Source organism: Oreochromis aureus, linkage group 3, assembly GCF_013358895.1.
Source record: "Oreochromis aureus strain Israel breed Guangdong linkage group 3, ZZ_aureus, whole genome shotgun sequence".
NCBI lineage: Eukaryota > Metazoa > Chordata > Actinopteri > Cichliformes > Cichlidae > Oreochromis > Oreochromis aureus.
Window position 1 is genome coordinate 133389031 of NC_052944.1, and position 72089 is coordinate 133461119.

General features: G+C 42.7%; 1 protein-coding gene and 1 long non-coding RNA gene across 3 annotated transcripts; one reads left to right on the plus strand and one right to left on the minus strand.

Annotated features, from left to right (window-relative positions):
* The first annotated feature begins 24615 nt into the window (after positions 1-24615).
* On the plus strand, positions 24616-36447 carry LOC120438136. Its single transcript, XR_005611690.1, has 3 exons — positions 24616-24774; positions 30841-31014; positions 36418-36447. It is a non-coding gene; the product is annotated as an uncharacterized LOC120438136 (long non-coding RNA).
* LOC120438116 lies at positions 32309-42767 on the minus strand. Of its 2 annotated transcripts, none has more exons than XR_005611677.1 (2): positions 34274-34382; positions 32309-34031 (listed from the first exon to the last, which is right to left on the minus strand). XR_005611677.1 is itself a non-coding variant. In XM_039608556.1 (2 exons), exons 1-2 carry the CDS (start codon positions 42467-42469, stop codon positions 33681-33683), a joined length of 1293 nt encoding a protein of 430 aa, XP_039464490.1. In that variant the 5' UTR covers positions 42470-42767; the 3' UTR covers positions 32309-33680. The 2 variants fall into 2 exon arrangements, 1 of the variants encoding a protein (XP_039464490.1); XM_039608556.1 differs by lacking the exon at positions 34274-34382 and adding an exon at positions 41528-42767.
* Positions 42768-72089: the final 29322 nt, after the last annotated feature.

Below are 72089 nucleotides of genomic sequence, written 5' to 3' on the forward strand. Positions count from 1 at the left end.
ATATGTGAAGACTTATCAAAGTGTCTGAAATGTAACATTCCAGCCTCCCCTTTAGTGTGCTTGCTGAGCAACTTGGATGAGGTCACTGCAGAAATAAACACAGCCCACATTGTTTTTACAGCCCTATGCATTGCCAAGAAAACAGTCCTCCTTAACTGGAAAAATAAAAATAATCTTAATTCTAATCAATATAAAAACTATCTAATAGATCACATTAGTCTTGATACAGCCTCTGCCACCACATTTGATCAATCCCTTTGGGCTCCTTTGATCGGCTTCATCACCTAGTGGGGGTGGGGGGTCATGGTTTGGTCCTGCCTTCGCTATTGTGGTTGATATGGGGGTAGGGACGGCCTTAGGGCATCTGGGGAGTCCCTAGGGACGTTTCCCTGGAGGGCCTAACCCGGGGGATGTGGCCATGACCTGGTTAGGGGCTCTGATGGCTCCTAGATGGTGTTATCCTTGTGGCTGCGTACAGCGGAGATGGGGGAGGGTCTGTACTGGCGGACGTTGGTTACTGGCCTGGTGGCCTGGTTGCCCCCGGGTGGGTCCGGGACGGGCGTGGAGGCTTGGGGGTCTGGGGGTGCTCCGCCCCCGGTCTGGGGTGCTGGTGGGGCCTTGGGGGCTTGGATCCTGGCTGTTGTGTCGCCGGGGCTGTGGGCGGGTGGGTGCAGGGGGGCTCAGCCCCAGTGCAGGGGACCTCTGGTGCATCAGCCCAACTAGGGGACTCTCTAACTGGTGGGGAGGCTGTTACATCTTTGCAGGTGGTCTCCTCTCTACAGGAGCTCACTTTGCAGGTGGGGGAGAGATATAGGAGAGGTAGAGAATGAACTCAACCTGGGTGTCTATTGTCTTGTGTAGTTTGGGAGATGATTGGATGATGGGGTGGGTGCAGTTTTCTCTGCGGTGGAGTCGGGTGGGCTGCCCCGGACTCTGCGGGGCTGGGCGGTGCTGCTGCTGTGGGCCCCGATCCGGATGGGCCTGGGCCCCCTTGCCCTGGTGGGTTCCAGAGTTGGGGGTGCTTACTGGGGTCAACGGGGGAGCTGGCCCCAGGGAGGGGCCACTTACCCCTCCCTTTCTTCCCTCCCCATCCTCAGCTGCCTCCCTCTTCCCGCTCTACCACACCCACCCACACACACAGGGCTTGGGGTGCAGATGTGTCACCAGGGTGCAGAGGAGGCACTCCCCCTCTGTCCCCTTCTGGCCACCTGTGCCTCAATTTTATTCTGCAACCTAGACATCCATATTACTCACACTCTCTCATAACACATACATATAGGGCCTTGGGGGTGGGCACGTTTTACAGCATCCAGAGGATGGTCGGTGTATTCCAACCCACCTCTGGCGCTGGTGCCCTACCCTCAATTTTAATGCATATAGACACTGAGGGTTCTCGGGAGGAGCCGTGCTGCTCTCTGGCAGGAAGCACCATGCCCTCCTGTGTTTTAAATGCACTTTAGAACAGCACACAGCAACACTACATATGAGCGGGCGGAGGGAGGTTTGGGGTCTTCACTCACCCCGGTTCTGTTAGCCGTCAGGGCTGGGGGGCTGGGAGGAGGTGCTGGCCGTCAGATTGGAGTCTGGGATGCGGGGCCTCCCTGCTACTGCAGATGGGGGGGCGGTCCGCTTGCCTCCACCCCAGAGAGAAGGGTTACACCTCCTGGGTCTAGGTGCGGCTTGCCCCTCTGGGGGCGGGGGTACCTGGACCTGGGATACAGAGTATGTTTGGGGAGTGTGATTGTGTGTGCAGTGTCTATTTGTGTCTGTCTACATGTTGGGTAAGTGCCGAGTATTTGGTTGTGTATATGGGGGTGGGAATGCACGTTTGAGTCTGTGTGCGTCTGTTTGTCTGTGTCTATATGTCAGGTTGGGCCTTAGACTCTACCTCTCTGGGAACATCTCAGGCCCTCCAAAGTACGGAGGCCTATCTCCCCTCACCACACTCCCTGCCCGTGGCTGATGCCCTCAGACGTTGGTGTGCTGGTGGTTCTTGTCGACTGGGGCTGGGCACTCATGTATGTACCGGCTCACTCCTGGTGGCCGATTGGCGGGCCTGGCACCTGTGGCCCGGCTGGGGCCCCTTTCGGGGGTGGGGTGCCCTCAGGCCTCTGGCCTCTGGGCCTGAAGCTCGGTCCTCTCTGGCGCAGCCGGCTGCCGGCAGAGCCCGCGGGCACGCCACTGCAACCCCCTCCGGCCTCTGCTCTGTGGCTGCTGGGTGACATCTCGTTTGGGGGTCTACTCAGCTCTTCCCAGGAGGGTGGCACGGTTCCCCCCCTTTGGTGGTCATCCTTGGGTCCTCATACTCTGGGGCCTCTGGATGTCTGGGGCCTGGATCTCCTCCATAGCTGCTTCATGCCCTGGGGGACGGGGCTATGGCTCCCCACACTCCCTAGCAGATCGTTACATGGAGAAACCTTTGGAATACAAGCATGCTTATCCACACAGGTGTATACACGGGTGTTCACAGACACAAACTATACCTTTCTTGGCTGCTACCTCAAAGCACATTGTGCGCTATCTATCTTGCGTGCTGCACAACAACATTTAATATTTAGTATCTACTGTTATCTACTGCTAGCTAGTTTATTGTGATGGTGCTGTATTTATTATGTAGGTGATCCAGGTGTTTTGTTTGTTTTCTTTCTTTCTTCTCGCCTTTCTCGCCATCTCTTCTCCCCTCAATTTTTCTTTCTCTCCCTCTCTTTCTTTCATTCTTTCTCCCTGTCCTATCTCCCAGTCATGTCTGTCCCGACTGTAACAACTGAAAATAAAATAAATACATAATTATAATAAAGGTCAATCAAATGGACCAATATGGCAAGGCCATGATGATCCAGTTGGTAAAGTAAATCTGCTTGGCATCTCTCTTGGCCTTAAGACAACAATTCTGATGGCTAAAGATCCAAACGGGACAGGGAAAAAAAAAAAAAAAAAAAAAAAGCAGCAAACTAACTCTTTGCTGCACAAAGATGTCACAGCAGTAATGCTTCACATACTCTCTGCATCGAATCATATCTGTTATTAATCTCTGTCTCTCTTCCACAGCATGTCTTTATCCTGTTTTCCTTCTTTCACTCCAACCAATCACAGCAGATGGCCCCGCCCCTCCCTGAGCCTGGTTCTGCCGGAGGTTTCTTCCTGTTAAAAGGAAGTTTTTCCTTCCCACTGTCGCCAAAGTGCTTGCTCATAGGGGGTCAAATGATTGTTGGGTTTTTCTCTGTATTTATTATTGTGCTATCTACTGTACAATATAAAGCGCCTTGAGGCGACTTTTGTTGTGATTTGGCGCTATATAAATAAAATTGAATTGAATTGAATTGAATAGTTTGATCAGCAGAGACCAGAGCTGTGAACATGATTGTGGTGAAGCTTCACTCCTGAGACTGAAAGTATGAAATACTGTGAAATATTTAAACTCTATGCAGACGTCCTGGAGCCTCCACCTCACAGCTGCTGCACACAGAGGAAAGTCTGATTAGTTTAACTCAGAGGAAAACTTGTCCTGATCAAAATGTAGTGCATCGTCCCCTTTACTGGGATTGGTGTCGGAATCATGTTTTATGAGTTTTACATTATGGAATTAAATTAATGTGTGAATATTTCTCCTACTTTACAAAGTCTGGCACAGATATTTTTGTACATTGGAGAATAAAGAGAATAATCCCCCAGAATACGGGTTCAGCTCAGAGTGGGTCTGCATAAATAAAGATAAACATACACACAGTTATATAACTCTCTATAAAAGCCATTTATTCCTTTGGTTTGTGTCATTAAGAGAGAGGGTCGTGGGAGGGTCCATGTTTATATAGGCAGTGAGAGGAAGTCTGAAATACAGATGTGACAAAGATAATGAAAATAGAAGAATCACACGTAAATAACACATAAATAAATATATAAAAAGGGGCTCCTGACTGGTCACCAGGAGAACCCAGAGATGGTACAGAAGCTGATTTGTTAGTGTTCCCTTTGATTGTGTCCTTTACTTAGTCTTTCCTACCTCTCCTCCTTCCTTCTGTAGTTTAACATTATGTTACGGGCCCCAGCATTGTTGCCACAATAACAAAGATGAAATCCCTGCAAATGCTGGTAAAGTTCAGGAGCGATGAAGACACAGTGCACTCGGTTTGTCTTCCATCTCAGTAGTGGGCAAAAGTCCCCAAAGCAACTGGGGAACACCTAACTCGACATCATAGTTCCACCTGTGATGTTGCTCCATGTTTCTGTCCTTCTGTACAGTCCATGTCACAAAATAATAGATGACAGAAATTAGTCATGTTTCCAAAATAATTTGGGGTCCTCATAGTCACTGACAATAACAAATAAACAAATTAAATGATTAACATAAAATTGGACACATGGTTGGCCCACTGCGTGACCCACTGACTCTTACTGAGTCAGCGGTGGGTTGATTGTAATAACTTCTCCTGTGCCCGCCCCTCTCAACAGTTTTTGACCATGTTTCTGTTGCAGATATGCTAACAATGCTAATGCTAAAGGCTGCATAACTAATGGTCAGCTGGGACAAGAACTACATGTTGTGTTGTTCAATAATAAAGAAGCAGCAAAGGCAAATATGTTTGGACTTGTTTGTGTTTGATCCTGCAGCTGGAGCAGCTGTCAGAAACCACATCTGTAACGTGGCACCGAGTACAGTCTGACTGACAGCTGGGACACTTTTGTTTTAGCTGCCTAGAGTTTATGCTGGAGGGGAACCTGCTCACCTCTGATATGTTTCTGGTTCTGCAGACAGTGCATCTGCTCATACTGGGACCAGTCTGCTTCATCAGGAGACTGGTCCTGTCCCCAGTGTGGAGAAAGATCCAGAAGCAGAGCTGGACTGCAGACAGCCAGTCAGAGCAGCTGTGTACAAAGTAAGACTGAACATCTGTCTGCTGATGGACTCATTGCTGAAAACTGGACTTCTTGTTGTTGTTCAGACATTGAAGAGTTTTCTTTCTGTTTCTTTCAGCAGATGTTGGTCTGCAGGAGGTTTTAGATGAACATAAGATCAGTCTGAGGAGGAGATGTGAACGTGTGACTGAAGGAAGTGATGAATCAGGAAGTAGAACCCTCCTCAACAGGATCTACACTGAGCTCTACATCACAGAGGGACAGAGTGAAGAGGTTCATACCCAACATGAGGTGAGGCAGCTGGAGACAGCTTCCAAGATGGACGCCCTCCATGACGCTCCAATCAGGTGCCAGGACATCTTTAAAGCCTTACCTGACCAACAGAGAGCCATCAGAGTGGTTCTGACCAACGGCGTGGCTGGTGTTGGAAAAACCTTCTCAGTGCAGAAGTTCACTCTGGACTGGGCAGAGGGCTTGGAGAACCAACATGTCAGTGTGGTGGTTCTGCTTTCATTCAGGGAGCTGAACCTGATCAGAGATGAGCAGTACAGTCTTCTGGAGCTGCTCCATGTTTTCCATCCAACATTACAGAAGGTCACAGCAGAGAAGCTGGCTGTCTCTCAGCTTTTGTTCATCTTTGACGGCCTGGATGAAAGCAGACTTTCATTGGATTTCACCAACAGGAAGCTGCTGTCTGATGTCACACAGAAGTCATCAGTCAGCCAGCTGCTGACAAACCTCATCCAGGGAATCTGCTTCCCTCGGCTCTCGTCTGGATAACTTCCCGACCTGCAGCAGCCAATCAGATCCCTCCTACATGTGTCGACAGACTAACAGAAGCACGAGGCTTCACTGGCGCCCAGAAGGAGGAGTACTTCAGGAGGAGATTCAGTGATGAAGAGCTGTCCAGCAGAATCATCTCCCACATGAAGACATCCAGGAGCCTCCACATCATGTGTAGTATCCCAGTCTTCTGCTGGATCACTGCTACAGTTCTGGAGCACATGTTGACTACAGAGCAGAGAGGAGAGCTGCCCAAGACCCTGACTGACATGTACTCACACTTCCTGCTGGTTCAGACAAAGAGGAAGAAGAACAAGTACCATGAGGGACATGAGACGAGTCCACAGGAGCTGATGGAGGCTGACAGGGAAGTTCTTCTGAAGCTGGGGAGGCTGGCGTTTGAACATCTGGAGAAAGGAAACATCATGTTCTACCAAGAAGACCTGGAGCAGTGTGGTCTGGATGTGACAGAGGCCTCGGTGTACTCAGGAGTTTGTACAGAGATCTTCAAAAGAGAGTGTGATCTTCCAGAAACCAGTCTACTGCTTTGTTCATCTGAGCATTCAGGAGTTTCTGGCTGCAGTCTACATGTTCCACTGTTTCACCAACAGGAAGACAAAGGTGCTGAAGGACTTCCTGGGGATAGACTGGAATGAGAATGAGGAGTATGATAATGATGATGACAGTCACAGTGATAATTATCATGAAGTTTTGCTGGATGATTACATGATGCGTGAATCCTCTGTGGATGAGTTTCTAAAGAGAGTCATGCAGAAATCCCTCCAGAGTAAAAATGGCCACCTGGACCTGTTTGTTCGCTTCCTTCATGGCCTCTGTCTGGAGTCCAACCAGAGACTCTTAGTAGGTCTGCTGGGTCAGACAGAGATCAGTCCAGGAACCATTCAGAGAGTCATCAACAACCTGAAGGAGATGAACAGTGATGGAATCTCTCCTGACAGAAGCATCAACATCTTCCACTGTCTGATGGAGATGAACCACCTCTCAGTACATCAGGAGATCCAAGAGTTCCTGAAGTCAGAGAACAGATCAGAGAAGGAACTCTCTGAGATCCAGTGCTCAGCTCTGGCCTTCATGCTGCAGATGTCAGAGGAGGTTCTGGATGAGTTGGACCTGCAGAAGTACAACACATCAGAGCAGGGACGACAGAGACTGATTCCAGCTGTGAGGAACTGCAGAAAGGCTCGGTGAGTCCAGATGTGATCATTAACATCATTGATCAGTGTAGATTAGTAGTTTAGTTCTTCAGATATACACAGTACTAAACGACTCTGTATTTTAATCTCCTGCTGCTGTTGGTGGTCATTCAGACGCTGCTGTTAGAGAGACAGAAATAAGAATCTATGAAGAGCTTCTTTGTAGTGAAGAGAACTCTGATGTTACAAACAGAGACAAATATACAGAGCAGTCACCGTCTGAGCTTCTCCTCTGACTACAGACAGAACTACAGACACAGAGTTTAGTGGCATAGACATGGTGAGTGAGGATGAAGGTGCTGAGGAAGACTCTGGTTTAGTGTGATTACAGTGTGATGTACTGATGAGTGACAGAGCTGTGGTTCAGAGTGAGGCTCAGAGGTGAACCAGCTGTGCTCTCTTACTGCCAACAGTGGGACAAACTGAGTGAGAAGACACTGCTGACATCTGGACTGAACATGTGTCAGATATGTGAGCTGATGTCACAGCAGCTCATGGATTCACTCTCATTCCTGCTGCTGCTCCCAGTGAGGAATGTCTGACTTCATGTCCTCATTAATCACAGAGCTGATGGTTCAGTGTTTAGTTGTTGCTGCTGAAATGTCGTCCCTGTTTTCTGCTGATGGAATTCACTACTGTGTTTCTGGCTGCTGTTTACATGCCCGAGCTCACTTCCTGGCAAACGTCATGATGTCATCAGTGCTTTATAGACGGTGGGAGGTTTAGGTTGTAACCACAAAGTGTTTGTGTTCGTACGCTGCAACCTTCCACACCATCCTTTATTGTACAGACTCAGCAGCAGCTCCATGGATCCCAAGTCCAAGAGTAGAGAACAGATTTGAAGTGTGTCCTGTTCAATGACACGTTTCATATCAGTGAATATGTTCTTTAGGACGTCCACTGACATGTTTAAGTGTCCTGCTGGAAATCACTCAAATCATCCATGAAATCCATGAAAAATCCTTTTAGTGTTTCTAACTTCACCCTCTGTCCTCTCTCTCTCTCCATCCTCCTCACTGCTTCTTTCACTGATAATCACACAAACATCGTATTCAGCTACAAAATAACACAATAATATCATCTGATGATCATTATTATAAGAGCAGGATCCATATTTGATATCAGAGTAACACACTGCTTGGTTATGTGCAGTCATCATCAGTGACTGTGGCTCAAACAGAAGCTCTCTGATTGGTTGCTGACCTTGGTCACCTGTCCACTCTCACCTGTTTGTGTTTGCTTCTCTCTTTGCTGTCTCCATCCTCTCTCTCCTTTCTCTCCTCTCTGTCTTTGTACCGTCACTCAGGTCCAATGGAAACAGTGACATTTACAAACCAATCAAAGACAAACTGATCCATGTCAGGTTATAACAATATTCAAAGTGAATACAGGCTGCTGCTGGACACAGACAGGTAACATCATTTTGACTTGCTGTCACCTGGATCTGGACCGGGGTGGGCAATCTCAGTCCACGAGGGCCGGTGTCCCTGCAGGTTTTAGATCTCACCTTGGGTCAACACACCTGAATCACATGATTAGTTCGTTACCAGGCCTCTGGAGAACTGCAGGACATGTTGAGGAGCTAATTTAGCCATTTAAATCAGCTGTGTTGGTTCGAGGACACATCTAAAACCTGCAGGGACACCGGCCCTCGTGGACTGAGATTGCCCACCCCTGATCTGGACTCATAAACACTGAAGCCCTGAACAGGAATACAAATCATTTTCTGCCAACTAGCGATATATCAGCAGACTAATGGCTCAGAAAGCTAAAATGAGCCAATCATTTCTGTGTTTAGTTCCCCTGAAATCAGATCTGATATCAGCAGCTCTGAGTTCATCCATCATTATTGTCCAGTGATGAGATTTCTGCTCCGTTTGGTAACAGTCAGCAGGTTTTTCCTGCGTGTGGACGTGAAGAGTCGTACCTGACAGCAGGTAGCAAACAGAGACCATCTTTCCAGCTGGAAGTCTTCACTGAGCTGAACTCATTCAAAATGTTCTGGAGTCAAAACAGGAAACAGTCCAAATGTGTGTCTTCACTCTGACTCTGGATCAGATCTCAGTGACAGACTGTGGACATTATGGAAGCCTAAATGTGACGCCATCTTCCTCCTTCATCTGCAGATTAAAGCCAAACAAAGATTCTCATTAAAAGTCTGCAGGTCTGAGAGAGACTCAATCGTTGTGTCATGTCAAACACAGTAAGAGGAGCTGAAGCACAGATGTGAAGAGCAGATTCATCAGATTATGACCTCACTCTGTTTTGTCTTCATATACATTCAGTCTGTGTTTATAATGCAAATTTTCTGCTGTTATAATAACACATTTTATATTTTCTATCATCACAGACTGACTCAGTGTCGACTCTCAGAGACTGACTGTGAAGTTGTGGCCTCAGCTCTGAAGTCCAACCCCTCCCATCTGACAGAGCTGGACATGAGTGAGAACAAGCTGCAGGATTCAGCAGTGAAGCTTCTGTGTGCTGGACTGGAGAGTCCAAACTGTCGACTGCAGACTCTGAGGTGAGTTCACTGACTGCAGCTGTTATTGTTTTTCTGTATTTCAGATATTTGAATGATGTTTGAAACTGTGTGTCTGAAGACAAATGTGAAGAAGTTTGAGTGCTTTCAGAAATGTTGTCTTTCCAAACAACTGAACGACAGTTTTTCCTTTTGGCTCCAAACAGAAGTGACAGACTTGAGCAGGGTTCATTTAAAGGCTGACAGAAGTAGAGTGGTGACGGGGAGATGTTTGACAGGACAGTTCAGTGAAGATGAAGTCAGTACTGATGAGGCTGCAGAGTGTCTGAGGGATGTGAATGAGGCGGTTGGAGATCTGATGATAGCAGATAAAAACAGGCTGCAGAGACTTTGAGCTTGTGTGGAAACAGAGAGAGAAAAAGAAAGACATGAATTATTGCAAAGCTAACAAAGGTGAAGTTAGGAGCTGTGATGAGGTTCATGGTATCAGAAGCTGATCTGGCTGCTACAGAGATGACCCACACAGCTGCTGTGGTGAGGTGTGTGTTCAAGCAGAGGAACACAGAGCAGCCGAACACAGGCCCAAACAGTTTTAAAATGAATGGATTAACCCTAACCTGAGAAACATGTTACGCCCCGGCTCTGCTAGGCGACAGGGGAGGTAAGATGAATGAGCCCAGAGACAGGAAGATCAGATAAAAAAGAAAAACAAAAGGTTTATTATCACAACTGAAAACCGTTACTGAAACAACTCACTGGGCAATGAGGTGATTTAAACAAACAAAAAAACTTATCTATGGAGATCGACAGACCACGTGACTTTCACGCGTTGCTTTGTGGGTACCCGTGGCAACAAAATCAAGCCACTGCATCAAGCGCTAGCATTTCCAGCACCGGTAATCATTAATTCTGTGGTTTTAATCCCTACTTGCATTTTATTTGCCCCAAAAACAGTTCTGTACAAAACGACGGAGAACACAGCAGGTCCATACAAAGACAGAGTTGACGAAAAGGCAAAAAAAGTAAGAGGAAAAAATCAAAGGAGTGAAAGGGTCAGACCCATACAAGCGTACAGAGTGGAGTAAGGACGTCAGCGTGCTGCCCAACTTTCATCACGGACATATTTATTATTATATGGCCCTAAGTGTGAGTGCATACACTCACAAGATGTTTAGTAACGTCAGATCCCTGCAACAAGCCCAGCTCCAGTTTACTTTGGTGATTTGGACTATTCCATTTCACAGCTGTTGGTTTTTCCTTTATCTCCTGTACAGGCCAACGCATCTATTTGTTGTTTCAGGTTGTAGTATTACACAACATTTATAGATCTAATAGAAATAAAATAAGTGTTTTTATTGTCTTTATTTGTAACTGGCATTATTGTTTCATTCTATTACAGAATCTTACAAGAAAGAGGCAACATTGTATTCGATTCGATATATGCTTTATTAGCTGCTTCGGTAAAAAACAAATCAACAATGAAAAAAAATAAAAACAACATTGCAAAACAACATACTGGAAAACAGTTATTCATCACTTGATTGCTTCAATACAACACTTGGGCACATATATGCGGGACTTTTCGTGGCTGTTTTGATATTGCTCTCTTTCTTAACTGATCAAATCTGGCTGTGGTAGCAGCTTTAAACTCGGCCTCACCCAGGTTGATAGAGGTGCCCAGTCTGGATCGCATTCCTGCATTTTGTAGGCTGGTTTTCCTACAAAACACAACAAACATTAGCTCGCAAAGCCACAGTGAACAAAGCAGCATAGCACAACAAATTCAATTCTAATCAATGTAAGACTTATTTGTAGCCTACATCACTAATAATCTCACAGGCATCAACTCAAAAACAAAGGTTCAAAAGGCAGCAGTACAAAGGCAGAGGCAGGAGGGACAGTGTACACCAGGGTCTCAAACTCATGGGCCATTTATGCCCACGTCACCTCTACTTGGCCCTGCATATTGATATGAAGAAAAATATTTTTTTAATTATTATACGAAAAATGATTTAATACGACGGCAGAGTGTTACAGGCATGGCCCTTTAGGAATGTAGCCTCATGGGCGGTGTAGTCCTTGCTGCAGGCAGAACGTTTGGGACCGCCCCTCCCGCTGTGTGTGTGTGAGCGTGAGGGAGGGAGAAAAAGGGGAAAAGTGCGAGGTGCTACCGAGCAGAAACGGGAGATGGAAGCATGTAATTATAATAATAACCACTGCAGCCAAAAAGAGTGCTTGATGAGCCCAGTAAGCTATTAAGACTCGACTGTACGCTGTGTTCGTGTTTTCCTCCGAAACAATAAAGTTCTGCTGGAGCAGCCTTTCAACGCCTCTTTCTGTCTCTCGCTAGCAAGGTTGACCCAGACAGTAAAGCTAGTTCCGGCTACGAGCCCGACACGGAACCCAAAGTATTATCCAGAGGTCTCCTTACCACGGTTCGGAGCCGCGGACCTGGCTGAGGTAACAAGAGAGTGCAAACATGTTGAGGGCTGTGTTAGTTCAGTGAGAGATTTATTTGGAAAGAAAACAGTTTTTAACTTGCAGTCAAAAACTAATGTGTACGCTTATGCCTGCATTTTTATTTTGTTAAATACAAACAAAATTATAGCAAAAGTGCTGCCACGAGTCTGGCCAGAAAGAGCTGTTTATTTGGTAGTTCAATGAATGGCTTCAGATAGTAAGAGTGAGAAAAGAAATACGTTCTTGTTTGCAGTTTTGTCTTGTTACACAATATTTTTAATAAAACAAACAAAACACTACATTTTAGGAAATATTAGTTGGGGTTTTCGTGTTTGTACTACTTGGACACTAAAGTGTCCTCCAATGAGATGACGGTGCCAGAAGTGGCCCGCGGCTCATTTGAGTTTGAGACCCCTGCTCTAGAGAAAGAAAACTAGTCTCACCCTCTCTCCTAGTATGTAGGGTCAGCAAGAGCAATCACACAAAATGACAAAGGTCACAAGAAGATGCCAAGAAAAAATAAACTTAGCAACACGCACAATGCAAACAATTCCTTGTTTATCTTCTAAAAATGTTTGGGAACTGTAATAAAAAGAACCATGTGTCTTCTGCAGACATTACCAATAAGTTTGATGTGTCACATGGCCCTCTTCCTATTGGAAAAACAAAAAATGTATCCAAGATGGCCGACTTCTAAATGGCCACCATGGTCACCACCCATCTTGAGGAGTTTGCCCCCTCACATATACTAATGTGCCACAAACAGGACTTTAATATCACCAACCATTCCCATTTTATTACGATGTATCCATATAAATGGCCCACCCTGTAGATCAAGAGTATACAACCCCACAGTGATACCATATCAATATCGAGTCAGTCTGATTTTGCCTTTCAAATTAATAGCACTTTCAAATTGCCCATATCTGACTTACTCTTGGAACTATTTAGATCAACAGTATACAACCCCACAGTGATACCATATCAATATCAAGTCGGTCTGATTCTGCTTTCCAAAATAAAAGCCTTTTCAAATTGCCCATATCTGACTTACTCTTGGAACTATTTAGATCAACAGTATACAACCCCAAAGTGATACTATATCAATATCAGGTCGGTCTGATTCTGCCTTCCAAAATGACTCACTCATTTAACAATTTCAAAATGCTCTTAAATTGAAATTTGATGTTTCCACAGGATGTTAGATCAATAGTATCCAACCCCACAGTGATACCATATCAATATCAAGTCAGGCTGATTTCGTCTTTCAAAGTAACAAAATTATCTTGAGCAGCATGTACTGAAGGTTAGAGTCGTGACTCCAGGGCCTAGTTTGAGTCTGCCCAAGACCATTTCCTGTGCGTCTATATCCCCACTTCTCCCTCCCTTCCTGTCTTCTCTGTCCTATACCGTGAAGACAAAAGGCCTCAAGTTGTGAAAACTCTTCCCCTTCATCATCTTCCAAATCATCTCTCTCATCTAAAATCAACAGTGAGTAGAGAATCTTTTCACAATCTTGAATGATAAGGATCCAAGTGGGTGAAGTTTATGTATTTGCTGTGTTCTCCCCAATTTGTAGCTGGGACAGAGTGTGAAAAACTCCCAAAATTACATCGAGTTTAGAAGAAAAACATTGAGTGAAGTGTTTGTTTCATCATCTTTCACAACTCATCCACCAGGTGTCACAAACTGCAGCAGAACAGTACAAAGCACATCTTACTGGATGGCTGCAACAACCAGAGTTTTACCTACCTTTGGTATTTCTTGACAGCATGAGCGTAATATTTACTGAACAGAGTCGTCTTCTGTAATCTTTTCAGATTCAGAACACTGTATTTATTCCCAAGGGTCAATTAGGATACTGACCTTGCCAACCGTACATACACTACACACACATCACATTGGGGGGACAGGTCAGGCTAGGTAGCTGGCCGGTCAGCAGCTGAGATAGTGTCCTTCGCTCTGCCAGGTGAAGTAAACAGTCTTCCAACCGACCCAGGTGTCCTTGGTTAGGATGGGAAGGAACAGTCTAAACACCGTCTGTTATCAGGATGAGATTTGTTATGTTCAGCTCCAGCCTTGAGACCACAGCTGGTGCCGGTATGTTAGCCGCATGAAATGATAATAATAATAATAATAATAATAATAATAATGATAACTTTATTTATAGAGCACTTTCAAACAAAGTGCTGTACAACTATTTAAAACTAAAAAGATAAGTAAAATAAAAGCGATACATAGCAATACAGGTAAAAGACACAATACAAGTTAAAAACAGTAAAAATTTAAAAACTAAAAGCAATAAAATTAAGACATGTAAGATAGGGTGAACAAATGTGTCTTCAGCTTAGTTTTAAAAACCTCCACAGAGCATGCCTGCCGAATATCTTGAGGGAGGTTGTTCCACAGAAACGGGCACGAAAAAAGAAAAAGCACGCTCTCCAATTGTCTTTTTTCTGGCTCTAGGAACCTTTAGAAGGCCAGAGTCCTGGGATCGGAGAGCACGGGATGGAACATAAAGATGTAAAAGGTCGTAGAGGTATGTAGGTGCCAATCCGTTTAAAGCCTTGTAGGTGAGCAGCAGGACCTTAAAATCTGCTCGAACCTGACAAGGTAGCCAATGCAGAGAGTTCAGTACAGGGCTAATGTGCTCAAATTTCCCAGTCCTTGTTAAAATGCGAGCAGCTGCATTTTGCACCATCTGTAGACCTCTTAAACTTTTCTTTGGTAGTCCAGAAAGAAGAGCATTACAATAATCAATACGTGAAGACACAAATGCATGGACAAGAACCTCTGCAGTGTCGCTTGACAAAACTTGTCTGATTCTGGCTATGTTCCTCAAATGATAAAAGGCGGTCTTTGTTATCTCTTTTACATGAGACTCGAAAGAGAGCACCATGTCGAACCACACGCCCAAGTTTTTTACCTTGTCCCTGCAATTTATGACACTGTCATCAATTCTCAAGATGAAATTTTGGAACAAGTGCTGAAATTTGTGTGGCCCAATGACCATCAACTCTGTTTTATCAGTATTTAGGAGCAAGAAATTATCCGATAACCAGCCCTTAATTGCAGATAGACAAGATTCTAGTTTAGAGACTTCAGCACAATTTCCAGTGGTTAAAGGAACATAAAGCTGCAGGTCATCAGCGTAACAATGAAAGGTTACATTAAAAGAACGTAAAAGAACACCAAGAGGCAGCAGGTACATAGAAAACAGCAATGGTCCAAGTACAGAGCCCTGAGGGACCCCGTGCCTCACTGCGCAGGTCTCGGAGAGATCATTTTTAAAACTAACAGTCTGAGACCTCCCAGACAGGTAAGATCTCAGCCACGATAAAACATTTCCTGTTATTCCAATAAAATGTTCAAGCCTGTCCAATAAAATGCAGTGATCCACAGTGTCAAACGGAGCACTTAGATCCAGCAGTAATAAAACTGAAGTGAGATCGTTGTCTGCATTTACCAGCAGATCATTTACCACTTTTACTAAATGTTACGGCCCTAGCAGGGCCTTCTCCTGAAGGTGCCTGTGTGGGCGGGTCCTTCAATCTCTTTTGCCTGAGGTGCCACCTTTTCTCCTTTACACACCTGACTCGCATCAGTAATTATAGGGATTTAAGCCCAGGCAAAGGTGAGCTCTGGGCCAGAGTACCATTAGTGTGGTTTGCAGCTTGTGAGCTGTGCGTTTGTGGTTTGCAGCTAGTGAGCTGCTCTTTTTGACTTACTTTTATTTTATTGACCAACACTTGAGTTTTGTTTGTTTTCCTTAAATGGTGATAGCGGCTCGTCCGTCTCTTTTAGTTGAGCTACTTTAATAAAACTCTTTAATTTAACCCTTTTGCCTCCTTGACTCCTTTTTCTGACCCGGACACTTTTTGTTACTTCCCCCTCACCGCCTAGACCTCTCAGGGGAACGTAACAAGTGGGGGCTCGTCCGGGATAGTTGAAAAGGGAGTTTTGAGTTGGAATTGGTTTTTGATTATCTTGCTTTTTGTCACCTTTAGAGATTCTCAACTTCCCAGTTAAGTTAGGTTAGGTGAGTGTCCAGCTGAGCTTTTTAAGTTCTTCCTTCGGGCACTCTTTTTATTTTGCCTTTCTTATTTTTGGAGTAATCCTGGGTGGGGATTAGTTCCCTGTTGGGGGTAGGCAATTCAGTGCTCCAGTTGCTGAAGTTTTGCCTTTAAAGTTGCCTCGAGCCCAGCACGCTCCAGAAGATAGGTAGGTATAGTTTGGTGTGCTTAGGAACTGGGTAAGTTGTGTTTGTTTAACGTGTATGCAGTAAGAGGTAAGTTGGTCAGTTTAAGTAAGTGGTGTAGTTTTCTGTTAATTGTTCAGTTGTCTCTGAGTTGGCAGAGGGGTGTGGTGGTGTCCTAATTAGGGTGTGTTTGCTGAGCCTTCTCCGCCCCCAAAATGGACGACACAGCTATTAGTGCACAGGTGTCTAGAGGCTCGTTTGTGAGCAATAACATCCACCTGGTTCCCATTTTCTGTGAATCCAGTGTTGAGAGTTTCTTCAGTGTATTTGAACGCATAGCAACTACACTGCAGTGGCCTCAAGACCTGTGGGGGGTGATGTTGCTGTGTAAATTCACAGGTAAGGCTCAGGAAGCTTGTTCCAGTCTGTCTAGGGACGACTGCCTAGTTTATGAAAAGATTAAAAGTGCCGTCCTCCAAGCCTATGAACTTGTACCTGAAGCCTATAGGCAGCATTTTCGAGGTTTGGAGTTGGCACATGGTCAGTCCTACCTTGACTTTGCTAGGGAGAAGGCAAAGCTTTTTGATAGGTGGTGTTCTGCGAGCCAGGTTAACAATTTGGGGTTGTTACGTGAGCTTGTGCTGGTGGAGGACTTTAAGAATGCAGTGCCTGAGTGTATTGCTCTTCATTTGAGTGAACAGAGGGTTTCCACTTTACAGCAAGCTGCCATACTGGCAGATGAATTTAAGCTAACACATAAAACAAAAGCTGTAGGACATGATATCCCTCTGTGCCATAGTACATCTTGGAGAGGTAAGAGTGGGCCAGCTAACAAGGCTGAAAAAGTTGTGGTTTCGAGACCCAAAATAAAGCTTTGTTTCTTCTGCCACAAACCTGGACACCTCGTTGCTAACTGTTTGAAGTTGATACTCAAACAGAAAGCCCACTCAAAGCAAAAAGGGCCTGCTTTGAGAAAGGTCAGTCGTAGTTCTCAAACCGACAAGGTTGCCAGGCCTACTAAAAGGCTAAACTTGGAGCACAATTGCTCAGTAGCGACCTGTGGTCAGTGTAAGAGGTCAACTAGCCCCAGGCTAATGCTGTTTGACAATTTCCCAAGTCCTCAAAATGGCCTACAGGGGGACAAGTCATGTATAGCACCACCACTCAGATCTGCACCCCTGGCTAACAAACATGCCTGTACCCCTGACCTGAGGAATCGTCTGCGGAGTGTTTCTGTAAGGCCCACTAGCAGCCTGCTGGGTTCGCCCCATGTAATGGTCCAAAGCCCTGGCTATCACATGGGACACTGTTTCGAGGGTCTGGGGCCACTCTCTGGCAATGTTGTGAACCCACTGAGATGGGGTTGGCAGCTTCCGCAGGAAATGCCTAACCGTTCCTATGGGGTTTGGTCGGTGGAAAACCTACAGTTTTGGTGGTGCAACGGTTATGGACTTTATTGTTTTGGTTATTGCAATACGTAGAACTATTTGACAAACCACGGGTTTGTATTTATGGGAGGGGGTGTTACGGCCCTAGCAGGGCCTCCTCCTGAAGGTGCCTGTGTGGGTGTGTCCTACAATCTCCACCTCTTTTCTTTTACACAGCTGACTCTCGTCAGTAATTAAAAGTATTTAAGCTCAGGGAAAGGTGAGCTCTGGGCCTGAGTGCCATGTGAGTGGTTACAGCTAGTGAGCTGAGTGTTTGTGGTGTTTGCAGCTAGTGAGCTGTGTTTTTGTGGTTTTCAGCTAGTGAGCTGCGTGACCGTATTTGCAGCTAGTGAGCTGCTCTCTCTTTTTTGACTTACTTTTATTTTATTGACCAACACTTGAGTTTTGTTTGTTTTCCTTAAATGGTGATAGCTGCTTGTCCGTCTCTTTTAGTTGAGCTACTTTAATAAAGCTATTTAATTTAACCCTTTTGCCTCCTTGACTCCTTTTTCTGACCCGGACACTTTTTGTTACTTCCCCCTCACCGCCTAGACCTCTCAGGGGAACGTAACACTAAAGCTGTTTCTGTGGAGTGATTTGGTCTAAAAGCAGACTGAAATGGTTCAAACAGATTGCTTGTTGACAAATGCTCAGTGAGCTGCTTAAAAACCACTTTTTCAAAGACTTTAGATAAAAAAAGACAGATGTGAGATGGGTCTATAGTTTGCGACCATGTCGACATCCAGTCCAGGCTTTTTCAAGATTGGCACTACCACAGCTGATTTAAAACATTCAGGGAAGACTCCGGTCGTCAATGAAGTATTTAAAAGAAACAGAATGTAGGGTCCTAATACTGACCACAGTTCCTTTATAGCCCAGGCTGGTAGAGGATCCAAAGAACAGGTTGTACATCGAGCTGCTTTTACAACCTTAGTTAATCCAGACAGAGAAATAACCTTGAAGTCAGAGAACAGTTTATCAGCACCAGCAGGCAAAGCAGCCGGATAGTCTAATGAACAGCTTGAGGAGGGAGTAATCTGATTCCTAAGTGTTTCAGCCCTGTCACACCACACCAGTCTATTAATTAACGAAAGACCAAGACAGACTTTTAATTCATTTGAAAGCCTGATGCTTAGCCTCGTCCACCCCAGCTGTAAAACTCAGAAACCAGCCTTACTTGTTATCATCTATCGTCCACCTGGGCCTTACACAGAGTTTCTCTCTGATTTCTCAGACTTTTTATCTGATTTAGTGCTCAGCTCAGATAAAATAATTATTGTGGGTGATTTTAACATCCATGTAGATGCTAAAAATGACAGCCTCAACATGGCATTTAATCTGTTATTAGACTCAATTGGCTTCTCTCAAAATGTAAAAGAACCCACCCACCACTTTAATCACACTCTAGATCTTGTTTTAACATATGGCATAGAAACTGAACATTTAACAGTGTTTCCTGAAAACCCTCTGCTGTCTGATCATTTCCTGATAACATTTACAATAATTGATTACACAGCAGTGGAGAGTAGACTTTATCAAAGTAGATGTCTTTCTGAAAGTGCTGTAACTAAGTTTAAGAATATAATCCACCCACTGTTATCATCTTCAATGCCCTGTACCAACATAGAGCAGAGCAGCTATCTGAACGCTACTCCAACAGAGGTCGATTATCTTGTTAATAATTTTACCTCCTCACTACGTACGACTCTGGATACTGTAGCTCCTGTGAAAACTAAGGCCTCAAATCAGAAGTACCTGACTCCGTGGTATAATTCTCAAACACGTAGCCTAAAGCAGATAACCCGTAAGCTGGAGAGGAAATGGCGTGTCACAAATTTAGAGGATCATCATTTAGCCTGGAGAAATAGTTTGCTGCTTTATAAGAAAGCCCTCCATAAAGCCAGAACATCTTACTATTCGTCACTGATTGAAGAAAATAAGAACAACCCCAGGTTTCTCTTCAGCACTGTAGCCAGGCTGACAAACAGTCAGAGCTCTACTGAGCCAACAATCCCTTTAACGTTAACTAGTAATGACTTCATGAACTTCTTCACAAATAACATTTTTACCATTAGAGAAAAAATTACCAATAATCATCCCACAGATGTAATATTATCTACAGCTACTTTTAGTACCATCAGTGTTAAGTTAGACTCTTTTTCTCCAATTGATCTTTCTGAGTTAACTTCAATAATTACTTCCTCCAAACCATCAACGTGTCTTTTAGACCCCATTCCTACTAAACTGCTCAAAGAAGTCCTGCCATTAATTAATTCTTCATTCTTAAATATGATCAACCTATCTCTAATAATCGGCTATGTACCACAGGCCTTCAAGGTGGCTGTAGTTAAACCTTTACTTAAAAAGCCATCTCTAGACCCAGCAGTCTTAGCTAATTATAGGCCAATCTCCAACCTTCATTTCATATCAAACATCCTTGAAAGAGTAGTTGTCAAACAGCTAACAGATCATCTGCAGAGGAATGGCTTATTTGAAGAGTTTCAGTCAGGTTTCAGAGCTCATCACAGCACAGAAACAGCTTTAGTGAAGGTTACAAATGATCTTCTTATGGCCTCTGACAGTGGACTCATCTCTGTGCTTGTCCTGCTAGACCTCAGTGCTGCGTTCGATACTGTTGACCATATTATCCTATTAGAACATGCTGTAGGTATTACAGGTACTGCGCTGCAGTGGTTTGTATCATATCTATCTAATAGACTCCAATTTGTTCAAGTAAATGGAGAGTCCTCTTCACACACTAAGGTCAATTATGGTGTTCCACAGGGTTCAGTGCTAGGACCAATTCTGTTTACATTATACATGCTTCCTTTAGGCAGCATCATTAGAAGACATAGCATAAATTTTCACTGCTATGCAGATGACACGCAGCTCTATCTATCCATGAAGCCAGGTAACACACACCAATTAGTTAAACTGCAGGAATGTCTTAAAGACATAAAGACCTGGATGGCCACTAACTTTCTGCTTCTTAATTCAGATAAAACTGAGGTTATTGTACTCGGCCCTGAAAATCTTAGAAATATGGTATCTAAGCAGATTCTTACTCTGGATGGCATTACCTTGGCCTCCAGTAATGCTGTGAGGAACCTTGGAGTCATTTTTGACCAGGACATGTCCTTCAATGCACATATTAAACAAATATGTAAGACTGCTTTCTTCCATTTGCGCAACATCTCTAAAATTAGAAATATCCTGTCTCAGAGTGACGCTGAAAAACTAGTTCATGCATTTATTACTTCCAGGCTGGACTACTGTAATTCTTTATTATCAGGATGTCCTAAAAACTCGCTGAAAAGTCTTCAACTAGTCTAAAATGCTGCAGCAAGAGTCCTGACAGGGACTAGAAAGAGAGAGCATATTTCTCCTGTTTTGGCTTCCCTTCACTGGCTTCCTGTTAAATCCAGAATTGAATTCAAAATCCTGCTCCTCACATACAAGGTCTTAAATAATCAGGCCCCATCTTATCTTAATGACCTTGTAGTACCATATCACCCTATTAGAGCACTTCGCTCTCGCTCTGCAGGCCTACTTGTTGTTCCTAGAGTATTTAAAAGTAGAATGGGAGGCAGAGCCTTCAGTTTTCAGGCCCCTCTTCTGTGGAACCAGCTTCCAGTTTGGATTCGGGAGACAGACACTATCTCTACTTTCAAGATTAGGCTTAAAACTTTCCTTTTGCTAAAGCATATAGTTAGGGCTGGACCAGGTGACCCTGAATCCTCCCTTAGTTATGCTGCAATAGACGTGAGCTGCCGGGATTCCCATGATGCATTGAGTTTTTCCTTTCCAGTCACCTTTCTCACTCACTATGTGTTAATAGACCTCTCTGCATCGAATCATATCTGTTATTAATCTCTGTCTCTCTTCCACAGCATGTCTTTATCCTGTTTTCCTTCTCTCACCCCAACCGGTCACAGCAGATGGCCGCCTCCCTGAGCCTGGTTCTGCCGGAGGTTTCTTCCTGTTAAAAGGGAGTTTTTCCTTCCCACTGTCGCCAAAGTGCTTGCTCATAGGGGGTCATATTATTGTTGGGTTTTTCTCTGTATTTATTATTGTGCTATCTACTGTACAATATAAAGCGCCTTGAGGCGACTTTTGTTGTGATTTGGCGCTATATAAATAAAATTGAATTGAATTGAATTGAACTGTCTCTGAAAAACGTAAGAAAGTCATGAGCTATCAAATTAGAACAGTAGAGAGTTGACTTACTCTCTGTAAGTCGCGACACTGTGTTGAATAAGAGTCTTGAGTTATGTTTATGACTCATGATGAGATTTGAGAAATAATTTGCTTTCGCTGTCGACATTGCTGATTGAAGAGAAGATAATGAGTCCTTCCAAGCCTGGAGAAATACTTCTAGTCTGGAAGATCTCCAGTGACGCTCTGCTTTTCTACAAATTCTTCTCAAGTTCAAGAGCTCCTCATTTAACCAAGGCATAGGGTTCCTTTTTTGACATTTTAACCAGTAATTCAAGAAGTGTATTATTAAGGTTCGCAGTCAAGGTGTCCACACATAACTCCTTGGTAAAAATAGGGTCCAGCACATCAGGTAGATGTAATTTAACTCCAAGCAATGCTTCGGGGCTAATATAACGAGATGATCTGAGGGGCAATTTTTCCCTCTCATAAGCTGGAGATTTAGGGATTAAAATATCAAATAAAATTGCTGAGTGGTCTAAGATAGGTAAAACACAATTTTCAGTCATTGATACATTCAGTCCGTAACCCAAGACAAGGTCTAGGGTGTGGCCCTTACGTGTTGGCCCAGACACAAATTGTGTAAAGTTTAAGGAATCAATTACATTTAAGAAATCTTTGACCAGGGGTTTATCCTCACAACACAGATGAATATTAAAGTCCCCCACTATAAGAATCCTTTCATAGTGAGCGATAAAACATGTCAAGAAGTCTGAAAATTCCGAAATAAACAAGTCATTATATTTAGGTGGACGATAGATGACTATAATTAACCACGGGACAGCTTAAAGTCAGGAGTTGGGACTCAAATGAGGTAAAAACACCAGGACTTTGTTTGTATTTAAAACAGTCTTTGATGACAGAGGCTACCCCGCCTCCCCTCCCAGACAACCTGGGGGAGCTGAAGAAGCTGGCATCGGAGGGGCAAAGTTCCAGCAAGGGTGCCACTTCACCAGTGCGCAGCCATGTCTCCGTTAGGAACATGACGTCCAGCTTATGAGTATCAAAAAAGTCCCGAAGAACATGAATTTTATTTGATACAGATCTTGCATTTAAGAGAGCTAATTTAACTCTCTGTCCATCCGTGGTAGCAGGCAGTAATTGTAGGTTATTTATATTTGCTCCACCTCCCCTCATATCCCATCGGCATGGCGACCAATAAAGCAGCGTCAGGTGAACGCGCTCCGATGACGTCAGGTAAACAGGAAGAAGGCAGTGCTGTTTAAGGCCAAAATAAAGTCCTAAACGGCCAGGGTCGCCGATGGTAAGGACACGCCGCATCCGAGTTCTGACCCGAACACACTTCCCAGAGCGCGCTCGCGCGCATACGTCCCACGCCTCCAGCGCTTCCGTTTGAAGGATTCCAGGGGATCACGGCGATGCAGTTCCTCCGTACCGACGCCAGAGGCGGCGGAGTCCTCCATCGCGCCGCTAACGCTGGGAAGCTTCAGCAGTGAGTCACGGATATTAAGCAGCGTCTGTCGCTCATACGCCAACAAAGAGTGGGTTTTTAAAACTAGCAGGGACACCACTAAGAACACAAAACATAAATATTGCAGAACCGAGAGACGGCGTGCCATGACACCCGGCACCATCTTTCCAAGTTGTAGATGGTGGTTTTCTTTAGTGTGAACAACTGCATGTCAATTTCACAGCTGATCTAACAGTCCGTCGCTCGTCTCTCAATCTCCCGTTGGAGAGCCACGAGCTTCTCCCAGATGTTATCAATTTTGCACTCAAAGATCAAAGTCTGAGTGCGCACGGCAGCATCGAAACAACATCTTATCCGTGCTGCGTTCAATGAGCCCATTTTGAGAAGTCACGACCCGTCCCATTGTTTCAGTCACAGCGGGCAGCCTTGTGGGGGTTTGAACAGCTGATTCCGCTTTCTTTAATCTTTGATAAGCCAGGGCCAAGCCAGCTCAGATCAGCAAGAACCCTTTGCTGCTGTGAATGTCTGTGCTGCCATATTTCAGTATCAGGCTCTAAATGTACAAATGGATCTGAGAAGATTTCCAATCATGTTTCTACTAGATTTGATGCACTTTCGCCTGCAGTGTGAACGCAGCCTTAAATGCCTTTACACATCAGGGTTATCCTGCTGATCCAAGTCCAACACTGAGTTTGTAAAAACATGTTTGTCAATCATTTTGTTTGGTTTCTGAGGAAAATGATTCAGTAACTTCCTGCTAATACACAACATTTCATCATATTTCCTCATAACCCTCTTTTGTTTGACCATTTGATCCCATTTGAATTTCCAATAAAGGATCCACAGAGTTTGGTGACAATAATGACAGTAGATGTTTGTGTGAAAGTGCTGGAAGCAAATGAGTGTGTGATGTTCTTTCAGTGTTGCACTTTGTAGACGCTCCCTGAGCACTGGTCTCACAGCCAGCTGCACATAGAGACCAGTGTTGTTAGTCCAGGTCAGAAGATGACTTGTTGGAATGAAAATGAGCTTGTAGTTTGTCTGCTTTAATAATGTGACTGGAAAAAGGTGTTGGACTTCTAATATGTCCATTTCTTTCACACTTCACCTTTAAAAGTGAAGCCGTGTGGTTCCTGGAAGGAAAAACACGACTTTTTCAAGTCTTTGTTCTGTTTTTTGATAAATGTATGACTTCACTTAGAAGTCATACATTCAGGAGGTCACAGTCTCACTGTGACCTCCTGAACTGGGAGTTTTTGTTTTAGACTCTGATGTTTCTTCTTCAGTATTTTTTTTTATTTCACACAGTAAAACGTGATAACTTTTCATGTTTTTATGATAAATGTACGACTTTAATGTGAAACATTCAGAGTTTTTTCTCTTGTTTGTTTGAAGCTGCTTCCTGTTGGCTTCAGCTGTTTGGAGTTTCCATTTTCTAAACTTCTACATTCTGAACCTTCTTCAGATTTGAACAGATGATGAAACACTGAATGATTTCAAGCTCACACTTTGTCTAATAAACTTACATCTTTCATTCTTTATACAGATTGAGGAGCTGTGGTTTGTCAAAGATCAGCTGTGATTATCTGGCAGCAGCGCTGAAGTCCAACCCCTCCCATCTGAGAGAGCTGGACCTGAGCTGGAACAACCTGCAGGATTCAGGAGTTAAGCAGCTGTGTGTTCTTCTGGAGAGTCAGAGAAACTCTGAGGTCAGTCAGCATGTTTAAGTTGTGCTGAGATGAATATGATGTGAAAGTTGTGCTGACACTGTGGATCAGTGGGCCCACAAACCTCTATACAGGAAGTCTGGTTCTACTCTTTGTAGAACTTCTGATCCCTGATCCTCTGAGTCTGACTCAGTAAATAATGAATAATCTTCCCTTCACATTTCAGTCAGTTCAGATTTCATTAGCACGTTCACTTTAGCATAATCCATTTTAATCCAAACACCTTTCTCTTTAAACTCTGTTTGTCAGTCACAGTATATCCAGTACAATCCTCTTTTTCGCTGAGTCACACACATTCAGAGATCAGTTCAATTCAATTCAATTCAATTTTATTTATATAGCGCCAAATCACAACAAAAGTCGCCTCAAGGCGCTTTATATTGTACAGTAGATAGCACAATAATAAATACAGAGAAAACCCAACAATCATATGACCCCCTATGAGCAAGCACTTTGGCGACAGTGGGAAGGAAAAACTCCCTTTAACAGGAAGAAACCTCCGGCAGAACCAGGCTCAGGGAGGGCGGGGCCATCTGCTGCGACCGGTTGGGGTGAAGAAGGAAAACAGGATGAAAGACATGCTGTGGAAGAGAGACAGAGATTAATAACAGATATGATTCGATGCAGAGAGGTCTATTAACACATAGTGAGTGAGAAAGGTGACTGGAAAGAAAAACTCAATGCATCATGGGAATCCCCGGCAGCCTCACGTCTATTGCAGCATAACTAAGGGAGGATTCAGGGTCACCTGGTCCAGCCCTAACTATATGCTTTAGCAAAAGGAAAGTTTGAAGCCTAATCTTGAAAGTAGAGATAGTGTCTGTCTCCGAATCCAAACTGGAAGCTGGTTCCACAGAAGAGGGGCCTGAAAACTGAAGGCTCTGCCTCCCATTCTACTTTTAAATACTCTAGGAACAACAAGTAGGCCTGCAGAGCGAGAGCGAAGTGCTCTAATAGGGTGATATGGTACTACAAGGTCATTAAGATAAGATGGGGCCTGATTATTTAAGACCTTGTATGTGAGGAGCAGGATTTTGAATTCAATTCTGGATTTAACAGGAAGCCAATGAAGGAAGCCAAAACAGGAGAAATATGCTCTCTTTCTAGTCCCTGTCAGGACTGTTGCTGCAGCATTTTGGATTAGCTGAAGACTTTTCAGCGAGTTTTAGGACATCCTGATAATAAAGAATTACAGTAGTCCAGCCTGGAAGTAATAAATGCATGAACTAGTTTTTCAGCATCACTCTGAGACAGGATATTTCTAATTTTAGAGATGTTGCACAAATGGAAGAAAGCAGTCTTACATATTTGTTTAATATGTGCGTTGAAGGACATGTCCTGGTCCAAAATGACTCAAGGTTCCTCACAGCATTACTGGAGGCCAAGGTAATGCCATCCAGAGTAAGAATCTGCTTAGATACCATATTTCTAAGATTTTCAGGGCCGAGTACAATAACCTCAGTTTGATCTGAATTAAGAAGCAGAAAGTTAGCGGCCATCCAGGTCTTTATGTCTTTAAGACATTCCTGCAGTTTAACTAATTGGTGTGTGTTACCTGGCTTCATGGATAGACAGAGCTGCGTGTCATCTGCATAGCAGTGAAAATTTATGCTATGTCTTCTAATGATGCTGCCTAAGGAAGCATGTATAATGTAAACAGAATTGGTCCTAGCACTGAACCCTGTGGAACACCATAATTGACCTTAGTGTGTGAAGAGGACTCTCCATTTACTTGAACAAATTGGAGTCTATTAGATAGATATGATAGAAACCACTGCAGTGCAGTACCTGTAATACCTACAGCATGTTCTAATTGCTCTAATAGGATATTATGATCAACAGTATCGAACGCAGCACTGAGGTCTAGCAGGACAAGCACAGAGATGAGTCCACTGTCAGAGGCCATAAGAAGATCATTTGTAACCTTCACTAAAGCTGTTTCTGTGCTGTGATGAACTCTGAAACCTGACTGAAACTCTTCAAATAAGCCATTCCTCTGCAGATGACCTGTTAGCTGTTTGACAACTACTCTTTCAAGGATGTTTGATATGAAAGGAAGGTTGGAGATTGGCCTATAATTAGCTAAGACAGCTGGGTCTAGAGATGCTTTTTAAGTAAAGGTTTAACTACAGCCAGCTTGAAGGCCTGTGGTACATAGCCGATTATTAGAGATAGGTTGATCATATTTAAGATCGAAGAATTAATTAATGGCAGGACTTCTTTGAGCAGTTTTGTAGGAATGGGGTCTAAAAGACACGTTGATGGTTTGGAGGAAGTAATTATTGAAGTTAACTCAGAAAGATCAATTGGAGAAAAAGAGTCTAACTTAACATCGATGGTACTAAAAGTAGCTGTAGATAATATTACATCTGTGGGATGATTATTGGTAATTTTTTCTCTAATAATAAAAATGTTATTTGTGAAGAAGTTCATGAAGTCATTACTAGTTAACGTTAAAGGGATTGTTGGCTCAGTAGAGCTCTGACTGTTTGTCAGCCTGGCTACAGTGCTGAAGAGAAACCTGGGGTTGTTCTTATTTTCTTCAATCAGTGACGAATAGTAAGATGTTCTGGCTTTGCGGAGGGCTTTCTTATAAAGCAGCAAACTATTTCTCCAGGCTAAATGATGATCCTCTAAATTTGTGACACGCCATTTCCTCTCCAGCTTACGAGTTATCTGCTTTAGGCTACGTGTTTGAGAATTATACCACGGAGTCAGGTACTTCTGATTTGAGACCTTAGTTTTCACAGGAGCTACAGTATCCAGAGTCGTGCGTAGTGAGGAGGTAAAATTATTAACAAGATAATCGACCTCTGTTGGAGTAGCGCTCAGATAGCTGCTCTGCTCTATGTTGGTACAGGGCATTGAAGATGATAACAGTGGGTGGATTATATTCTTAAACTTAGTTACAGCACTTTCAGAAAGACATCTACTGTGATAAAGTCTACTCTCCACTGCTGTGTAATCAATTATTGTAAATGTAAATGTTATCAGGAAATGATCAGACAGCAGAGGGTTTTCAGGAAACACTGTTAAATGTTCAGTTTCTATGCCATATGTTAAAACAAGATCTAGAGTGTGATTAAAGTGGTGGGTGGGTTCTTTTACATTTTGAGAGAAGCCAATTGAGTCTAATAACAGATTAAATGCGATGTTGAGGCTGTCATTTTTAGCATCTACATGGATGTTAAAATCACCCACAATAATTATTTTATCTGAGCTGAGCACTAAATCAGATAAAGAGTCTGAGAAATCAGACAGAAACTCTATGTAAGGCCCAGGTGGACGATAGATGATAACAAGTAAGACTGGTTTCTGAGTTTTACAGCTGGGGTGGACGAGGCTAAGCATCAGGCTTTCAAATGAATTAAAGTCTGTCTTGGTCTTTCGTTGATTAATAGACTGGTGTGAAAACTGCTGCCACACCGCCTCGGCCTGTGCTTGAGGTTTCTGGTAGTTAGAATGACTCGGGGTGTTGATTCATTTAAACTAACATACTCATCCTGCTGCAACCAGGTTTCTGTAAGGCAGAGTAAATCGATTTGTTGATCAATTATTAAGTCATGTACTAACAGAGACTTGGAGGAGAGAGACCTAATATTTAATAATCCACATTTCACAGTTTTATTCTTTGGTTCAGATGTGGATACTGTATTGTTCTTTCTTTGTGATTTTTTATGTTTAAGTTGTTTGTTGCTGGGTTTTAGTTTGTTGTTTGTCTGTTTGGGAGCTGACACAGTCTCTACGGAGATGGGTTTTTGGGGGGGTAGCAGGAGGAGAGAAGCTGCAGAGAGGCGTGTAAGACTGCAACTCTGCTTCCTGCTCCCAACTCTGGATAGTCATATTTTGGGTGGTTTAATAAATTGGTCCATATTTCTAGAAATGAGAGCTGCTCCATCCAAAGTGGGATGGATGCCGTCTCTCCTAACAAGACCAGGTTTCCTCCAGAAGGTTTGCCAATTATCTATGAAGCCCACATCGTTTCTGGGACACCACTCAGACAGCCAGCAATTTAAGGAGAACATGCGGCTAAACATGTCACTCCTGGTCTGATTGGGGAGGGGACCAGAGAAAACTACAGAGTGTGTCCTGTGTGTGCTTTCATTCACTCACACTCACTCTCATATGGCTGAAGTCTGTTTGTACACAGGCTGTCAGCTGGCCTGAGTTCGGCCTGTCTCTAAAATCATCATTTTATTACTTTTATTCTGATTCATCAAAGCCAAACTCAAACATCTTTAGATTTACTGATTATGTTCTCATCAATAATTAACAGTCAGTACATTCAGATATGAATCTTAATTCAGTGTTTAACATATTATCACAGATGGACTCCACAGGAGATCTCCTTTATATAACCAGCTGTGCATCCTTCACCACAGTCTCACTGTGACCTCCTGAACTGGGAGTTTTTGTTTTAGACTCTGATGTTTCTTCTTCAGTATTTTTTTTTATTTCACACAGTAAAACGTGATAGCTTTTCATGTTTTTATGATAAATGTACAACTTTAATGTGAAACATTCAGAGTTTTTTCTCTTGTTTGTTTGAAGCTGCTTCCTGTTGGCTTCAGCTGTTTGGAGTTTCCATTTTCTAAACTTCTACATTCTGAACCTTCTTCAGCTTTGAACAGATGATGAAACACTGAATTATTTCAAGCTCACACTTTGTCTAATAAACTTACATCTTTCATTCTTTATACAGATTGGGGACCTGTGGTTTGTCAGAGATCAGCTGTGGGTGCTCTCATTCACTCATATGGCTGAAGTCTGTTTGTACAGAGGTTAACCTCAAGAAATCACATGATAGGGTGGGGCTAGGTTTCACAATGAGCTCACCTGAAACCTTGGCTGATTGTGACCTACACCCATTTTCACACCTTGGCTCGTGTGATTAGGTAGAGGATGGGGTTCATGACCCCCTTGCCGGACTCTCCCATAGAGCTTAAATCTGGGACTCTCCACCATTTGACCCTTGAAATAAAGAAGCTTCTTGGATGAGAGGTGAAACGTCTTCAAGAAACTTAAAGAAGTCCAGATGCCTTTTTTTCTAAGCTCTTTAGATGACTGCGAACCTTCACAGACACCTCATCAGTGGGACTCTCAGAGCTACCAGCCCTTTGCTACAATCACAAAGCTCTTCATTGAAATCAATGATATCAAAGCTGATTCAGCATCACATTCATCTTTTGTCCTTGCTCTGCATCCCCACCATGGACTTCATTCCTTTCCAAGCCAGCCTTGAGTGTCCTTTATTCAGCTCATCCTCTGCTTTACTTTTAGACCTGATTTTAGCTGCTTTATCTCTCTTTGGACAAGTTTCTGTGCCTCGATCTTTTTCTTCTGTCCCTCATAACAAGACAGTTTCTTCTGACTGAGAAGATGTTTGAGTGATTTACTAATCCAGGGCTGATTTTTGGGGAAAATAGTTCCTGTTTTCAAAGTAATCCCCATTTTTCCCAGAAAGAAATGTCAGTAGAAATAAATGATCTAAGTGAGAACATGAGCCTTTAAAAAGGCTCTTCTGAGGCTGCTGCCAGTGGTCAAAGCCTCCAACAAAGCTCTGTAAGTAAATATGTGATCATAGCTTTAGTTTTTAAATGTTTATTCTAGTAACACAAATCAGGTGGAACAACTCAAATAAAATATCAAAAATATTAAGTGGTCATCGGTACTCAGTTTGTTCAATACTGAATACATTGGAGCACAAATTGTCCACATTTCTGAAATATTTCTGGGTGTAACTGTTACCAATTTCGACCTGGCCTGTGGTTGTTATCTAAGTGATAATCATCAATTCTACTAAAACAAATACAAAATAAAGAAATTTGACACATTTTGTTGATATCAAAAGCACATTGAACAATTCAGTGTTGTTTTACTGCTGTTCTCTCTTCACTTCTTCTCCTCTGATTCTCTCCACATGTTGCTCTGCATCAGTGCTCAGTTTCCTGACAAAAACAATATTAAATATTGCTAAATATAATAGTATCTCATTACACGTCAACATAAGTGTTTTATTTTTGTAATAGTTTATCTGTTATTTTTCAGACTGAGTCACTGTGACCTGTCAGAGAGAAGCTGTGAAGCTCTGTCCTCAGGTCTCAGCTCTCAGACCTCTAACCTGAGACAGCTGGACCTGAGTAACATCAACCTGAAGGATTCAGGCGTGAAGCTTCTGTCTGAAGGACTGAAGAGTCCACACTGGAAACTGGAAACTCTCAGGTGAGATCAAGCATTGTTTATTCATCAACTGACAGAATTAGCAGATTAATAATAAGGCAGTCCTCTAATAAGAGGAGAAGTGGAGGTGTTTTGAAGGGCAACATAATCTTATGTTAACAAGACAGGAAGTAGTTCCTGGGAACTGCTTCCTTTGTTATTGTGTAAGTAGAAACATGATGGTAAAACAGTGATGAGTTTGCAGAGGTGAATCCACAGCACACAACACAACAATGCTGCTGCGTGCTGAAAGCAGACTTCTCACAGATTCTGAGACTGCAGGTTTCATCACTGTCCAACCAAAATTCACTGAATCAGCAGTAAATGAACGTCCAAAACTACGCTTCATGTTTAAAAAACAGATGATCAGGGGGATTTGTGTTTACATCTTTGTTGTGTAATCTGTTCACCTGCTGTTTCAGCTGTTTGGTGGTTGTTGAGATGGTTTTGTGACCTTTCAGCTGAGATTCTGACATTTCTGTAGATACCACACATGTCTAATTACTTTGTATAGCATGAATGGCCATAACGAGGTTTTTAACAGTAAGAAAAGTTGTAAAACTTAAGAAAATATAGTTAAAAGTCCAAAACCTTCTACGTCTGGTGGCTTGTGGTAAGGAGCAGATCAAACGAGTAAAGAATTAGGTTATAATTATAAATGGCTTCAACAGCACATTCAGGTCTGTGAGACTCATTCAGACACTGAGCCGTGGCTCTGTGCTACATGCACACATTTCTGCATCTCTGCCATTCAGACACACTTTATATATAGTTTATTTTATGTAGTATTCAATACTGAACTGTACATTTAGTCTTTTTAAAGGCAGCAATTTTTATTCAGTGTTTTCATAAAAGCCTTATTTTTATCCATTTACTACTATTAGGAAGAACACGTGAGGTTTAAGACCTGGACGAGTTTGAAACCCTTTGTTTGCATTTAAGCACAGCTCCCGTTTCTCTGTGTACCTGGTCTCTACCACTACCCTTGCTGTCTATGGGACATCTCCGTCTTCTTTCACATAATGGTATGATCCCAGTCTGTCTCTTAGTGTTTGGCCACATGGTTTGCTCATCAGAATAACATCTCAGCCGTGCTCACATTGATTATCAGCAAGCCTGAAAATTCATCAATATTTGACATATGAAATTATCTCAAGGGCTGGATTTGGCCCACGGGCCATATGTTTGACACGCCTGGTTTACACAGTTTGGTATTCAATGTACGAGTTAGCTCTCAGCTAACTAGCAGACAAGCTAACTGCTAGGACTGCATCTTTCTAACCAGAGCATCAGACACTCAGACTGGTTTTCTTTGTGGATGATGATGTGTTCTCACACTGATCCTTCATGCTGATGCTGCCATCCACCCACTGCTCCTGGATTCCTCATCATCATCTCCATCAGCCCTCACAATACTCCACCTTCATCAGCTTCATGTTCAGGAGCCTGGATGGACAGTAATTCTTTCCATGGGTTATGGTGGGACATTGAGAGCTGAAGTCAAACAGCAGTGAGAAATGAAAGACTGTTTCTATTTAGTCTTGTGATGTGCAGCTTTGTTCAGAGCATTAAGGCCCAGCAAAGATTACTGAGGTCACAGAGTCACTGATGAAACCTGTGTGCTTATAGAAACTGAAACCAGATGAACCAGAATAGAAGGACATTAAAATGAAGTGTCAGCTGCACAAAGGCAAAGCTGTTCAGTTGTTGGTGTGAGTTATTTAAATGGAGGATGGAGTCAGACTTTAAGCTGCTGGACTCAGTCACTATATCCTGTTCTCCTCATAGAACCTGGATACACAGACTCACCTGTGACACAGTGACACACAGTGTGGGCTACACACACATTAGAAAGTGGATCAGTCACACTTGTACAATCATTTGTTCTGCTGGGAAACCATGAACACTTTGAATCACCATTAATGGCTTTGTTACAGCAACATTCAATCATGAATTCAAAAGTAGTGTATTGTGTACTTATTTTAATAGTACTGCAGTATGAGAAGTGCAACATTCAGTGTGCAGAAACAAATCAGGTGCTTTCTAACAGCAGTGTTCCCTTTAACACAGCAGCAGTTCAAATATTTCTGTCAATCTGAGCTGAAACATGAATCTAATCTAATCAAATACCAAATCAAAGTTCTTTGCCTCTGCCAGGACGTTAACATTTGATCTAGTTTTTTACAAAGTTCCCCTCAGAGTCCAGAGCCACCATCATAACATTATAACAGGCAGCTTTGATCAACAGCAAGTGAACATTTATAAATATGTGTTTTCAGAACAGGAACCAGCAGAACTATTTTTCTGTTATCAGGTAGCAGCACAAACGCTCATCAGCTCATTTACTGTGCAGGACTTTGAGTGTGTGAAGTGTGTTTGTACTGGATTTCCTTTGGAGAATCTCAGTCAGAAACAAGACAAAGAAAAACTCTTTCAATAGTCCAGGTTGAGTTGACAACATGAACTGCATTTATCTTCCTCTGACTTGACATGTTCTTCCTCCTCTGCACCGAGCCAGCTGCTAAGACACACAAGCTCATTGACATTTTCTGATCATAAAGAAACTTTCTTCTTCTGTACAATATGAGCAGCAACAGAGAACAAGCTCTCACAGGTACAGATGTTGCAGCTGTGGCCAAGTACATGTGCTGCATGTTTGGAGCAGCACTCTAATGGACAGGCCTCTGTACTGATGGTGGGCTCTGCTCTGTATCCACCACACTGTTCTCAGCTGAGTCTTCCTCCTGTTCACACTCTGATGAAGCACCAATAGGACCAACTTTTTCTCTGGTGGCTCGGATGTTGTTGCTTCCACAGGTTTCCCTCCAACAACCCTCTGTTCCTTCAGTAAGTTCAGTAAGATCTGGGTAAACACCTGAGCTCCTTGAATCTGGCTCCAGTGCAGCAGCAGCTTTCACATATACAATGTTGGCATTTTGTTTGCGTGTCTCCAGGTCTGGTCTGAATGTAGACTTGAATTTGACCACGTAGGCGGGGTCATCATCTGAGCTCTCCATCACCTGAGAGAGATGACAAAACACAGAATCACAGAGCATGAAACCAACTTTTCTCCTCCCAGAAGTTCAGTCACAGACCTGCAACAGAAACAAGAATCAAAGATTCAAATGACGCAGAGTATTCATTTACTTATATCCACAAACATGTCCTCTACATATTCATGCTGTATTTACACACACATACAGAGGCTGTTTGTCTCTCACACTCAGACAGGACACTGAGAAATACATCATGTTAAATATACCTGCAGGGTTCCAGCTGTGCACGTTGTCCCTGTTAGCTGTGATTGCCATGGCAACCTTGGTGTTGTGCGCGATGCAGGGACGCGTTCAAAGGCAGACGTCTGGCAGCAGCATCATATTTGATGCACTCTCTGTACTGAGTGTGCTGACTTTATTTCAAATGTCTCACTGCTGTGCAACATGAATCACATGTTCAGCACATTTCTGTAACTCCCAGGTAACCATGGTTACCCAGCCACGCCCAGTAGTCTCCAGAGAGACCAACAGCTGGTGCAGGTTGTAACGTTGTGGCTTTCGTAGTCTCTCCTTTTTCTACAGCTCATGTGTTCTTCTTGTGATGCTGCGTCTTGAGGCTCATACATGCCGTCATTTGTTGATCCTAAGAATGTTCCTCAGACCGACTTCTTCAACAACACTAATCAGCCTGCAGTTTGTAGCTACTCACTTCACTGTGGCGTTTGTTAGCTTGTCTTTCTTTGGTTTATCTAGACTCCTCCCACAAGCTGAATCTGCGTAGTCTGCCCAAGCCTCCCACCTCTGTTTGTTTGGGTTGTTTGCTGCCATCAACAGCGTGTAATGCATTTAAGTGATACTTCAGACATGAAGTACACTGACGATAAAAAACTCAACTGTGCTTCCAGATAACTTTAGTTGTATCAACACTGCCTCCTGGAACAGTTTAAAATGAACATATCAAAGATCTGTACCTATCTCCATGTTTCTGACCCCGCCCCTTTCTTTCTGTCCTGGGTCATGTGAGCGCTGCAGTAGTATTAGGCCCACCATCAATGCTCTCATTGGCTGAGACGCATGATGACGCCCATTTCAAGCCAGCACTGGTCAACATCCCTCCTGTGACCCATGGCTTTATATTCAGAGCCAGTGAGCACTTTCACAATAATCATGATTTTAAAAACTGATTAAAATAATTGCTGACGTTAATCAATTAATGAGTTAACGAGATAATAACAGGTTAAGTTGCACTAATAATTAGACTTTGATGACAAACTGATGTGATCTCCATGTTTCCTTTGTTGGACTGTGGGCGAGTGTCAGAACTGAATGTACTGAGTAACATGTAGAGTTTAAACATGTGTCAGTTCCAGTTTTAGAGCTCTAAAGTGCAGCTATCATGTTAGGAATATGTTAGGAATAGACAGAAACACTGAGGTCACATCTTTATTTTACCACTCGCTGCATTCTTGATGTTCATGAATTCAGCAGGTTCATGACTGTCTGCAGCATTAATCTCATATTTCCATCTAAAGTGTTGAATATGACTGTTTGATGTTCTTTGTGATCTCTGGCACCAGTTCATCTGTAGGCTGAGCTCAGTCCATCCATTTAGTGAAATGATGTTTAAAGGTCTCCTTGTTCTGTGAGCGTGCACAGATCCTGAAGCAGAAAGCCTGGGTTAACAGAGAAATGATCATCACTGTGATGATGCTCATCATCTCTGACTGGGATTTGAGGTTTTGTCAAAGCAGCAAAGAAAGCCTGGCTATGTTGGACTGGGTGTGGAAGCAGCTCCCAGTTTGAGCTCAGGAGACAGACACCCTCTCTACTTTGAAGATCAGCTTCAAACTTTCCTTTTTCATAAAGCTTATAGTTAGAGCTGGATCAGGTGACCCTGAACCATCCCTTAGTTATGCTGCTATAGGCTCAGGCTGTTGGTGGACTTCCCATGATGCTCTGCTTTCTTCTCCACTCCCCTCTTTTCACTCCTGATGCTTTTATATGTCACTACTGCATGTCCTTAACTTTTGTCTTCTCTCTCCTTAGTTTGTGTTTTGTTCTTGTCTCTCTGAGCTCATCTCTTCTCTTTCCCCTCACCCTGCAACCAGTCATGGTAGATGCTCCTCCTGGAGCCTGTTTTCACTGAGAGGATCTTTGTGTCAAAGGGAGTTCTTCCTTCCCACCATCACCAAGTGCTGCTCACAGTGGATTGTCTGATGGTTGGGGCTTTCTCTCTAATACTGGAGGCTGTTACCTTACACTGTTAAACAGCTTGAGACGACTGCTGTTGTCTGTTGGGTATTGTCACTTATAAAGAAAGTTACATTAAATGGATGTAAATGTATAGATGTTATTGTGACAAAGAGAAAATGATTGTTGACAGACGGATTGTTGTTTTGTGTGTCTGCAGTCTGTCAGGCTGTCTGATCACAGAGGAAGGCTGTACTTCTCTGGCCTCAGCTCTGAGCCCCAACCCCTCCAATCTGAGAGAGCTGGACCTGAGTTACAATCATCCAGGAGACTCAGGAATAAAGCTGCTGTCGGCTGGACTGAAGGATCAAGGCTGGAGACTGGACACTCTCAGGTATGGAGAGAATGTCTGATAGAGTAGGAAGAGCTGGAAACATTTCCTGTGTCCTTCAATCACTTCCTGTTTGTTTCCTGCAGATGAGACATGAACAATCACACATGCAGGAATATTTTCAGGGACAGACACACTAGTCTAGCTGGATAGTACATGGATATTTATGTAGGGGTCTCCAATGAGCCTGTTTGCAGGAACATTAATGATAACTGATAAGTCATGTTGAGAGTTTCATTAAAAGTAGACCCGCAGTTAGGTCCATTAATATTTGGACAGAGACAACATTTTGTAACTTTAGATACACTTTATTAGGTCACAGGTGTACCTGAGATAGTGGCCACTGTGTACCTAATAAAGTGTCAGCCATGTGTATGTTTCCCATGCTGTATCTCCACAGTCACAGTGACAGAAGGATGAAACAAGGCTGTGAATCATTTCAGTCTGTGTGTGTGACAAAGAGGCAGACAGGAGCAGCTAACATTTGGAAATGGAAGCTTAAATGCTGGAAACTCTACATTCACAGCTGAATTCACAATAAATTTGTTCTCAAGTGCACATTTAGCAGCTAATGCTAATACTGTTTTCTCTTGCTTTCTACAACTTGAGTAGCTATTGCTAAGTAGGCCACTTTGCTTTGCTTTGTGTGACCATGATGGAAACTCTGATAAACTAATGCTGCTAAGCTAATGCTGTTTAGCATTAACATCACATCATTATAACACAAGAGAAAAGGGTATTAGCATTAGCTAGTAGTGCTTATTCGCCTCAAATTACCTTTAGCTGCTAATGGCAGCCTACTTAGCATTAACCCCTTACTAATATAATGCTAATTTACATCAAATTAGCATTAGCTGCTCATATTGTTATGAGGAAAGAGAAAACGGTATTAGCATTAGCTGCTAATAATTATTCACCCCTAATTAGAATAAGCCGCTAAAAGCAGCCTTAGCATTAACTCACTTCGTTGTTACCCAACAGAAAAGAGTATTAGTATTAGCTACTATCATTTTTAATAAGTAAGAGAAAACAGTGAGTTAGCATTATTAGATAATGCTAACTCACATCAAATTAGCATTAGCTATTTACAACAGCGTACTTAGAATTAGCCGCTCACATTGTTAAAATGTAAGGAAAAACAGTATTAGCATTAGCGCAGAATGCTAATTCACGTCAAAGTAGCATTAGTTAATAATGGTAGCCTACTTAGCATTAACTGCTCACTAATATAATGCTAATTCACATCAAATGCTAATTCACATCAAATTAGCATTAGCTGCTCAAGTTGTTATAAGGAAAGCTGCTGTCATTCTTACAAAGCAAACAGTATGAGCATTAGCTTTTAATCTCCAAAAATTGAATCTGTTCATCTGGACGTAGCGTTTTGTTATAATGCAAGGGAAAAGAGTTGGCAAAAACATTGTTAGCGTTAGTGGATAATGCTAATTCACCTAAATTAGCATTAGTTAATAATGCCTACGTACCTAGCACTAGCTACTGATATTGATATAAAGCAAGAAAATATGGTATTAGCATTAGCTTCTAATGCTTTTTCATCTAAAATTAGAATTAGCCACTAATGGCGTCCTATTTAGCATTAACTCTTCACATCGCAGGGGAAAAGTTAAAATTGAATAAAAGATGTGTTCTCATTAGCTACTCGTATTGTTAAAAAGTAAGCAAAAAAAGTAAGTAGCATTATCCGCTTGTTAGCATAAGCGGATAATGCTAATTCACCTCAAATTAGTATTAGCTAATAACGGCAACCTACTTAGCATTAGCTGGTCACATTGTTATAAAGGGAAAAGAGTTAGCATTAACGGATGATACTAATTCACGTCAAATTAGCATTAGCTTGTAATGGCAGTCTACTTAGCATAACTCCTCACATCGTTGTAATGCAAAGGAAAATAGTTAGCATTATTGACTATTCACATCTGGAACACACACACACACACACACACACACACACACATACCTACACTATGCACAGACTGGTACTCTTTGTTCATACCTGTGTAAGACGTCATATGTTAATGAACTTATGCATATTCATGTAACCTCAATAAAGAGCAGTGTTATGAGGGAGCAGACGAGAGCGACTGAGGTCAAGTGAAGGAACGGCGCTGTCACAGTTCTCTCTTAAACTATGATCTCGAGATCTTAGTTTGATCTCATGCCAGCCTGCAACTCAGTCTTTCACACCAACGTAACCAGTATATAAGATTATAAAAACATTCAAAAGCTTTTAGGATTATAAATTCAACTCAACAGTTTAAAGTGGTTCTTACTGGACCTGTAATAAAGGCTAATATGATACCAATATGTTTCAAATCAAATCAAATCAATTTATTTGTATAGCACTTTTCACAGGATAAAAACCACAAAGTGCTTCACAGTAATATAAAACAGAAATACATAAAATACATTAATAATCAAACATACAGCACAGATCTAATTAAAAGCCAATCTAAATAAATGAGTCTTAAGCTGCTTTTTTAAAGAATAAATACAATCAAGGCAACGTAAAGATGGAGGGAGAGCATTCCACAACCTGGGGGCCACCGCTCTAAAAGATCTATCACCTCTGGTCTTAAAACGAGTTCGTGGGACTACCAACAGCCTTTGATTAGATGATCTCAGGCTGCGAGAGGGAGTGTGGGATTCTAAAAGATCAGAAATGTAGTCAGGGGCATCACAATTCAAAGCTTTAAAAGTCAGTACCAAGATTTTAAAATGAGTTCTAAAATGTACTGGAAGCCAGTGTAATGAGCATAACACTGGTGTAATGTGCTCCCTTTTTCGTGTCTTGGTTAAAAGCCTTGCAGCAGCATTCTGGACTAACTGGAGACGGTCAAGATTCCTTTTGCTCAAACAAAGAAAAAGACTGTTACAATAATCTAAGCGAGATGAAATAAAAGCATGAATAACCCTTTCTAACTCAGATTTAGTCAGCAAAGTTCGCAGTTTGGAGATGTTTCTTAGCTGAAAAAGGCAATTCCTAATTAACTGGCGAGAGTGTTGTTCTAGGGACATGGCAGAATCAAAGATCACACCAAGGTATCTGAAGCTCAGGTGAACAGATGAGCCAAGAGAACCAAGATGCTGTTTGATTATAGATATCTGGTTGTCGGGGGCAATAATTAATGTTTCTGACTTCTCAGAGTTCAACTGTAAGTAGTTGTCACCAAGCCACTGTTCAATGGAAGCTAAACAATTAATTAAAGAGGACAGTTTATGGACTTCCATCGGCTTAAAAGAGCAATAGAGCTGAATATCATCAGCATAGAAGTGATAAGACACCTCAGGGAACTGCCTAATTATAAGTCCTAGAGGTAACATGTACAAAAGAAAAAGAATAGGACCCAGAACTGAACCCTGCGGTACCCCACATGTCAGATCCTTAGAATGTGACATGAACCGATTCGCAAAAACACTAAAAGATCTGTTGGAGAGGTACGACCGAAACCACTCCAGAGCCAGACCGGACACACCGACTATGTCCCGGAGCCTGTTAATCAGGATGGTATGGTCAATGGTGTCAAAGGCAGATGTCAAGTCCAACAAAACCATGACTGAGGATGCTCCGGAGTCAGCTGCCATCATAATGTCACTAGAGACTTTAAGTAATGTGGTTTCTGTTGAGTGCCTTTTACGGAAACCAGACTGAAATTTGTCATAAATTTCATGTTTTTCTAAAAAAGTGGTAAGTTGATCTGCAACTACTTTTTCCAGAATTTTCGATAATAATGGGATATGCAATGCCTCTCTTTTAACAGGTGTGGTCCCTAGGTTCTGTAAGCATGCTGTTGTTGAGCCGATATTAAAAAAGAGCAGTTTGGATCCAACTCAGCTTAAGAATTATATCTACAATAGAGGGGCCAATGACAGAGAGAGCATTTTTGAAAAGCCCAGCAGGTAGAATGTCATTTGCACAAGTGGTAATTTTCATTTTATCCACCAGGAGTGAAAGGTCATGTATGTTCATTGGGTTAAACGCTGACAGTAAATGAGGGGGAGGTGGCCCAGAGACACAAACAGATGGTATTGAAGAACCAATGCTCATACGGACATGATCAACTTTATCCACAAAGAAATTCAGAAACTCATCACTCTCAGATATAGAGGTCACGGGTACTGGGTGGACCACGGGGGAAACAATAGCGTTTATGGAGTCAAACAGTACCTTGGAATTTCTCTTGCTTGATGAGATTAACTGAGAAAAATATCCTGATCTGGCTGTTTTTATGGTTTCATGTAAGGAAACCCAAAGTTCCCTAAGGTGGAGCCTGTGAACTTCGAGTTTAGTTGATTTCCAAAGGCGTTCTACTTTTCTACAGATTCTTTTGACCTTCCTGACGTCATCATTTATCCATGGATGAGCTCTTTTTGAGGCAGCAATGACAGATTTCATAGGTGCCACTAAATTTAAAATCTCCAAGCAATGATTGTTAAAACACTGTGTAGCAGCATCAGCATCAGTGCAGCCACTGATCACATGAGGGTCCAACATATTAGAAAACTTCAAAGCAACATCCTGATTTATGAACCGCTTATGGAACATGAGATTAGAAGGTGGTGTGGACAGAGGGAAGCTAAGACTAAAAGTAACACAGGAATGGTCACTCACTTGTATGTCCTTAACACAGACATTAGTTATGTCTAAGCCAAGGGAAAACACAAGGTCCAAGGTGTGGCCTTTAACATGGGTGGGTCCAGAGACATGCTGAATAAAATTAAAAGAATCTGTAATGGATAGAAAGTCAGAGGCCATGCTACAGCTAAGATCATCCACGTGGAGGTTGAAATCCCCAATCATTAAGACTTTCTCCAGTTTAATAATGGAAGATAAAAAGTCCGTAAAATCTTGAATAAAAACACCAGCGGGGCCGGGAGGGCGGTAAATTAAAACACAATAAAATATATCTGAAGAACCAACCTTAAGAAGTTGTGACTCAAAGGAAGGGAAAAACTCAGAGTCCATAGTCCTGCAAGCGAGATTGTCTCGGTGAACGGTGACCAGACCACCACCACGACGGTCCAAGCGCGGAGTCCCGATGAAGCGACAGCCGACCGGGCAGAGCTCATTAAGGTGGATAAATTCATTCTCCTGCTGCCAAGATTCCGTGAGAAACATGAAGTCCAGACTATTACTGCTAAAAAAGTCATTCAGTACAAATGATTTGTTGGCTATGGAGCGAGCGTTTAGGAGAGCGATCTGAAGCGGAGGTGACAGGCTGACGTCATCAACAGCTGATTGACGGGGAATTGACAGCAGACACCTGGAAAGAGGACGTAGTCTCCCGGTACCCCTAGCTGTGGAACTGTGGTCTTGTAGAATGAAAGGCCAAGGTGAAAACATCCCGCATCTCCAGACAAGACACCGATCCAGGTAATCGTTCTGTTCGCCCGTGATGAAAAGCCGAGTAGGCGGTAACCGATCGGCCTTATCCGCGTCCTGCAGGGGAACCGGTACCAAATACCGGAGACGTTCTCTACCATGGAGCGGAGGAAATCCCCTCTGTCGGTCGTGTTTCCTTTTAGCCTGGACACCAGACCTACAGCCCCTTCTACACGATCTCCTTAACCTTATTTTTGCTCCTGGGTTATTGTTTGGAGCTAAGAACAGATACCTGTAGTCGGGAGAGGGAGGGGGGCAGACAAACGGCGGAGGGAAAGCCTGGTGGTAGCTCTGCCAGCTGTCAAAAGTTTTTTCCATACATATTTTGATACTCAACAATGTATGTGAACTGTAGATCCGAGTAGCAAATAGACCTTCATGATATATCACGGATGAGATGACAAGATAAAAAACAATATACTGAAGCAGTCGACGAAAACACGGAGCAGCAACAGCGGCCAAGCCGAACACAGGCGCCATGTTGCTTCTCCAATAAACTGAGTTTTAGATGTTTGAACATCTGAATGCAATATCAATACTGTTATTAATGGAATGGTAATGATGATTATAAAAATAGCAGCAAAATATTTTCCCTAATCTCAACACCAGCTTTTTCCAGCTTTTCCCACTGGTTACCAGTACGTCGTAGAATCCACTTCCAGATCTTGTTGTTTGTCTTTAAATCTCTGAGTGGATTGGCTCCATCTTATCTCTCTTTAACAAAAATAATCCAAGTCGAGCCCTCAGGTCTGCAGATAAGTAGCTTCTGACCAGAACTAGCCGTAAAAACAGAGGTGAGCTTTATCGATGGCTGCAGCCAAACTCTGGAACAGTCGCCCTTCACATCAGGTCGTCACCAACACTCGACATTTTTAAAACCCGGTTGGAAACACATTTGTACTCTGTAGCTTTCAATTCTGACGAGTCTTTATAGTAATTACTGTGTATGTTTCCTATTTTATCTCTACTCTGTGCAGCACTTTGGCTCAAGCTGTTTTTAAATGTGCTGATAAATAAATGTAGATTTCTTTGAATCAAACAGTGGAGCCGAGCTTTGAGCTCAGTGTGTAACAGTGTGTGTGTGAGAGCCATGTAATGTCCATGTGTGCATGCTGACTGTGCTGCTCTGACCCCTCCTCCTTTCAGGGTGGAGCCTGCTGGAGTCCGATGGTTGAGACCAGGTCTGAGGAAGTGTAAGTGTGTTTTTAATGGGATTCATGAAAACAAAGCAGCACACATTCAACCATCTTCATCATGTCAGGAGTCATCATCAAAGTGTCAATCAATGAACAGATGATGGATCAATAACTGCAGCTGGATTGTGTTTGTTCTCTCCATCAGATTCCTGTCAACTCACAATCGACACAAACACAGTGAACACAAAGCTCCAACTGTCTGACAACAACAGGAAGGTGACACATGTGAAGAAGGTTCAGTCATATCCTGATCATCCAGACAGATTTGATGTTGAGCCTCAGCTGCTGTGTAGAAATGGTCTGACTGGTCGCTGTTACTGGGAGGTCGAGTGGAGAGGAAACGTTTATATATCAGTGAGTTACAGAAGCATCAGAAGGAAAGGAGCCAGTGAAGACTGTTTGTTTGGATGGAATGATCAGTCCTGGAGTCTGGAGTGCTATGATGATGGTCCTCGTTCTGTCTGGCACAATAAGAGACACACACCCATCTCCTCCTCCTCCTCCTCCTCCTCCTCCTCCTCCTCCTCTGTCTCTAACAGAGCAGCAGTGTATGTGGACTGTCCTGCTGGCACTCTGTCCTTCTACAGAGTCTCCTCTGACACTCTGATCCACCTCCACACCTTCAACACCACATTCACTCAAACTCTTTATCCTGGGTTTATGTTCAGTAACTGGTCTCCTGGTGCCTCAGTGTCCCTGTGCTGAGTGGAGTGTAAAGAGTGTCTCCTGTTAGAGAAACACTCTGACTGTTGAACAGATAGTTCAGTCTGTACATGTCTGTCTCTTTCACTCACAAACAGGAAGTGATGTCACATGTGTTCCTGTCCACACAGCAGAATGAGTCTATTGCTGACAGTGATGTACAAACAGAGTGAGCATTTCTGAGGCCAAAATAAACTGAGTAGTTCACTGAATGAACACTGTGAGCTCAGTTCCTTCATCATTAGTATGGATTATATATGTATATGTATTATATTAGTATCATATATATCAGGTGCTGCTGGTTTCAGTCATTGTGCAAATGTGCTGTTTGTAAGGTTGTAAAGCTGCAGTCAGCTGAGACTGAAGAAGTCACCTGATCAGTGAGCAAACGTTTCTGAAAACGTCCAGATGAACAAAATCAACCTTTTGGGATCAGCCAGCAATGCAGCATCATTGTTGTTCAGGTTCAGAGGTTTGCAGGAATGAACTGATGACCAGAAACAGCTGCAAAGTCCAATAAAATACCAGCTGGAGTTCAGCTGCATTTGAAGAAGTCAAAGAAAAGTAAGGATGGCAAAGGGCGATGTTTTCTTCCAAAGAACTGAAAACATGGTCGACGCCTCATTAGAAGAATCATCTGCACATTTGTGAGGAACTCTAACCAAGAAAGCAACGTCACACAGATCCAACAGACAGTTTCCATGACTGGAAGTGTTGAGTGTAAAAATGCTCCATTGCATTATTGCATCCTCTCACCACAGGAGGCGCTGTTGGCACCACTGATTGCTGATCAGCTGTTCTCTGATGATCTGATTGATCCTGTGAATAACGGGACTCACTGAACTCTGTGACACAGTGAAGATTACAGAGTTTAACATCTGACTGACGTCACACAGACAGAAGGATGAACCAGTGAGGCACAGAACACAGTTACTGGAGATACTGGATCAGCTCCATGTGAACCTCTGATGGAGAAGCTGCTGACCCAGAGAAACATCAGGACATGACAGGCAGCTGCACTGATCTAACAACATGTAGCAGAGCTGATCTATGTTAGAGGATCTATCACAGCAGCTGAAAGTCCAACACTGGATACCAGCTGAGCCTGTGCTGAGTGTTACAGGAAAAGAAACACTGACACTGGTAGACACAGTGATGCTGACTGGGGCACAGAGCTAAAACTGACGGTGGTCTTGGTCTGCCCAATTTTAGACACTGCTATTGGGCAGCTAACATACAAAAACTTTCACATTGGGTTCATAATGACCCCCCTGTACCAGCCTGGGTACAAATGGAAACTGCATCTAGCTGTTACTCATTATCATCAATACTCAGCTCACCACTCCCTTTTTCTCCAACCCTTGTTGGGGATAATCCAATAGTTAAGGAAACGGTAACTATTTGGCGACAGTTCAGAAAATATTTCGGGCTACTTGGACCGTCTTTGCTAACACCTTTATCAAAAAATTGTAATTTTCCACCTTCAAACATTGATGCGGTCTTTAGAAGTTGGAGAGATAAAGGACTTAGGACTGTTAAGGACTTATACAGTCAGGGCACCTTTCTATCTTTTGCTGACCTATCATCTAAATACGACCTGCCTAATTCGAACTTTTTCCGTTATCTTCAGGCTAGAGATTTTGTAAAAATGCAGTTTCCTCACTTTCCCAATCGGCCTCCAGAAACAAGTCTGGACATCATCCTGCAGACGAACCCTCATCAAAATAGACTGATATCAGCCTTGTATAAAATGCTAGATGCTTTGGTCCCCAAATCCATTTCTCATACTAAGCTGAGATGGGAGGAAGAGCTACAGACAACCCTACCAGAACAGCAGTGGGATTCTGCCTTGAAATTGATTCACTCGTCCTCAATTTGTGCTCGTCATGCTTTGATTCAGTGCAAGGTGGTCTATAAAGTACATTATACAAATGACAAATTATCTAAAATCTATCCAACCGTTAGTGATGCCTGTAGCAGATGCGGACTATCGCCTGCCAACCATGCCCACATGTTTTGGTCTTGTTCGAAACTGAGTGCATTTTGGAGGAATATATTCGACACACTTAGCCAAGCATATGGCCAGACTGTCCCTCCTAACCCACTCTCCGCAATTTTTGGCATTCCTCCCGACTCGAACTTATCTGGCCCCCTCAAACAGGCCCTAGCCTTTACCACTTTACTAGCTCGGAGGCTTATTCTGCTGAAGTGGAAGCTTCCCCATCCCCCAACTCATGATCAATGGGTGAGGGATGTACTCTTTAACTTAAAGTTGGAAAAACTTACATTCTCTCTAAAAGGTTCTATTAGGGAATTTGACAAAATCTGGAAATCATTTCTCTTCCTGGTGGATACCATCACTTTACTTCCTGAATCCGAAGTGAACTGAGCGAAGCTACATTATAAAGTGTTTTGGGTTTTTTTTTTTTTTTTTTTTTTTTTGTTTTCTTGTGTGTGTGTGTGTGTTTGGGGGGGGGGGGTTGTTGTTGTTGTTATTTAGGGGTTATGCTTGTTATGTATATGGGTTTTGAGATGGGTTTTTTTGTTTTTTTTGTGTGTGTGTGTCTATATGTGTGTGTGTGAGGGCAGAGACTGGCTCTCTGCTGTGTCTTGTCTAGTATGGACCTGATAGGGGGAGAATTCGGGTTGGGGGGGTTGGAGGGTATAATGGTCATACAATTGCTCTGAAATCAAGATTGACTTTGCAGTTGCTAACTTTGTATGTCATCATTGAAATCAATAAAACAAAGTGAAAAAAAACACTCAACTAATGTTTCTAATATGAAACAAATTAATTAACCCCACATTAATGTGAGCATTTATTAAATAATTTATTAAATAATATTAAATTATTTAATAATTTAATATTATTTATTAAATAATAATTTATTAATTATTAATTTATTAAATAATAAATATTTTATTATTTATATACATAATATTTTATACATTTATTAAATAATAATAATAATGATTTCCTCCTGATCTCATTTCCATAGCAGAGAAAACTGTGGTGTATATTGAGGTGGAGGGTGTGGTCTATGGCTCAGGTGTAGAGTGAGGGTGGGGTGCACCGCAGCAGCATGCTGGGACTGCTGAGGGTGGAGGAGGGAGTGATGATGACATCAGAGCTGCAGCAAAGCAGTCAGCAGCACAGAGACCAGTGAACACACAGTCTGTTCATCTTTGCATAGATACAATATATAGCACAATATTGAATGACAGAGACGCTGTGTGAGCTTCCACAGATACACTGACGTCAGTATCCAGAGTCCTCCTGCTGCTCCCCCTCAGAGCCCCGTGATCAGCACCAACACATTCAGTTAGATGACAGAGTCCAGCTGCAGCTAGAATCAGCTCCCTCTGTCAACAACAGCACAGCGTCAGTGTTTCACACTCAGTGAAAGGAGGAAACAGCAGAAGAACACCATGTGTGCTACGTTTCCCAGGACACACTACAAACTGCACAAATACAGAGCAGCACGTGGAAGGACCTGGAGCTGCATTTAAAGAGAAAAGACAGCGTGATGTCCTGTATGGACAGGTGGAAGGAACCAAGTCCTCAGCTGAAACACTCGTGTTTGTCCACAGACAGGAAACACAGCAGGAAACAAAGAAGCTCATGGATAACACACTTCCTGTCAGTCAGAATGAGGCTGGAGCCAAACACAGAAAGGTGTTTTTGTCCAGATGAGCCCAGAGAAGAAACACGAGTGTTCACAGACATCAGAAGCTCAGAGAGGTGAAACATGAGGTTGGAGTCCTCGTCAGCATCCAGAAGAGCTGCTGTGAAACCCTGAGTACTCATGACAGACTCTGATGGCACAAACACATCATGATTCAAACAGAAAGACAAACATGGAGCTCCTGATCCTCCTGCATGAGAACAAGCTGACATGAGCGCTGTGTCTGAGAGTGTCTCCCTGTCACAGTGACAATAACACAGCTGCTGCTCACAGTCATTAAACTGACCTGAGGTCAGCTGCTAGCACGTCTCTGTGCTCCTTACATATGAACCATGTGACCTCACATCAGTGCTGTGGATGACTGTAGTCATAGAAGAGTAGAGCTGTAGCAGGTGGTGTGAGGAGGAGGAGGAGGTGGTGTATTCTAGTTAACGCAGTACTGAAACACTCCAGCAGAGGGCGCTGTTAAGTCCTTATTGTAACACAGTTACTGTGTGCAGTTATACTTCATACATAATCTGCACTTATTTCCATCAGACATGCTGTCAGTAAATGATTGGTTTCTATTGATTCTACTTCCTGTTGACTAGTTTGATGACAGTGAAACAATCACAGCTGATTGTGTGATGATGTAAACTGTCACTGTTACATTCAGTGTGTGTGACATCATGTTAGTGCAGGCTGATAACAGCCTGGTTATGATGCTGTTAGAAACACATGAACGTGTCCATAGATCAGTGTGTGTTTAACATGAGAGCTTCAGCCCTGCTGATGTGTTCAATAAAGACATGCAGGAAAACTGATGAGACTCTGAAATAACTCTTTATATTTATAATGTAACTCTGCATCCAAAGAACAACAAAGGATCCCAGACAGGTTTATGTCAACAAAGACGATTCTGATGTTTCTGTGTTTCTAACAGTTTGACATTATTAGTAAACAGACTGCAGTGAACAGGATTTATAAAGAGCTGATATATAAAGATATGACAGCTGTTTGTTGATCACTCTGTGTTTGGACCTGATCAGTCCAGCTGTTTACTTGAAATATGTTCATTTACCTGTGACGTTATATTTATGTTCTTGTCTCTGTTGAAAAACACATTTTAATGTCCCTCAGATTTTTCTCCCAGATGAATAAATATAAAAATGACACAAACTGACTGCAGCTATGTTAGATTTGTATTGTGATTGCCGTTTATGCTTAGAAATATCTACTTATATATGCTTAGAGTTTTATAATTAGGTGTAGAGTGATAGGAGGTTTGATCCTTAATAGTCTGCAAGCTTTGTGTGCATTCCAGAGCTCTCTGACTTTCACACCCACATCCTGGGAGCATGGGAGAGGTCGTACCTTGTTTTATTGTTTTATGGTAGGATAAACGTATCTATGTCTGTTTTAGGCTAAGTGCATTTTGTTTAGATGAACTGCTGGACTTCCAGGCCAGCAGGTTTAGGAAGTCATTAATGGGTTCACACACACACACACACACACACACACACACACACACAAGGTATGTTATATGTTAATGAACCTATGCATATTCATGTAACCACAATAAAAGAGCAGTGTTACGGGAGAGCGGAGAGAGCAACTGAGGTCAAGCGAAGGAACGGCGCCTGTCCAGTTCTCTCCCGTGCACGTGAAACATAAAGAATGTTGCCTACTCGTGTCTTGCTTGCTGTGTAATTGCATTGCCTTCAACGTTCCAGCGGATAGGTTCAAGCTACAAACCTATCAAGCTACTTTTTGTCCTTTCTGTCAGAAACCTTCATGTGACTCATGAGAGACACGTTTCAGCTGTTTGTGACAGATCAGAGGCCAACAAGTCATTTATAACACTTTCCATCATTGTTTAGCACAAACACATGTTGACACAGCAGCGGGGCCGCAGTGAGAGTCAGAGCCAGGAGATAAAAACTCCTGTTTGACCACAGCCTCAGTTTGTTCCTGCACTTCAAACACTTCCTGTTGTTGACTGGGTGGAGTCAGGAAGCCAGCGAGGCCCTGCAGGACTGAGACTGCAGACTGGGACGTGCTCTGTGATGGAGATCAACAGCATCACTGACTGTTTCTGTGAGGACACCATCATCCCAGCAGGGCTGTTTCCCAACAACAAGCCTGGACCATCAGAGACCTGAAGCTGCTGCTGAATGAAAGAAGAGGATCTTCAGGTCTGGAACAAGGACCAGCTGAGAGTGTTAATAACGTTACTAATGTTCAGCTACACTTTACTAGGTCACATCTGTGACACACGTCACTTAAATAAAGAAGGAAATATTGGCTCTGTTTTATCTGCTGGGCCCAAAAGTGACTCCCGTATTTAAACTGCTATGAATAACTTGTTGGTCTATAATATGTGAAACATGTGTCAAATGTCTCCATCATGAAAGATATCAGGTCATCTTGAGCCACAAAAACATTCCTATCATGAGGTAGAAGCTGGAATCAGTTTGTTGCAGAGGGACGTTTATATATCCCATATTTATCCAGTTAAAGTCACATTGAAATTCAAAATGTCTTTTCAAGAGTCGTCTGTCCAAGAGGAGCAGAAACAAATATAACAACAGTTATTTAAGCTGCTTTAAAGGCCACAAAGGAGCAGATTGGTTATAATGCAGCTGCTTCAGAGGAATAAAGATGAAACACTGTTTTTATTTCATGTGTAACACCTTTCAATCATGTGTTGACTAAAGTCTATTGACCAGTATAAGTAAAGACATCACACACACACACATGGAAACACTGAAACCTGTTTTTGGTGCAGCAGCGGTCCCAGCTGCTCGCCTTTATCTAGACTGGGTCGGCTGCTTATCTCAATATAATCAATGTTTAAAGTTCTCAGTGTTTCTGTGTTGCTTCGTATAGGGATCTCCCAGCATCATCACTGTGCTGTCCAATCATTGTGTGCTAGGTTACCCTTATAGTGCGATGTGTGTTTGCACAAAGAGAAGCATGTGTGTCAAATATAAATAAGCACAGAACAGAAAAAAGCTGCCAGTTTCTTCTATTTAGAGTCAAGTTAGTGTTTTGTGTCTTTGTTTGAGGCCTAATGTCAAGCAGAGGTGTGTAACTGGACTGCTCTGTTATATGTGTGAAATGTGTGCTTCAGCATCATCTTCGTCACTGCTGATTCCTTTGTGTCATCATGTGTTGAGAAGAGAGAACAGTTATAACGGAGGAGCAACAGGAAGCCCTGAAATCTGCATCCAACAAGGAAGTGTTGGCTCACCAGTGATCCCAGCAGAGCCACTGGTTTGGGTCCAGTTGTTCTAGATTCAATGATGTTGTTCCTACAGATACATGTTAGCATCTTTATTGTAGTAAAGTCTTGTAATGTGAAGCTAGAAACAAGGCAGGAAACAGCTCCATGATCTGATCTTAATGATGTTGTTTTTATTTCTGTCTTTCAGAACTGGATTGGAAACTATCAAAGGTCTACACTGCAAAAACCCACCTCCTTAATACTAGATAAATACACTTATTTTTGGTGAAGATTTGCTTAAAACAAATGAAATTATCTGCCAGTGGGGTAAATGTTTTTTTCTTATTAAGATCTCTTGAAATAAGAACAATATCTAGATTTAAATAAAGCTAAAAATAAGTCTTTTGCGCTTATTCCAGGCAACAAATCAGAACATTGAAACTTAAAATAAGCTTTAACCACTTGTTCTAAGCAAAATGTTGAAGAAATTAAATCTGAAAATAGGCATAAAACACATATTCTAAGGAACAAATCACGGCAAATAATCTAAAAACTAGTACATTAAATTATTTTAAAGCTACACTGCAAAAATTACCCATCTTAAAATAAGTTAAAAAATAATAGATTGTAGTCTAAATCTTGTTAAATTTAGTGAAATAATCTGCCAGTGCAGTAAGATGATTACACTTGATAAGAATTCTCAAAATAAGAAAAATAAAGCCAAATGAAAGCAGGCAAAGTATACTGTGTACATGACCTTTATTGGAAACAAACTCTCCAAACAGTAACAAATATTTCAGTCAATCATAGTATACAAAAATTTAAAGACACATTGTAAGTGTAACATTGTTATTTTGTGTTCCTTTTAGAACTGTTAAACCAGTTAACTACTCAACATATAAAATGAGCATTTGAAATTTTAAACAGAATTTGCAGAACAGATGTGTTTAAAGAAAAAAGTACTTTGTATTACATTAATAAGAATAATAAAAAAAATTGCAACTTCAAAGCTATCAGGTCCAAACCTTCCAACACAGACCTAAGTTACATCTTGCTCAAACAGCTCTACGTTTCAATAAACATTCCTACAGCCTGCCATGACTGTTTTGTATGAGCCTGTGTTGTCTTGCTCATGGATTTTGTCCTTTAACACTTCAGTCTGAATGACAGACAGAAGCGCTGCCACACATTTAGGATAGGTGAGATGCAGGGTGTAGTAGTATGCCATAAGATACAGCAAACCTTCTCCAAAGTCATCTGTGGCAAATGTGGTGATGGGAGTGGTTCCAACTGCAATAAGACAGCAGAAAAGGGCTGACGCTGGATCTTCTGTTGGCAAAAGAAAAACAAAGACAAAATTGTACAAAATACTTAACCACAGGTAGACTTCACTTTATTGATCCCTTTGGGGTGCACCCTTGGGGTGATACATGAATGATGACAACCATAGATCAGATGCACTACAGACCATATTAATGTTATTTTTCTTTAGATGGACAAATACTGCATAGAAAATCCCAAATATTCATGCCATTGAAAAATGTAATAAATTCTGCCTCATCACCGTTAGGATTATGTCTTCACACACTTTAGGAAATGACAAAGTTACTGCATCTGTGATAGTTAAATATGTAATTATTTCCATTTTGTTTTTCATTTCTTTATGGTTTTCTTTATTATTTTTATTGACATTTTTGATCTATCAGTATTTGTGCCATTTCAGATTTCTGCACACTTTTTTAAATATAAACTACATTGTTGGAGGACTTGCATGGATAAAAAGGCCATATGCCAAATAAACTGTTAAAGTTAAGGCTTTAGGGGCATAATTTGATAACAAATATGAAGAAACACAGACCTGAAGGACATGAATCAGTGCTTCACTGGCATGTCCCACCTTCTTGGGTGGTGCAGCTCATGATGGGAAGAAAGCTGGTAGTGTCCTGAACAGGGATATGTTTAAACAGAACAGGAACGAAAGAACTAAATCAACTTTCTGTCTGTGAAGGTTCTCAGTCATCCAGGTCAACGTAGTCAAAGGAGTTTGCAAAGAAAAGCGTCTGGACTTTGTTGGGAAGGAAGTATTATTTTTTGTCATTTTTATTATTTCCATTTTTTATTATTTTATTTTTATTAATTCTATTTTTATTATTTTGTTATTATTGTTATTACTGTCATTACTGTTGCAACATAATCATATAGCAAACATATGTATACAAGAAGTATTGATACAAGAGGTATTGATATTGCATTCAAATGTTCAAACATATTGGTATCATATCAGCCTTTATTACAGGTCCAGTTATAACCACTTCAAACTGCTGAGTTGAATCTATAACCCGAAATGCTTTTGAATCTATAATCTTAAAAGTTTATGGGCAGACTGCATTGTGAAAGAAAAGGCCTAACGCTGAGTATCCTCAAAATAAGACAGGAAACTGCATGCTTCTGCAGAAGTGAAACCGAAAGCACAGTCTCAGTGCAAGTAAGTCTGAGGAGCAGTTTGGATGATGCTATTATCATCTTTGATGCATTTATATTTTTGATTAAGCTTTGATTAAGCTTTAAGTAGTTGTATTAGATTGAAACATTTGTTTTATATATTTTACATGTAAGTCAAGATTATTACACACATACACACACATAGTTTCAGTTGTGTACGGGCTGGCCTTCTGTCTAGTGGAAAGGTTACAAGGTCTAGCTGGGGAGCTGAGAGGTGAAACAAAGGGCAGCAGAAGCTGACACACATACACCCACATACACACACATATTAGGTAGACTCATTTATATAGGTAAGAGTTTAATTATGCTTTGCTTGCAACTGCAAAGTTGTGCCTGCATGAGTGACAGTTTGTGCAGAATGTGGGCCTGATGTTCCAGAAGATAAGCCTGGGCAGGATGGTGACAGCAAGCACCTGGGTTCGAGCCGAAGATGATGTTCTTTTTTTAAACTGTGTTCAAAGTTAACAGAACGGTTGTGGTTTTGGAGTGACGTATGCTGTATTGAGTCTGCTTGGCAACAGAAGGGGGGGGAGCAGTATCACCCCCAACCCTATAAAGTCTTTGTTCTGACTATTGTAAGATAGTTCAACACTGAACTGTTGGACTCCACATGTGTAATTCATTAAAATGTCGTCTAATTGCACCAGGCCGGGTCAGTGGTTATTTTGGATTCCACCTCAATATCAGAACTTTAACAACTTCTTTAAGTTGCTTGAAGACGTTTCACCTCTCATCCGAGAAGCTTCTTCAGTTCTAAGGTCAAATGGCCGAGAGTCCCAGATTTAAACCCAGTGGGAGTATCCCCCCAAAGAGGGACAAAGGCCCCCCTGGTGATCCTCTAATCACATGAGCCAAGGTGTGAAAGCGGGTGTGGGACCTAATCAGCCAGGGTTTCGGGTGAGCTCATTGTGAAACCTGGCCCCACCTTGTCATGTGAATTCCTGAGGTCAGATGGCCCAGGATGTGAGTGGGCGTTAAGGCGTCTGGGAGGGAACTCAAAACTGGATTATAGATGGCAGACAGTTGGTGTCAGTAAACCACCGCCTCTGTTCAAAGATGGTCGCTCACAGTGGACATAGATGGCCTCTTTCACTCCTCTTTCAAACCATCTGTCCTCTCTGTCCAAAATGTGAACATTGGCATCCTCGAAAGAGTGACCTTTATCCTTTAGATGCAGATGGACTGCTGAGTCTTGTCCTGTGGAGGTGGCTCTTCTATGTTGTGCCATGCGCTTGTGAAGTGGCTGTTTGGTCTCTCCAATGTAGAGGCCTGGGCATTCCTCGCTGCACTGTACCGCATACACCACGTTGTTCAGTCTGTGTTTTGGAGTTTTGTCTTTCGGGTGAACCAGTTTGTGTCTGAGTGTGTTGCTGGGTCTGAAGTACACTGGGATGTCGTGCTTGGAGAAAACTCTCCTGAGTTTCTCTGATACACCGGCTACATAGGGGATGACAACGTTGTTGCGTCTGTCTTTCTTATCCTCCCTCGCTGGTGTCTGATCTTCTTTTCTGTGCCTCTTTGCTGACTTTATGAACGCCCAGTTAGGATAACCGCATGTTTTGAGTGCTTCCTTTACATGTGTGTGTTCCTTCTTTTTCCCTTCAGGCTTAGAGGGAACATGTTCTGCCCGGTGGTGTAGGGTCCTAATTACTCCAAGTTTGTGTTCCAGAGGGTGATGGGAGTCAAAGAGGAGGTACTGGTCCGTGTGTGTGGGCTTCCGGTAAACTTCAATGTTGAGGTTGCCATTCTCTTCAATGTGCACGGCGCAGTCCAGGAAAGGCAAACAGTTATCCTTTGTGTCTTCCCTGGTGAACTTGATGTTTTTATCCACAGCGTTAATGTGCGCAGTGAAGGATTCCACTTTTTCTGTCTTGATTTTGACCCAGGTGTCGTCTACATATCTGTACCAGTGGCTGGGTGCTCTTCCTTTGAAAGAGCCAAGAGCCTTCCTTTCCACTTCCTCCATGTAAAGTTTGGCTCCATGTAAAGGTTGGCCTTCAGTTCAACTTCTTCAACTTATATATATATATATATATGATTTCTTATATATATAGTTCTGGGGAGGGAACTCAAAACTGGATTATAGATGGTTTTGAGTTCCCTTCCCAGACGCCTTAACGCCCACTCACATCCTGGGCCATCTGACCTCAGGAATTCACATGACAAGGTGGGGCCAGGTTTCACAATTAGCTCACCCGAAACCCTGGCTGATTGTGACCCCCACCCGCTTTCACATCTTGGCTCATGTGATTAGAGGATCACCAGGGGGTCCTTTGTCCCTCCTTGGGGGGATACTCCCACTGGGTTTAAATCTGGGACTCTCGGCCATTTGACCTTAGAACTGAAGAAGCTTCTCGGATGAGAGGTGAAACGTCTTCAAGCAACTTAAAGAAGTCCAGACGGTTTTCTTTGCAAACTCCTTTGACTACGATGACCTGGATGACTGAGAACCTTCACAGATTTATTTAAAACACTTAAGGGAGTGTGTAGAGACGGTCCATACCTTCCAGTTCCTTGGTGTCCTCATCTCCGCTGACATCTCCTGGACAGACTACATCACAGCAGTCGTCAAGAAGGCCGAGCAGGGGCTGTACTTCCTGAGGGTCCTTGGAATGTAGAAATTAGACTCCAACCTGCTGCTGACCTTCTACCGCTCGTCCACTGAGAGCCTGCTGACATATGGCATCACAGTATGGTACAGCAGGTGTACTAAGGCGGACAGAGCGAGACTTCAGAGTGTAGTCAAGTCAGCACAGAAGATCATTGATTGCCCTCTCCCCTCTCTGATGGATATTTATTCCTCCTGCTGCATCAACAGAACAACAAACATCATCAGTTCCCACCTTGGTTTTAACTTGTTCAGCCTGCTTCCCTCAGGGCAGCGCTACAGGTGCATCAGCACCCCGCCACCCCCCACGTTTTCCAATTTCCCTCTATAAGTCACCAGTATGCAATACTAAATTCTATGTGAAATAACCCAAACTGTATAACAAATACTATTTAACTACAGATTTACTTTATTTTTTTACACTAAGCTAAGGTACAGGTACTATGACGGTCATTCACTCATTTTTCTCCTGTTGTATAACTATGGAAGGCAGACCAGATGAACTACCATCTCAGATGAACTGTCTTTGTTTTATTACTCTGTTAATGTTAAAAGTGAAAAAATTCTTTCACTTTTCAAATTCTTTATTAGGCCACCATAGTTACACACTTTATATAACATCTTATCTTTTTGGACTGTGGCTGGACTTAAAGAGACGTGTATGAGCTTGATCTTTAAGTAACCTTTCACTTTATCTTCTGCCTTTATTACCCCATCATAATATAGTGGCTGACATTATGATAACGTGTCAGTACACAAAATTTCAAGAGTTTACTGTAAATTGTAAAACTTTTACATATAGTATCATTGAAATTTATGAATGTCTCAACATAATTTCAGTGGTTTAGTGACTGCTCAGTCATCAGCCTGAAATATCATTTATTTAAAACACTAAGTATAAAATAAAGATAAACTGTTATTGTTAATTGTTAATGAAGGAAAATGTTTTTGTTTTTGTTTTTCAAAAAATCCTCCAAATTCTTCTTAGATGTTGGTGTTGTTTTTTTCATTTGGACGGTGTGAAGAGAGTTAATAATCCAACCTACTAGATGCCATTCTAAACAAAAGTCATATCACAAAAGATTATGTTTTCTTCAAATTATTAAAAGATGTATCCATTCTTGAGATCTTCTGAAAAAAAAACCCAAAAAACAGCTACAAACACTTTGGAGACAAAAAAAAAGATGTCAGTTAGTGCTGGGTGCGGCAGGCAGGGTTTCGGACCCAAAGTGTAGACACACAGGCAGGACTGTGCTCAGCTATGGGTTTATTGCTGATTTTACAGAACATAACAAAACTGGGAGGCTAACTGGCAAATACTAATTGAAAGATTGAAACTGACTGTGGTGGGGCATGGTCTGCGATGGAGCTCACAGGAGCTTACTGGGAAAAGCAGAGGCGGTGGTGTGTGTTTCATGATCAACAACAGCTGGTGTGATTATGCGAACGTGCACCCGGTCAAATCCTTCTGCTCACCGGACCTGGAGTACCTGATGGTTAAGTGCCGGCCATTCTGGCTACCGAGGGAATTCACAGCAGTCATTATTACGGCTGTTTACATTCCCCCACAAGCCGACACTGACCGAGCACTCAGGGAACTGTACAGCGCGATCAGCAGTGAGGAAACCGCACACCCAGAGGCGGCGTTTATCACGACCGGGGACTTTAATAAGGGTAACCTGAAGAAAGTCTCACCAAAACTACACCAACACATCCATTTCAACACTCGTGGAGACCGGCTTCTTGACCACTGCTACACCTCCTTCCGGGATGCGTACAAAGCCCTCCCCCGCGCCCCATTCGGCCAATCAGATCACCGCTCCATCCTGCTTCTACCCGCCTACAGGCAGAAGCTGAAACAGGAAGCTCCAACCCTGAGGGCGGTGCATCATTGGTCGGACCAATCGGAGTCTACACTGCGGGACTGTTTTGATCACGCGGACTGGGAAATGTTTCACGTGGCTGCTAAAGACATCGATGAGTACACAGACTCAGTCTGTGGATTTATCAGAAAATGCGTGGAAGATGTCGTCCCATCCAGAACAGTTAAATCCTTCCCAAATCAAAAACCCTGGATTAACGGAGATGTTCGCACGGCACTGGCGGCACGGAGCACCGCTTTTGCCTCCGCGAACACATCGGACTACAAACACGCACATTACTAACTCCGGAAGACGATCAAAGCAGCCAAACGTGAGTACAGGGACAGGGTGGAGCAACAGTTTGACAACCCTCGGAGTATGTGGCAGGGACTAAACACGATCACAGACTTTAGAGGGAAAACCAGCACACCGCAGACCACGGCCTCTCTGTGTGAGGATCTAAACGTATTCTACGCCAGATTCGACACAGCGAACACCATGAGACCGGACAGTGTGCGCACCGCGGATGACGTCAGTGCGCACACTGTGTCTGAGGAGGATGTGCGGAAGTGCTTCAGGAGAGTGAATGCACGCAAAGCTACTGGTCCGGACGGGATTCCCGGCCGCGTCCTCAAGTCATGCGCGGCTCAGCTGGCTGGAGTGTTTACACACATCTTCAACCTTTCCCTCTCTCTGTCTGTAGTCCCAGCCTGCTTCAAAATGGCCACCATCGTCCCTGTACCCAAATCCTCCACCATCTCCTCATTGAACGACTGGCGACCTGTAGCCCTGACCCCCATCGTGAGCAAATGCTTCGAGAAGCTGGTCAGGGACTTCATCTGCTCTGCACTACCCGACTCACTGGACCCTCTACAGTTCGCATACCGCCACAACAGGTCCACTGATGATGCCATAGCCCTGACACTCCATGCTGCCCTGTCACACCTGGAGAAGAGAGACACGTATGTGAGAATGCTGTTTGTAGATTACAGCTCAGCATTCAACACCATCGTTCCTCGAAGCTGGACAGGAAACTGCAGGATCTAGGACTGAGCAGCTCCTCTGCAGCTGGATCCTTAACTTCCTGTCTGACAGACGCCAAGTGGTCAGACTGGGCAGCACCACCTCATCCCCCATCACACTGAACACTGGTGCTCCACAGGGGTGTGTACTGAGCCCTCTCCTGTACTCACTCTACACCTACGACTGCACGGCCACGAGCAACTCCAACATCATTGTGAAGTTTGCGGACGACACTACAGTGGTGGGTCTTATCACCAACGGTGATGAGACGGCCTACAGGGAGGAGGTCAGCGCCCTGACCCACTGGTGTCAAGACAACCATCTCACCCTCAACGTCGCAAAGACAAAGGAGCTGATAGTGGACTTCCGGAGGTGCAGAGGAGTACACACCCCCATTACCATCAACGGCGCCGCTGTGGAGAGAGTGAGCAGCTTCCGCTTCCTTAGTGTACATCTGGCTGAGGATCTTACGTGGTCAGTACACACAAACAAAACAGTGAAGAAGGCGCAGCAGCTCCTCTTCTTTCTCAGGAGACTGAAAAGATTCGGCATGAGCCCCCGCATCCTCAGGACCTTCTATCGCTGTGCCATTGAGAGCATCCTCACTGGATGCATCACCACCTGGTATGGCAACAGCACCGCCTACAACCGCAAAGCTCTCCAGAGAGTAGTGCGTTGTGCTGAAAGAATAATTGGAGGTGAGCTTCCCTCCCTCCAAGACATCTACAGGAAGCGGTGCCTGAGGAAAGCGGGGAGGATCATCAAGGACTCCAGTCACCCCAGCCATAAACTCTTCAGACTACTTCCATCAGGAAGGAGGTTCTGCAGCATCCGGTCCCGTACCAGCAGACTGAGAGACAGCTTTTTCCACCAGGCCATCAGACTGCTGAACACTTCATAGACACCTCACCCTCACTACTGGAACTTCAACATTATGCACTCCACACTGTATATAAATACCACTGTTTTGCACATACTAACCTCTGTATATTTTATATATCTTATTTTATTGTTTACTTTATTTCATTTGTAAGACATGTATATACACACTATATACACACACACACACACACACGTAGAAAAACATATTTAGTACACACGTTCAGTAATGTATATACTGTCAGGAAGAGAAATATTTTACTGCTATTATTTGCTGCTATTTTTATAATCATCATTAACATTTCATTATTAATAGTGATGTTGCATCCAGATGCATTCAGATGTTCAAACATATTGGTATCATATGAGCCTTTATTACAGGTCCAGTTAGAACCACCCTAAACTGTTGAGTTGAATCTATAACCCGAAATGCTGTTGAATTTATAATCTTAAATGTTTATGCAGACTGCAGGGTGAAAGAGTAACTGCCAAAATGAGACAGGAAACACTTCTGCAAGGCATGCTTCTGCAGAAGTGAAACCGAAAGCAGAGTCTCAGTGCAATACTTCTGAGGAGATCATTACACACAGGATGGCCTTAGCCTGGTTGCCTAAGTTGAGGTCAACTAAGGTTCAGAAAGCAGATGCAAACTCTGCACGCACAGACAGACATACACACACATACAGACACATATAGTGAGAGAGGTCATGACACGTACGCAGTACACAGCACGCACGCGCCCCCGCACGTGCACGCACACACATATTAGATAGACGCATTTATATAGGCAAGAGTTTAATTATGTTTTGCTTATGGCTGCAAAGTCGAGGCGTACGTGTTAGTCTGTTCCAGGAAGTACACCAGATGTCCCAGAGATAAGCGACAGCGAAGACGAGCTGAGGGGAAGCACCGAGCCGAAGATGTTCTTTTAAAACTGTGTCAAAGTTAAGTGAACGTTTGTGGTTTTGCATTGACGTATGCTGTATTAAATCTGCCTAGCAACGGAAGAGGGGGCGGTACAATTCTCACCTCTATAAAGTCTTTGTTTTGACTTTTGTAAGACAGTTCAACACTGATTGGGCTGTTGGACTCACACATGTGTATTCATTAAAATGCCGTCTAATTGCACACGCCCGGATCTGTGGTTATTTTGGATTCCCCCTCAACATTTTGAACCCTAACAATACCTTTATATATTGTACATATATTTATTACTTTTTAGATTAGCCATTTTTATATTTTGCTTGTTTTACGTTATTGTATTTTTGCACAACTCTGTTGCTTGTGAAGCTCGCACACAAGAATTTCACTCACATGTACTGTACCAGTGTACCTGCACATGTGACGTGACAATAAAAGTGATTTGATTTGATTTGATCGATGCTGCTCCAGGTGAGTTGGACGTACCTGCGCGGCATCTGCAATCACGCCTTGCCAGCTTAAAATCGGTGTTCTGCCTGCTGTCTGTGGATGTTGTTGATGTGAGTGACTGGCAGCTGCAGAGCTGCAGATGGCGGAGTGCCTTTGCAGCAACAACCGTGTAAAAGTGAGAGTAAATAAAGATGATGGAAAGCATGTCGTGGTTCTATTACACAGACGATTACCACTTAGACAGGAAACAGAGCAAGAGGGAGAAAACATGTGACAAAGAGAGACAGAAACTAAATTCAACACACAAAACTCAGGGAATAGTAGGAGAGAGAGGGCGAGGGAGCAAGGGACAGCAAGAGAGTGGGAGAGACGGAGAGTGAGGGGCAAGAAAGTGAGAGCAACACAAAGAGAAATAACTAGGAATACGGGTAACTAGGAAAACATGAAGACAAGACTTACTTAACTGGGGGAACGCTAAGGGAAGGACACAGAGGAGACAAAGATATGATAAAAGACATAAAATGAACTACACTGAACAGAGATGTAAAAAAGTCTTGGACAGTAGGCCTTGGAGGGCTACAATTTGTCTTTTTTCAGTTGTCATTTTATTTTCTTAACTGAACATTCTAGAAAGTCAGGGTGAAGAACCAGAGCAAACAACCATGGCAATATTTATCATCAGGAAAGAGGATCTTTTCCACTCACCCAAATACATCCAAAGCTAGTCATTGATGGACCCGAGGCACAGAATGATTTGTCCTGGATTGCAACAGCTTTTGCCATATTTTGGACCCACATCAGCAATCAACCTGATAGTGATGGGATTTCCAGCTCTTTTTACAGAACCGGCTCTTTTGGCACTAAAAAGAGCCGGCTCTTTCGGCTCCCAACCGGCTCTTCAGGTGGGTTTTTGCTTTAATTAATTTATTATTAACAACAATGTAAAATTATGCACAAAAGGAATTACTAATGTAAAAAAAAAAAAAAAAAAAGCGTCATTTTATTTATATATGTTTATATATAAGTATATACGGTGGCCCCTAGAGACAAAGCACGTACAAACTCCAAAACACATTTGTAGCGTTAACTGAACTTCCAAAACAGAGCTACCTAGATACCTTAAATTACACAATTGAAAGCATATGTGTATTGTTTGTGTATTTATGCACAGGCACTCATATATATTCAAATAATTTAAAAAAAATTTCATTTACCTGTTACTACCACACACCAAATCCGGTCGTTGGTACTTCCTGGCGTGTGTAGCCTCTAGGTAACAAAAGCTCAACACTGCCCCCTAGCATCCTGGAGCACTTCTGTTGGGTTTTGTACGTGTTTTGGAGTTTGTACGTGTTTTGTTAAAGTGAAACAACACAAAACACTGCAAACCACAACACACTTAAATATAAATTAAAATATGAAAACAAAAAGAAGATGCACGTTCTCTGTCATATGGGCCTGCATGAAGAAACTTTAATAAACAAAGAAAACTTTGTTTTCTCTACAATGACATGCTTTGTTATTTTTTATTTTTTTTACATTAGGAAAGTTGTGAAGAAATTGGACCCTTGATATCTGAGAAGAGAAGACTGAAACATCTTTAAGGTTGGTGTTTGGAAAAATTTTGAGAGGCACATTTTTGATTCTTATAAAAAAGTATAAAGTATAAAAATTCAGCCAAGAGCGCCTTTCTTCACAAGATATCACGTTAAGAGTGTTAAGGGTTCAGAAATTGAGGGAGGAATCCAAAATAATGACCACTGATCCGGCCGGGTGCAATTAGACGACATTTTAATGAATACACATGTGGAGTCCAACACTGTGCAGATTCAGTGTTGAACTGTCTTACAATAGTCAGAACAAAGGTTTTATAGGGGTAAGATAGTACAGCCCCCCCTTCGGTTGCCAGGCAGATTCAACACAGCATACGTCAATCCAAAACCACCAACGTTCAGTTAACTTTGACACAGTTTAAAAGAACATCGCGTCTCGTCTCCATCCAGGTGTCGTCCCACAAGTTCGCCTTCGCTGTAGCTTATCTCTGGGACATCTGGTGTACTTCCTGGAACAGACTAACACGTACGCACCCAAACTTTGCAAACTTAAGCAAAACACATCTTAACTTTTACCTGCTAAATGAGTCTACTTATATGTACGTGTATGTGTGTGTCAGCTTCTGCTGCCCTCTGTTTCACCCTTCACTTCATCAGCTAAACCTTGTAACCTTTCCACCAGACAGAAGGCCAGCACGTACACAACTGAAACTATGTGTGTGTATGTGTGTATGTCTGTGCATGTGTGTTCCTCACGCTGCATTTTAATTGACCTCAGCTTAGGCACCCAGGCTAAGGCCATCCTGTGTGTACTGATCTTGACTTATATATAAAATGTATAAAACAAATGTTTCACTCTAACACAACTACTTAAAGCTTACTCAAAGCTATAAATGCATAATAAAGTAACCTGCTCTTAGTTTGCACTTAGACTCTGCTTTCAGTTTCACTTTTGCAAGGCATGGCGTTTCCTGTCAACCTGCAACTCAGTCTCTCACCCACTGAAGTCTGGACTTCAGTGTAAGAATATAAAAACATTCAAAAGCCTTTAAAATTATAGATTCACCTCAACAGTTTAACGTGGTTCTTGCTGGACCTGTAATAAAAGCTTAATTGGGTGCCAATATGTTTAAACATCTAAATGCAATATCCCTACTTGGAGATTATGTGATTAATGCCATGGTAATATGAACAATAGCAGGGAAATAATTTCTCTAATCCCAATAAGAGTTAAAGAAAAATCCTTAGCGAAATAAAGAGAAACTGACAAATCGTCAGTATTTTACGCGTCGGGAGTGAGAACGGGTTGGTAATAGATACTGGATCTAATCAGTGAGCAGATATTTGATCATCTTATTTATAACTATACTAGAAACAAATACAACTGTGAACCGATTTAATGTGGTACACGGCGCTCAGCAATCTGTCAAAAATGCTTTAGTACAACTTTGGTAAAGTACGAAGCCGCACCGCTTAAAGGATTGTCGGAGCATTACGGCTGCTGTAGTCAGGAGCCTCGCAAGTAATGCATACTGTGCTTCAACGTATTATTACTGTGTGTGTATAAGGACCATAAATGGCACCTGTTCAGAGACATGGTTACAAAGAGGATTTCAAACTCCAGGCTGTCAGTCACGCAGTAGAAGTTGGGAACAGAGCAGCTGTGAAATCTGTCTCTTTGTTATTATGCTCAGCGTCTGTTAGTTTACATTTTGACTATATCGTATATCGCTATCCAGCTAAAGAATATTGAGATATGAATTTTGGGCCATATCGCCCAGTCCTAGAACACAACATACACTGAATACATACCCATGACTATCAATCGTGTGAGCCACAAGTATGTTAACCATTTGTCATCTTGTGGCGTCCTTCATGGTGTTTGTTGCTTGGTATTCCTGTATTACTTTGTCACCACCAGACTTGCTTCTTAAGAAAGTTTCAATTAACTATTAAAAATGAAAATGCAAACAAAAAGAGAAAATGAACATTGAGAATAAGGGACTGTAACAGTCACAATGGTGTGGTGTCCCTTTAAGACACTCAAGTCGAGGGTTGATGGTGTCATCAGTTTGTGCCACTGCCCTCTCTCTGTGATTCTCTGGACATGTGCTTGCACGCTAGTGCATGAGGAGAGACCTTTCTTTTGTTTTTCTTTTTGTTTGCAACGTATGGGTTGTACGAACACTGCGCATTATGTTTGTTAAGCTGCAGCCGTTCAACCGGGCTTATATGGTTGAAGAAGAGAATGTGCATTAAAGGATATGTCACACAGTGGAGAATTGTGTTTTTATATTTTGTTTTGAATCAGACTGTGTGCTGCTACATAGTGATTTTATTTGCATGTTTTATTGTTCTAGTGCAATTGCATGATTGTTTATTGATGTTCTTATTGCATGATTTTATCTCCATATTTATACTGTGTTTTGTGTTGTACAGTATTCTTTTTTTTATTCCACTGTGGATTGGACAGATAATTGCGTACACCTGTGAGGTGGGGGCGTGCCCCCTGAGGTGGCCTATTGGCCGCCAAACTGACTTAAGGGAGACAGTGAGCGCAAAGACGGCAGGAGAGACACACGGAAAGCGAAGAGCAGGAAACCGAACGTGTGCAAACGAGCGCATGTATAGAAGGACCGGCCTGCCTGTGCGCCGTCGCGAGACTTCCGGCGATCGGCCAGCATAACCCGGCGATTCAGTTCTGACGGACAGAATAGCAACAGTGGGAGGCGACGCGTGAAATCCACAGTAGGGCAGAGGGGACGCCTCTGCCTGCATCCGTGAGTATCGCTTTCCCACTGTTGGGCGCTAGGCGTGGTTTTGCCGGGGAAGGGTAACAGTGGCTGTGCCGACTACGTTGCTGGCCCGTGTTTGTTGTTTTAGGGCCGGGCTACGAGGGAAGCCGTGTGCGGAGAGTGGCTGGACTGCACGGTCACGCGCCGCCTGGTGGGGATAGGAGCCTCCTCCCTGACCTTCTGCTGGCGAGATTTTCCCATCTCGGAAGAGGAGCTCCCGTTCTGTCTCTTTCAGCTAAGGAACATTTGCCCGAGTGTGTGTGGTTGGACACTGGGAATAGAGGACTCTGGGGGGGAAGTTTTATCGTATAAAAAGGACATTCATTTAGCTTTGATTTTTTTTTAATTGTATTTTAATCTCTGCCGGCAGGGCTTTTTAGCGGGTTGGGAACATTTATTTTTATTGTATAGTGGGGATTTTAACTCCTACTTGTGATTCTGGCTGTTCTTCTAAAAAAATAAGAGGTGTGTTTAAAGCCGGCCCAGTGTCCATACTCCGAGCGCTGATTCACTCTCTCCCCTTATGCTTGTATGTATATAGACGTGGTGGCGAAGATTTAGGTCACCAGTTTAGCGGCTACAGATACGCTGTGGAATTCCTAGTACCAGTGTGATCGTGTATTCTTCCTACTATCCTGCTAAGGTTTCTACCGCCTCCTCTCAACCACTAAACACAACCCGACGTTACAAAATGGCGCCCGAACATCTTCTCTTGGACCTCAGTGTGCAGTATCTTCGAGCAGCTGATGATTGGTACGTAAAAAGGTACGACGCGGCGAAGTGGATGTCCGCCATGTTTCGCGGGAACGGACCAGGCTGGCCTGGACGCGGACGTCGGGAGGATCAAACGGTCGCGGCGGTGCATTTCCATGGCAACGACTGGAGCCGCTCCAGCGCTGTTTGTGGACTGTGGTGCCGTTCTCTGTTTGGCCTCTGCGTCGTGGCTCCATTGGATGTGCGTGGACCTGCATTTCCTGGGCATGGGTTCAATGCAGCTTGGCCATAGTTCCTGAATTTGCATTTTTTTAAAAATGTATTTCGTGTTGGTTACTGTTGTAACGGGACCGTTGTTTAAGTTTTCTGCAGTACTTTCTCATACTGTTTTCACATATTATGTTGACTGTTGCAGTTTTTGAAAAAGAAGAAACGCAATGAAAGAAAAAGGGAATTTCATTCTGTAATTATCCTGGCTATCCTAAGTTTATTTTCTTTCTATAACATTTATTTAAATGGACATTCACCATGTGGGACACTGTCATGTATGCCAGTTTGTCAATTTTGCACTGTACATTTCCCTGTTTTGGTTTTAACTTCTTATCCTGCTGACCATGTATGGCGGCTGGTTAAGTCTTGACTGTACCAATGCTGGTAAGGGCGTCTAGCGACTCCTCCACATCCTGCTTACTACCTAAAGTAGCCATGTGTGGTGAAAGGGGGTAGCGGGAGGAGGGTCACCTGGGTCCGGCTGAGGACAGCCTTTGTTTAATCCGGGGGGAATATGTAACAGTCACAATGGTGTGGTGACCCTTTAAGACACTCAAGTCGAGGGTTGATGGTGTCATCAGTTTGTGCCACTGCCCTCTCTCTGTGATTCTCTGGACATGTGCTTGCACGCTAGTGCATGAGGAGAGACCTTTCTTTTGTTTTTCTTTTTGTTTGCAACGTATGGGTTGTACGAACACTGCGCATTATGTTTGTTAAGCTGCAGCCGTTCAACCGGGCTTATATGGTTGAAGAAGAGAATGTGCATTAAAGGATACGCTGTGGAATTCCTAGTACCAGTGTGATCGTGTATTCTTCCTACTATCCTGCTAAGGTTTCTACCGCCTCCTCTCAACCACTAAACACAACCCGACGTTACAGGACCTTTCCAGAAACTTGAGAGGAAAAAAACAAAGGACAAGATTCAAGCTTTGTAGTGTAACGGAGTTAAAAATACATCTGAAAAACATGCACTTACCTGGTCTTAATTATTATTTTAAGTGTGAATTTCATCATTTTATTGTATTTTATTTTGAAAACCCAGAAACCGGATCTCATTCTAGCGTTTACAAGCTGCTAAGGCTTCCGCTCCACACAGCGCGCGTTTGTACTGTGAGGGAGCTACAATTGCTGGTACCATCAGAAGACACCTGTTGAGTATGTTTTATGTCTTCTGCAGGAATAAACTGTGAAAAGCCAACCTTTCTGAGCGTCTGTGATTTTTGAAGAGCTGGAAGCGTTACAGTAGCAACCTGTTTAGCAGCTACTGCAGCAGTATTGTCAATTCTTCGTCTCCTGCATGGGACTGAAGTTTGAGTTGGAGTCAGACACCTCAGAGGCAGAAGACAGGTCCGAAAACACTAAAGAAAGAGAAAACGTCAAATAATTTGTTCAACTGAATGTAAAGTGCTTGATTATACTTTTTAGTGTATCGTACCATCATTGGAAAGATACACTAAATCAGATGGATTTCTCCTCATCTCACTGAGTTTTTTCTTTCCAGTCACCTTTCTCACTCACTATGTGTTAATAGACCTCTCTGCATTGAATCATATCTGTTATTAATCTCTGTCTCTCTTCCACGGCATGTCTTTATCCTGTCTTCCTTCTTTCACCCCAACCGGTCGCAGCAGATGGCCCCGCCCCTCCCTGAGCCTGGTTCTGCCGGAGGTTTCTTCCTGTTAAAAGGGAGTTTTTCCTTCCCACTGTCGCCAAAGTGCTTGCTCATAGGGGGTCATATGATTGTTGGGCTTTTCTCTATATCTACTTTACAGTATAAAGCACCATTCAGGCGACTTTTGTTGTGATTTGGCGCTATATAAATAAAATTGAATTGAATTGGAAAATACTGTTAACAGCACATTGCCCTGTCCAGCAAGGTCACTGAATATTTCCTCATCAACCTCTGTCCCTGTCGCATCCTGGTAAGTAATGTTTGTATCAGGTGGCAGGCAAAATCTCTCAATGAGTGGGAAAGATGGTACAAAGAAACTCAGTGTGCTTCTGGTGTCAGCACTGCTTCTTACTTACTTTATATGGTGTTTAACAGTTTGTTAATACAAACAACACCTTAGCTAAAAACACAAACCCGAATCTACATCAATGTAAGATGCTCCTACAATATTCACATACTTCTGTTGTTGATTATATTTAACCTGGACCAACATTTTTCTGATTAAAATTTGAAGAGGACTAAATAAACCTACCCTGAGTCATTCAGACGACGTATGAAACAGCGCATGTGTTTTGCAGTTCTTTTGATGTCAAATTCTGCAAAAATTCTGATCTGTGACATTGATATAGTTAGCGGCTATTAACAGTTTGCATGGACCGCTAGCTAACATTAACTCTTTCTTGCTAGCAACAAAGGCTAGCATATTTTCTTTGTTTAAATCGTTTACATGCACAAAATACATTTTATAGCACCGGTCTCTAACTATCTTAGAAAGTTTGACTTAATTCCACTTACCCTGTAGAAGTGCATGCATGTGCAAAATCAGTGCCGTTCTTCCATGAGGCTTCAACCTACGAAGTAAAATGCCCGCATTGGGGGTGTCTGGCAGGGCTGGGCTTAACTGGAGTTACAATTGAACTCTATACAGAGTTAAAGTTATTAAATTAACTGATGACAGAGTTAAAAAAATTTAACCAGTGAAGATATGCGTAGCTTATGTGTGAGTTTAAAAATGTGTAGATAGCATGTAGAATTGTTTTAGAGACACTGACACTGCCCTGGATATAAATAAAGACCTGACTGTGTCATGAACTTAGAAGTAGATTTTAGGAGACCCTCCCCCAGTTGAACTGTGAAAGTAAGACAAAGAGGAGTTAATGCTGAGTGGAAATTCCCCAGAGGATACCTGGGTGGGGGTCTCAACATTTGTAACTGGATAACTGTGGTCTGGAAGGGAGATGGGCTTTTATGACCGGCAGGAAGCCACGTACACAGGGACACACACAGTGCTTAAAACTGTTACACTCACACAGGTACGCGCACACTCACTCACGTGCACTCACATAGACACACGGGTACATGCACATGCAGGCGCTCACATGCTCATGCATACACACACAGACACAGAGTTTGTAGCACACCATGGGGGTTTTATGATGGGGTCACTTCTATAAAGCTGACTGTAACAGACAAAGGGGTGAAGATTTTTGCAGAGGGACACCGGCCTCGTCTTCCCTTCTAGAAGAATGCATGCTTAAATGAAGATGAATAAAGGCTTTGTGAAATAACTACTGAGTACCGGTGCCGTCTCTGCATGCCTTGAGGAATAAAAGAACCGGGGTAAAACTGATTTCGCAACACCTCTGTGCAGATTTACAGTATTTAGAATTTTCTCTATTAAGAGTTAAATCAATACTGATTTTGTCAAATAACTCCAACATTGAGATTTAAATCAGAAAGTGTTTAAATCACACTTTGAGGGTTAACATCAACTCTTAGACATTTACCCCAGCACATTTTAACACTCCAGTGTTTGCTGTGCAGAGGATATACGTGCACATTGTGTGATTTCAAAACTCAAAGTAAAGCGCAGCAGCGTACGATAAAGAGAGGAACCATGTTAAAAACTGATCTGCTGTACGAGTTATAAACATAAGTGTCCCTGTACTTTTTTCTCCTATGCAGACGGTGACTGATTAATCAGTATGTTTAATGCAAACATGACAAAGAAACTACTTGCAGTTTTTGTCAGACTATTCATCTTGGAAAACAACACAACCACCTTTTGTGAGTGATCAGTGTTGGAATCAAGGTAACAAGGAAGCATTTGAAAACTTTCCACAAAAAAGTTTTCTTCTAGCCTTCTGAGTACAGTATTAGGATACTCAGCCTTCTTTAGTTATCTATGTTGTATTATATATTTGATTTATTTTTTTTACCACACCTGCTGTCTCTCATGCATTATTCAGGAGGAACTGTGATTAATGCCACACCGGAAAAAAAGGAAACTGTTCAGTTTCACTAACAGTGTCGCTTTGTTATACTGTATGTGGAAAACTAGCTGGCTGACAACACAATCTTCCATTTATAGACGAATTATAGTTATCCGTGTTATGGCTCACAAAGTGACGTTGAGCCGCATACAAAAAATGCATTTCATAGTGTCAATAGAGAATTGTACTTAGTAGTCAGTATAATCTTTTGAATAAGTCTGCGAATGACGGAATACTGCATGATGATCTTTGATGACTCGGACTGTTGTTTATTACAAGACTTGTTCTGTTTCCTGCAGAGAAGGAGCAGCTCCTTCTAGCGATAGATAAAAACTGAACAAGTAGTTTTATTCCCCGCACACACACACACACACACACACACACATGCACACATACACATCCACATTCCACTATCATGGATAAACGTACCTACTGTTGTTTGACCCTGACATATAAATAAAGACCAGAGCAGAAGCAGAGCGCGAGTCCCGGAGCCTCACTCTCGTACGAGCGCTCTGTGACTGCCCTTGCTGCAAGTAAAACTGTGTGTTTCCACTCTCTGATTCTCAGCTGAAGAAGTGTCTTTAGAATACATCTCTTGACACATAGACTGAAGTTGCTGCTTTTCTTGGAATGTGTCAGCAGTTTTAATGGCATCATTCATAGTGAATTATATTTGATTCACAAATCCATTTTCAAGTTCATTTTTACTGTCTAGGACAGAACAATCAATATCCATGAAGATGAATTCTCCCTCCCAAAGACATAAACATAAACATGCACAACAGTGAAATGTGAGCCTACACTCATTATAGTCTGTCTGTACTGGATCTGGATTCATTGTTGTCCCTCCAACAGCGACACATCAATCCGGCTCACAAATTGGTGATAACAACCTACTGAGACTGCTAGCAGGTGCATTAGTGCCAATCTGAGCCGCAGTTGAGGCTGATTACTGCTAATAACACCCATTGATGGACTGATAACATCCGAAGCGGGTGGAGTATGAGTACAGGTGGTTGAACAAACAGCACCTTCTTCCTCTCTCCTGGGACTTGATGTTGGCCGATGCTTTCTGGACACATTAGTCACTTTGAGCTTTTTGACCTGAAGGGTCTGTGCAGCCTGGATCTGCTCCAGCATCTGCTCGAAGAATGAAAGTCACGATCCGATTGGCTGTGAGCAGCATGTGGGAGCAAAGCTGGAACACCTGAGGACAGGTTTGAAGAAGCAGGGAGTCAGTGCAGACAGAAAGCCTCAGAGCTTTGAAGGAGAGGCTGCAGGAGCCCAGAGCATAGACTGGATATCAAAGATGGCCTGTTTGGAGTGAGTGTATGTGGAGCGGATGGTGGAGCGCTCAGTTTCTCAGTGGATTCATGTTTCAGTCCTGGATGTTGATGCTTGTTTGTTTGAATGGACACAGATGGACCTTGTTTCCTTCTTTCCTTCCTTTTTGTGTTTTGTGCTTCATCTGCTGCTCTTCACTCTGTTACTTTGTGACTCTGGATCTCATAAAGACACGTGGGTGGTGCTCTCCACCTGTAGATTGAGCACAGCAGCTGCTCTGGCTGAGTTCCTCTCACTGTCTTTAATTTGTGCTGTCATATTCTGCTTAATCCTCTTAATTCAGCTGATTTTTAAAAAAAATATATATATTTCAATCTACTTAAACAAATTTAAGTGTATGCCTGTGTTTCTGAGTGGATGAACAACCTGTTCTTTTTTTCTGTAGATTTGTAATTCCCACAGGACCATAGCTCAGGAGGTGGTAGAGTGGGTCGTCTTAAGA

What these genes read in the sequence shown, in the direction of transcription:
- LOC120438116 (XM_039608556.1), bottom strand. Translation starts at nt 42,469, where the DNA reads ATGGCGCCTGTGTTCGGCTTGGCCGCTGTTGCTGCTCCGTGTTTTCGT. An exon ending in TTGAGTCACAACTTCTTAAG is followed by an intron (nt 34,032 to 41,527) that starts GTTGGTTCTTCA and finishes CATCTCTCTCAG; the next exon opens with GTGATGGAGAGCTCAGATGA.